The sequence below is a fragment of the Pinus tabuliformis genome, chromosome 3_1 (genome assembly GCF_031772625.1).
Source record: "Pinus tabuliformis cultivar Carrire ecotype Pingquan chromosome 3_1, CPIR1, whole genome shotgun sequence".
In the NCBI taxonomy this organism is placed as follows: domain Eukaryota; kingdom Viridiplantae; phylum Streptophyta; class Pinopsida; order Pinales; family Pinaceae; genus Pinus; species Pinus tabuliformis.
The window spans coordinates 196,688,704-196,760,792 of NC_142301.1; the positions used below are offsets into that span (position 1 = coordinate 196,688,704).

General features: G+C 38.3%; 1 pseudogene across 1 annotated transcript; it reads left to right on the forward strand.

Annotated features, from left to right (window-relative positions):
• Positions 1-12,925: 12,925 nt before the first annotated feature.
• Positions 12,926-51,842, forward strand: LOC149186472 (putative ubiquitin-conjugating enzyme E2 18; annotated as a pseudogene). Its single transcript, XR_016256140.1, has 6 exons — positions 12,926-13,311; positions 13,400-13,503; positions 13,605-13,707; positions 13,799-13,861; positions 51,147-51,235; positions 51,351-51,842. The product of XR_016256140.1 is annotated as a putative ubiquitin-conjugating enzyme E2 18 (transcript).
• Positions 51,843-72,089: the final 20,247 nt, after the last annotated feature.

A 72,089-nucleotide genomic window follows, 5' to 3' on the forward strand; every position in this document is an offset into this window, starting at 1 on the left:
AAAATTTATTATGACAGAAAGGAAAGAAAGAGTGAGAAAAAAGCAAATAAAAAAACAAAACAACTAAAATAAACTAACCCTACTCCTAAGCTAGCGATAGATAGGTTAGGCTCATGTAAAATGAAACCTCCAATGTAACCATCAAAGCATTACTTAACCTATACAGGCGAGGGAATCAAAAGAAAGAAAGATCATCAAGAGTAATAGATGACAAGAAGGGTAAAGAGTGAAATGCTCGAACACCTGAAGATTGAAAATACAAACAGACAAAAATAACAAAAAAGAATAAGTTAAACATTATGTTAATGCATTATGGTGTTTGTGCATATCGCAACACGCTTTCATGCTAAAGAATTCTTCCGAACTTTCAATATTGGAAAACATGAAGAAAATGAAAAACTTGTGTTTCGCAAATCAGCTTGCCAGATATGATTCCTCCAATGATTGAACCATAGGATCATGAAAAACAAGTGAGGAATGTGAATAGTGAGATGGATTAATTTTCAACTTTTGTGATCAACTAATGAGGATTCTTGAAATAAAGAGTATCAACTTGATCATGCTTGGGGCTAGCATCAAGACTGTGAGAACCTGACATGACCATCATCACAAGCTAAAGTGCCTTGACAGCTTGCGGTAGCTCCAAGACATCAGAAGGTAGATCACCGAAGACCAGTGGCTTAGAATAATCGACAGTGGAAAATACATAGTCATTACTAGATGAATCAATGAATAGATCACAATAGCCATGATCATAAATTTCCCCATCTGAAGGAAAGGAATCCTCATGATCTGATGAATCATAGAGGGGGGGTAATTAAAAATGAAGAATTTTGCACTTTATTTTTTCAAACTGATTAGATGATGGATGAGAGGGATCACAAAGAAAAGATTTTTCCTTGCCCTATTCTAATGTAAAACTAACATTCCACCATTCCTGACTGTGATCATAATCAACATTCTCATACACTAACTCAGAATATGTGACATTTGCTACAGGTTCGTGTAAAATGTCAGGATAATGAGCGAGAGGTGAGAGAGAATTTGAGAAACCAAACGAAAGATCATTTTTCAATGCAAAATACTTGTTCAAAATCAGACTCCCACACATAGTCATCATGAATGATATCGCAAGTTTCTTAATTAACATTGACTCCATCATGAACTCGATCCCCTTGACAATTAGAAGAAGTGATTAAAACAGGATGATGTGACAACTCAAGATCAGGAGAATCAAAGGTACCAATAGATGGCGGATGAGAAAAAAGAAAATCATTGATAAAATCATATTCGCAATCGAAACTTGCGTTTAAGTTTTGAACATGTGGGGTGGGAGAAGATGATGATAGATTAACAGATGGACTTTCATGTTCTCTAATCTCAACCTGCGTACATGGAGTTGTTTGATGAGAAAAAGACAAAGAGTCACTTGGAATAACAACTTCTTTCGTCATAGATTTAATAGCTCCATAATTGGTATATGTTGGGAGACTTTTGAAAGATTCATATTCTGTTGGATTCATCGAAACATGAACAAGATACTCGAACTTCTCTTTCAAAAACTTCCAATCAATGTCATCCTCAGAAAATTCATAACAAAAATGAATAAAATGATTATGAAAATGTTCAAGAGATTCATTAGGTGCTTTTCTAAGACGAATGATTTTCTTATAAACATATTCATAGTCATACTTGTAAAAGGCACGATAAATCTCCTTGACAAGATGTTTGAAAGAGTGAATGGAAGCGGTTGGAATGGTGTAACACCATTCTTTAAAACATGCTTCAAATGTAAGGACGATCAACCTACAAGCAGTATCCTCACAATGAATTTCATAATAAGTGCATATTTCAAGAAAGTGAGTGGTGTGCTCGAGAATGGTTGTTCCACTCCCGCCATCAAACTTCAAATTTAACAAGCCTTCAATTATTCCCAAGGGCACTTTTAGATTTGAAGTTCTGCAAAAACATGTCAAGGTCAAGATTTGGGAAGAAGCTATTTGAGAGATGAGGAAGATTCAAACGGACTTTGCGGGCCCATGTTTCCATTTGGCCCTCCTTCTAGAGCCAAAACCTTTTCACAGTGCTGGAAACTTCCAACAGGAGTAGGGGGTATCCCCGATGTGAAGTCCCAATTAGACCCCACATTGTTTGGAGTAGGAGCCCCAACTGGAATACAGTTGGTTTCCGAAGTAATGGGTTTTAATGTTGTGCCTTGGTCAGAATAACCACATAAAATGGCGTATACATAACTTTGGTGGAAACAAGTGTATGGCTTGTGAGTGTCATGTGAAATGCATGAGAAGTTCTACCACACTGAAGAAAAAGAGAGTGGGACCCTTAGAAGCCTGTAATAGTACCTAGCTTAAAAGGGACAAACGAGTGGTAAAAGAACCATAAGTTAACTTGTAAAATAGTTCACAGGATAACCATGATCGAAATAACATAATAACATGCATTCAACAATATTCATAGTTATAAGCATTAGCGTAAATGAAATAAAACATATCACAAACATAACAAGAATAGTCTTACTACATCCACGACATATGCATGAAGACGTGTCAGCTCCAAGCTTTTATTAAAGTGAAAGTGAAAGTTCCAAACATACATATACAATCGACAACCATTAGCCCCAATAGTGGAACATGAAGCCAATACTCACTCCTCCAAAGAAAGATAATCCTTCTATGTTAAAGGAGAAGTCAAGGCTCTCAACAATACTCCCTAGCTTTCGGTCCTAGGCCGAAATCCCCTTACATGAGTTATGAGGGTCTATTTATAACACATGAGATGACCATCCATCTTCCTTTGTGACTCTTTGACTTCTTTTACATAATGACCTTTTATATTCCAAAATTGACGCTTGGACTTCCACTTACAAAAATATTTCAAATACCTATATAAGACAAAATTGGGTAGAGTCAACTAAACAAGACTAATAAGATGAAAAACATGTCAAGCTTGAGTTTGGGGAAACTTTAGCTCAACCACTTCAACTTGTAGCTTTTTAGTCACATAGAGATGCCAAGCTTTATACTGTGCAATGACTTTCCCAAACTTTCTGATAGGATTAGGCTAGAAGCGGACTCTTGCATCCATTGCATCTAGGTACATGATGTTGGAGCCAATTTGTGTTTCCTTCTTCAATAAGAACAACATGGTGTTGATCTTTGCAGGGCCACCAATGTACTTTTTCATATCATGTCTGTTAACCTTTAGATCTCCATTGGTAGAAATATGCCTGAATTGGTCCAAGTATTCATCAACTTCTTATTTTACTTTATTTATGCCTTTAGCTTCAATGGTTGTGCTGACTGAAAGGATCTTGTGTGACTTTACCAAGAAATCCACACTATTATACAATTGTGCATAAGAGGGCTAAATGTTGGTGATGAAAGAGTCGAGTTGTTTGTTGCTTTGCATAAGCATTTGAACTTCAACTTGTTTCCTTGTCTTCTTTACCAACTCAGGTGGTGCACGTATATACTGCGTTCCCCACTCATGTAAAACAGTGATCACTATGTGAACAACCTTAAGAGATTTAGAATTATCTTTACATATTTTTTGCATGACATGTAGGCGGACAATTGCTTTGTGCATGGTGACTAGCTCCTCATAGAGGTTCCTCATGGTTTCTCCCAATGTCGATACTTCACCAAGTATGGTTGCCTTGAGTTCTTATAAATACACCTATGTGGGAACTACTTTTTGAACCTCTATGTAGAGCTGCTCAATTTGTTGCTTTACGACCTCTAATTTCTTTTCCATTTGTCTATTCTCAACCATCAAATATTTTGTGTTAGACTTGGAGGCTCCTATGAAGGCCAAGTTGGTTGTGGAAATAGCTTCAAGATTCTTCTTGGTGTCCATCACGATCACCTTTTCTTTGATAAAAGCAGGATGTGTGAGGTCATACGGGAAGTGTTTCTTTATTTCATGTACAATCTTCTTTTGCATCTCATCAAAATTTAAATTGTAGATATCCATCATTGAACCTTCATCAAGAGGATAAATTTTGTCTTCCTCACTTATAGCTTTCCCTTTTGTAGGAGGAGGTGGAGACTGAGTAGTGATCTATTGCATGCAAGTCATAATATCAACATCTTGATTTTACTGCTCTGGTTCTAACTCCATTTCTTGGATCACTATCAAGTCTTCAATTTCTTGGGAAAGTTCTTTGTCCTACAACTGATTGCTTTATTTTTCAAGTATTTGACTATGTTCTTCTTCTTCTGTTGGCTTCAGTGTTGTTTCTTCCTCTTCTTTCTCCCGCCTTTCTTCTTCTTGTATTCACCTCTCTTCTTGTTCTTTCTACTCTATTTCTTCCTTCTTCCTTGATTCTTCCTCCTGCTTCTTCTGCTTCCTTCTCTTTTCTACTACTATAATCACTTTCAAGATGATTGGATCCGCTTTAAATTTGCGGCTCTGCTCTTCTGTTGGACTATGCACAACCTTCCTCTTACCCTTTTGGCACACTGAGTCGCGCCTTGATGGTTCTGCTTCTAGAGTGGTTTCCTTATGAGGAGTAACCTTTGATGTACTTGCAAATCTAACTAGGCCATGGGGTTTGGAGGAATTCTAACAATTCTTGATATTTTCCTCCTCCGGCCTTGAAAAAGTCTCATTTTTCTAGTTGAAATGAATCTTTGCATAGTGCTGCTTGCAAACACTCCTCGGATCATATGGGTGGTATTCCATCAGACTGAACTCAAATTTTCCTAACTCCTTTCCCTCGATCTCTGCAACCTTTAGAATCTTATTCTCTGGCTTATCATACTGTTGACAGTGTTGGACCCGCCAACAAAGGGAATCTCCCTGGTATGAAGTCCCAACTAGACCTCATATAGTTTGGTATAGGAGTCTCATCTGGTATGATGGCCCGGTTGCCATTATCTTAGATATTTGTCTTAGCTCTTAATGTTCAGCACATGAGAGTGTTATGCTTGTAACTTCAAGAAAGTGAGGTGAGTATGCCTGGTGAGTGTGTAATGTAACTCTATGCCCGGGTTCTCTTACTGTCAAAAGGGGGAAATTAAAGTGAGCCTCTTGATGAATAGTCCCAACTTAGGAAGAAACACATGCGAACAACAACAAGGGTCTCTCTAGCATGCGGAATAGTCCGCAGCGGATGTGACAGTTGTGAAAACCAAATTTCAAGGGAAAACATGTACACCGTCCAGTTCAGTAGTCCACACGGGGGTGATGGTCGTTAAAACCGAGAAAACACAAAGATGCTCTGTCTAATGTTCGACAAAGTAGTCCACACAGACGGGACAACAGTGATAAACAATACAACACATCTCAACAATATGAGTACTAAAATAACCGAAGTAGTTCAACTATCTTAGTACATGTTAAGCAAGCATGCATTACTAATGTTTAAAGAATAGTCTTACAAATGGATACAAAGCATGCATGAAATCGTGTTGGCCTAAGACAAGTTTCTGAATTAAGCAAAAGATACAAGACATGCTTATGAATTGTCTGGAAAATGTTGAAGACCTCAATTCTTTGGTCAAGTGGATCAAACCTTGACACCTGACCTCCTTTGTTGTATGGCTTCTTTCCTCCCTTCATTGTTTACAATTGCAAAGCAAAACCCTAGTGTAAGAGATGGGAAAAACAGAGTTTTTAGAGGGAGCAGGGGATTGGGATTAGTTTATTTAGGTGAGGGGATGAAGGGGTTAGGGAGAAGATATGTGGATAAGAAAAATTGGGGAGGTAGGGAGGTGTGTTAGGAAACTTAGGGAGGTGGAAAATGATAAAGAGAGGGTAGGGATTAGTGTAGGAAATTTAAACACAATCCTAACCCTAAAAACTGCCAAAAACGCAGCGTAGAAGCTAGGGTTAGGTCTAGGGGTTAGGGAAATGAGGGAGGAAGGGTAAGAAATGTTGTGGGAAGTGTATTTGGGTGTGGAGAAGGGTATATTAGATAGTGAAATAGGTATATTTGCTTGTAACCCAAACTATGGAGCTCACCCACCAAAAACGTAGCATGGGGACTGTGGGAGGGTTTCTCCACTAAAAAGATGAAATAAATGTTGATAAGAGGTGGCAAGAGCTTTAACTTACTTTTCAATAGGCTGATGGAACCTTCATTGGCCACAGAAAAACTTTGGAGATGTATCCTTTGCCTCTAGAAGTGAAAACATAGCAAAGGGTCAAAAACGTAGCGTGGTTGGCTGAAAACGTTGTGTAGAGCTTTGGAGAGGGTGCCAATCACCTTTTGAGAGTCTCCTTTGATTCTTGTTGTACTAAGATGGCCTTTGTTAGTGAATTAGTGCTCAATGCCAATGGAATGAGTGAAATAGATGTTTGTATAGTCTCTTATAAGAGTTAAATTCACTTTTTTTGCATATTTCATGACATGACATCATCCTTCATTTTGAAACCAAAAGTGAGGTGTTTTGTAGTAATACCTTTATGAACTGGAATTACTTATGGCAGTAGACCATCGAGATCTTAGGTCCTTCCCCTCGGGCTTCAAATCTTGATGATAATCGCCCACCTACTGAAGATATATATACAATCATGTGAAATGAACCCTCCAACGTAACCAATCCAGCAAATGGCTACTTACTTGAATCATGCTCACACTTTCCTTGAGCAGGCAGAAAAAACAAAAACTAGGAAAAACTCCAAGTGTCCACTGAAGATGTGCTCATGATCCATAAATATAAGAAAATCCATCTTCCCTGTTGACTGTAGCAAATCAATGAAAGGATCCTGAAACTTGTGAATGGCTACCTTTTCTTGATGATCAACAACAAGAGAAGAATCTTCTTCATTACTCTCTCGATATGATTGCAAATTTTTGTATGAGCTTTGTAATGAGATTCCTGCTGAACAAGACAATGAAATCGGTTGTCTGATCAAGTTTTTTTCATCTCTATTTTTAAGGTCATAGTTAGCTAATGGAGAAGGACTTTGATCATAGATATCATCCAAAACATCAGCTATTGGATCATGGAGAACTTGAGAGGACTACTGCAACTTGTCATACATTGGTTCCAATGAGACTACATGATTTTATATAAGCTCTTCATTCTTTTCTTCAAAGATATTATCAAAAAAAAAATTCAAAAACTGAAATGAATCAAAACTTAATGGTATAGAATTATCCTGCATCAATTCATAATATGTTTCAGATTCTAAACTTTCATCTGTGATTTGAAACTCAATGTAACTCAGTGGCTTGGATTCTGGAGCGAAAGAAGCTTCCATATCACAAGTGACATCCTCAACTGATTCATGAGAAGGATTCCCATTTATGTTGTTGATAACTCGCTTATATGCTTGCTTATAGTTTTCTCTTATTTTTTCAAATGAGGAGAAACACAAGGGTAAGGAGTCTTGATCAAGAAGTTCATTGTCTTCTTCGTGCTCAATATCACAACTGAAAGACTGTTGATTTCTAATATTAGGAAAGTTTTCTCTCAGTAATTGAAATGAAGTAAAATGTAAGGCAAAGACCTTTCACCTGCTTTGAAATTTTATGGATTCTCTTCATTGTTGTCATGATTGATATGCATAGGGTGAGTGTTATATTTGAGTTGTTGTAGTTGAACTTCTTCCTCCCAAAAACATGCCGATGATTGCCTTGAAGAGTTAGTCTCTACTTCAACAACATAATCATCATCATACTGATCATACTTGGGTAACCCGTTAATATAAGGAATGACATCAAGCATACACATTAGATCAGTGTATTACTTCTCCATGGGTTGATCTACAAATCCATTTTTATGATTGTCCATAAATGAATACATAAAACACTCATTTTCTGATCTATGGTAACTGGAATTAGCAAGAAAATGATTAGGGACAACAACCTTTTCTTCTTCTGCAATAAGTGGGACATGATGTTTCTGAACATCAAGTTCATCTCTCATGGTGATCTTTTGTATCATTTATTCCATTGTACTTACCAAAATGTTGAGCTTCACTTTTGAATATTTCAGGTGTTCCTTCTCTATGTTCTCCCTCTCTTCTGCCTTCAATTTTGACATTTTGACCAACAAATTAACTTCCACAACTATTGCACTATCTTGCATTTCTTTGAGTGTTGTAGTGTTCCTTTCTCTCAATTGAAATTACATTTCTAGATCAAAGGCACACAGGTAGTGTAGGAGAGCTAAAGCGGGTGGCAGTTTTACATCAGCAGGGATTGAATGGTATACTTGATTGAACCTAGCTGAAAAGTGTTGCACTATTTCTCCTGGTTGTCTTTTCAAATGATTATACTCTTCTAAAATCAGAAAAGGATTCCTCTTGATCACCCATTTATCAAGAAAGACTTTCACAAACTGATGGAAATCGAAAATGCTTGCAGCTGGTAAGTTCTTGAACCATTTCTTGGCTTCGCCTTGCAAAGATAAAGAAAAAATCCTGATACTGACATCATCTTCTTCAACCTCAAAAAGGTCGAGAAATTTTTCAAAATTCTAAATGTGTTTTTCAGCAGTGATGTTACCATATTCTCCATCAAACCTGGGAAGATATTTGTAATAATTTTCAGGGAAATCATGGAGTATAGGAGGTAAGATGAGTGGTTTGTATCTATTTGGAATTTTACAAGGTGTAGGAGTATGTACAGAAGTTGTAGGATTAGCCTTGATCTCTTGAGGCTCATCAAGTTGAAGATGATCAACATAACATTCAGAAGAAGGGTCTTGATCAAAATCAAAATTTGTATTCACAATATCCAAAGGAAATGAATCAAATGCGGGTCTGGGATCTTTTCTCAAATACGACATATTGACTTGCACTATCTCCAACAGTGCAAGTCCATGATGTTTTCCATATTTCGTTGCTTAAGAAGTATATAAAGTTTGTTGATCATGTTAGTGATTGGTCTGTATTACAGGTGAAGCAAGAAGGAGAGTTCCAGCTGGAGCCTCAGTGCATATTGCAGCGAAAGCATCTCATGCTTAGGAACAGAGCCATAGAGCAAGTTAAAGTGCAGTGGAAGCACTTTGGGCCTAAAGAAACTACATGGGAGATGGCAGATCACATGCGGGCCCTATATCCTTCATTGTTTGCCGGTTGAGGCAAAGCAATTTTGGTTTGATGTTGGTTTATGTTTGGCATATGTTTTGCTGATGTTTTCTTATATGTATATGTATATAGATGTAAATACCGTAAAGAGATGTGTTATAAAGCTCCAGTATGCAGTATGGTTATTATATTGTGATGTTATCTTGATGTTTTGCTTTTGAGAAAGTCTTTCATTGTAAATACGACAACGAGCTATGTTATAAAGCTACATAGGTAGTATATTTGTTTTTCAACGGTTTTGATGAGGTCACGATGTGGTTTAACACCGAGGATAGTGTTCCCCAAGGGGGAGGGTTCTGTAACAACCTTGGTGAAAATTTCATGTAATAAAAGTTAATAAAGGCAAAATAAGACCACGATTAAGGGACACTTATTCCAAGCTGAATGTTGGGCAAATATATCCTAGTGGGCATCGCTGGATGTGTGTTTTGGCTAAGGAAAATTGGCAAAGGCTAAGGCAAAGGCATTAAAGGAAAAAATGCATTTTTGGCACTTTTATTTACGAAAAAAAAGGAAATTAGGAGAAAAGTAAGGTGAAAGGTGATAGGTTGCATGTGAGGAGGAAATTGAAGGAAAATAATGGAAAGTGAAGAAAATAGAGGCCTCATTCATAAAAAGGTTTATAAGGATTAGTTGGTGACCTTTTGTCAATCTTAGCTTGGGAGCTCTCTCATTTTTCACTCTCTCGCTCACTCTTGGTCACTTAGAATTTTCTTGGAGCACTCTAGTTTTGGAGAAAAGGAAGGAAACACAAGGAAAGGAAAGGAAAATCAAGCAAGGATCAAGGAAAGGAAAGTAGGATCAAACAACTTCAGTAGGAATACTTGTAGGTAACCTTTTGCATGTGTGATTTCCTAGCTGGTTTGGACATGCATGGCTTTGCATGTTGGTGTATGGTTCTCTTGTTGTCGGTGGCATGGTTTTGCTAGGTTATGATAGTGGATTTCAACCTAGCCTAGCCTTTTCCGGATGCCATGGTATGTTGGGATGTTTATTTTGGTTTGTGAGCTTTGGTTTGCCGGATGGATTTCAGAATCTGGGGCCAAGATGGTCTTAAGGTTCATTCCTAAAGGCCTAGGAATCCCTTGACCGGTTTTGGCAGGATACATGGTAAATCCCGAGGGAGTAGTCTTGGTTTAGGGCTTAGTGATTCGGGTTTGGATTACGATAAAGCCTGAGAGACAGGGAGATAGAAAATTCCTCAAGGATAATGATGGATTCCGGATGGTATTCCAAGTTCTGTTTGGTTGTGATCAGCACACTGATTTTGGTGTGATCACAGTTTGATGAGGGTGGAGGTTGTTCTATGAGATCCCACATTCATGCTTGGAATATGGCATGGGGGTGACTGGTTGAAAGAGAGATTTGGTTCAACCATGTCTATGGTCGAGTGGTATGTGGAAGTCCCGAACCTAGTTAGATTTGCCTATGATTAATAAAAGCTAAGTTCTCTTACTTTTGCACTGATTTATATGTGGATTTAATGGCTGTCATATCTCTGATATTTACATGGTTTAATGCTGGTTATAAGCATGGTTGAATGACTGGTTTATGTCATGGTTATTTCATATATTTACTTGTAACTGTTAAATAGATGGATGCAAGACCTAATTGATGAATTAGTAGTTCAATGGAGAAGGAGGAGACCCTTCTGATGATGTTTCATAAGTTGTTTAAGTCATTCATGCTCTGTCTTGTATCCTAAATTTGTAAGTTGCATTGATGTTAAGTGTTTGACAGAATGTCAGTCCCAATTGGGGATGCTAAGGCCTAGTCCTAAGGGTGATTTTTGATTGATCAACATTGTTATCATGTTTTTAATGAATTTTGGAAGTTACAACAAGTTCTGGGCAGAGGTCAGGGTTCTGGGATAGAAAAATGGCTTCAATCCCGGGGTCGTTAGCACAAAACTAGAAATTTTGGACCACAGTCGCTAGCAGGCAGGCCTGTGAGAGTGAGTTTGGGTTTCTGGTCTCTCCCTTGCCCATAGCATTAGAGCGACTATGGCCTAAGAGCCGCAGAATAATAGTGGGACCGAGGGACAAGCTGTCTGAGTGGCTGACTTGTCTCTTGAGGGGTCTATTGATGATGTTGGATGACTATATGTGATGTTCCATCTATTCCACTTCCTTAAGGTGACATAGGAGGCTGAATCTGATCATTGTAGCCTCTCTTCTCATGTTTACCCTGATTGGCATGGTTACTTTGGGTAGACCTGGGAGGGGGTGTCACATGATTAGTGGATTCCTTCCCACTACTTTCATTTCACGCCAATAAGTTCACTCAACATTGCAATTATCAACTCAATTGTTGACGTTGTTGGTGTTGTTAGATCAAATTCTCTTACATCCATAATATGCCAACATTATGGCTTAAAAAATACCAAAAAAACTCTCGCCTTCTATGACATGTTAGGTTGCATCATAGATGTCACGTTATGGGGTGTGCAATGCCATGCTGAAGGGGATGGAATTTTCGGCCTTGGTAACTCACAATCCACTCGTTCCTTCTAATCAAAGGGGATCATGTCATCGAGTTAAATGGAAGGACTATTGGAACTATCCCCACTACTTTCCTTCTTATAAACCCAAATATTGTCGAAACACATTAGTTCCAACAATGGTTTCAGGAAAGAGGTTCCAATGCATCCTTGCCTTCACTGAGTCAAAAATACACAGGTGTCTCTAACAGGCCCCTCAAAATAAAAAAATCGATAAACTTGTTGCAATGTCCCACTCCAAGAAATCTCCATGGATTGTCGTCTGTGCTACTACTACAACAATTAATATGGAATATTTTTACTTCCTTGCATGCCCCCTTCACATCGATGGGATTAAATGCATGGAAAAGGTTGTCCAACAACTAGAAAACATGTGGTATTGCATGAAATGCAATGACACCTTCCTTGAATGTGACTACTGCTATGTACTCTGTCTTGAATTGTATGACCATACCAGCCATATAGAAAATGCCATTGCTTTCGATGATATTGTAGCTAAACTCTTGGCCGCAGCAACAAAGGACTTTTTCCTCCTTTCAAACGAGTTAGAACCCATCATAAACTCTCCACCAAGATCAAGTGTCATCATTTATTTTTCACCATTTCTATTAAAATATACACTTTCAACATCATTGAATGCCTCCTCCCAACACTTATGCACTTTCATTTATGTTTAGAATTTATTTCAGGCCTTCTAAAAACCCCAAAGAAATTGAACTCTTCTATTATGTACCTTCTACTTGCAAGGATTGCCATTGTTCTCAAACATTTATGTTAGTGTAACTTCCTTTTTAAATTTAAATCGTACTACATTCTTTATGAGATATATAGAAACACAAATTTTGATCATATTTCATTATCCATATATTTCACTTGATTATTGCTTTCCACATTCCCCATTTCAAAATTCTTATGTACCTCTACAATTACTAATCCATAAAATTTATCCCAAAAAAAAAAAAAAAAAAACTAAATTATTATTTTAAAACAATTAAAATATATTGAAAAAAACACAACTCTTTGTCCAAAAGAATATAAAATAAAACAACCTTAATCGATACCCGATACCTAATCTGATTGCTTTTTCTATCATAACCTTGGTCGACATCGTCATTTTGTAGTGTATCTAAATTTTCTTAAAATAAATGTAGTCATCTCGTTTGTCAAGATTGTGATGGGTCAGGTTGTAGGGTTTAGGTTCACAAGACCTCACCCGCGACCTTTTCTCGAACCGACTTCACTTAAAATCCATAGAATTAAAATAAAATAAAAATAAAATTTGAGGGTTATAATAAAGCTAAAATAAATTCTGAAATGGAAAGGTTATAAAAATTAAATTGTAAAAATTGAAGTCACTTTTAGTCTAGCGATCCGGGCTGCGGAGAAACTGCGTGGAACCCACGCCAACTTGCTGTGTGACGGTACGTGGGTCAAACTTGGGTTAAGAGTAGAACCCAGCAGTTTAATTCCCCATGTCCCCATGTATATCTCAAGAATAATCCATTCTGAAAGCATAATTAATCAGAGCTGAGCTTTTGGCTTGAGAGCGAAGCAAGATCGATTTGTTCTTTCTCTTCTGTGTGAGCGCAAGCCATGGAGTAATTTACATTTGTCTAGCTTGGGCGTCGAGAGGCTCTGCAGTTTCATATCTAGGGATACTCTCTCCTCAATCGTACTCCGTTATTCCATTTGCACTGCGAATTACAATGGCCAATGCCACCATCAGCAGCAGTACCTCCACTGCTCGCAAGGTTTGCCACTTCAATTATTACTTTTCCCATTTTTCAGATACAATCATCGATTGATTGGCTTTTAACGTTTTAAATTCTCGATATTCAGGGCCTGAGCAAGATAGCTTGCAACAGGCTTCAGAAGGAGCTGGTAGAGTGGCAGGTTAACCCCCCAGTCGGATTCAAGCACAAAGTCACAGATAATTTGCAAAGGTTTCTGCTCCTTTTTTAACAGTGCAAGTGAAATTTCTTTCTTTCTTTTCCTTCTGTATGCTTGGAGGTGTTTGAGAATTTAAATGTATGTGTATGTGTAGGTGGATTATTGAAGTGAATGGTGCACCGGGCACTTTATATTCCAATGAGTCCTATCAACTGCAAGTTGATTTTCCGGAGCATTATCCCATGGAAGCCCCTCAGGTTATGGTTATTTCGTCTTATTTTGTGTCATTTATATTTATTTCATGGCATCTTGATTTTTGTCCGCAATTGACTTTTTTATGCACTGCAGGTTATTTTCGTTCCCCTGCTCCTTTGCATCCTCACATCTACAGCAACGGCCATATCTGTCTAGGTATGATATTCTTCTTCACTATTGGTCTTTTGAGTATTATTTCCTACCGGCTGGCATTTTTGGATTGAATTAAATTAAATAGCAGAATCTGAATAAATTCAGGTGTAACTAGAAATATCCTCAGAGCCTTTTAAAGAGAGCACTTAAACTCTTTAGGGTTTTGTCAATCTTTGGGAAGTTTTACGCCCCTCGTTTAATAAAGATATTTTCGTTGAATTATTTTAAATTGTTTAATTCCAGTTACCATTATGTCAGAATTTGGCCATTTTCCACTATACACTTTTTCCTTAAATTCTTCGGGTTTAAGGTTAGACTCAGCTGAAGTTTGACTAAGTATTCATATCTGGTAAGAATCAAGATGCTTTAAGAATTCCAGTTAATGTTGCCTCAATTTACTGTTTTTCCTGTTAGGTCAATATATCGTACCTCTGTGAAATAGCTGTTTATTCTTTCTAGAAGTGCGAAGCAGAACCATGTATGGAATGCTGAAAAACCTTTCCCAAAGAATCTTAGTCAAGCAGTATGATTGAAATTACCGTTACTTTGAGTTACTCTATTCTATTTTAGTAATGTTAACTCAGTTTGTTCTGAAGTATTTGTGTTTTACCCCTGGCCACAACTTATGTTTGGTAAAGCACATTGACAAATGCAATTCAATCAAGTAAAAGTCACCACTTAATCAAAGAGTAGTCATCCTAAAAGGTAACTTCTTTGGGGTTCGGTAGCTCTACCTAGGTATTAATACATCTTCTCGTCTCTAACTTTTCATCTCGATCATTATAAGTTGTATTTAATTGCTCATCCTAAGTTCAAATGGACATGTCAATCGTGTCTCAGGGTTGCAGGGTGTACTCTATGTCGTTTTATGAACCTCTTGTATAACAATCAGCATTTTGCAACATGACCATTAGGTGACTTTAAAGGTTAAACATAAATTGCGTTTTAGAGTTTATTTCAATTTATCTATTAAAGCTTAATGTTACAATTTAAGGGAGCAATCTAATTTTTTAATTGCCTAACACTGGGCCTGAAGGGAATGGAAATAAATAAATTCTTAACTGGTGCATGGTACAAGAATGGTGACCCAGAACTTTAGTATTAATTTTAGTGGAAATTGGATTGCTTTTATTTTTTAATATATGTAAATGCCAATGCCTCTCAATGGAAAAACAGATGGCTTGTAATCTACGCAATTTTCACGATGTTCTTTTTATGAAAATGATCACTTCATCCATTGAATCATGTATGGAATTGGTTTGCTTTCCTAGACGTTCCTTTTGAGGATGGAATTCAGACCATAATTTTTGAGCTGCATAATTTTGGAAGAGCATTTTATTTTCATAGACTTGTAATGTTCTTAGATCACATCATTTTGCTTTCTCCAGTTTGTAATAGGTTGTGAACATATCAAAGCCTTTTATTTAAGAGGCTATATAATTGATTTTGCAAGGTAATGAAGTAACACTATTCACAGTGGGCTCTGGTTGTCATGTCACATAATTCATTGTTTTGCCGAATGCAATTTAGATGAAGCTGTTTTGAAAAGAGTCTACTTCAGGACCCTTTAACATCCAAGTACTTATCAAGAGCTGTGCATGAAAAAAGAGTGTGTACCGCCCATGTAACCTATTTTTTATTTAAACGAAGAGATCAGCCTCTTGGGTTGTTATGAGGGGGGATTATATGAACAAGAAATTTGCATATTTGGTCAATTTATCTAGTACAAAGGTGGTGTATTTCCTTCAATTGGTAGTCCTGGAAAGAAATCCATATGAAAGCCATCATTTTAAATTTTCTCCTTTTCAAATGTGTAACATTTCGAGACAAATTTGTGGACATAATGTTTTAGCTTGCTCTAGTGAAACGAATGCTAAACATTGTGATATGTTTGGAGTATCCTTGTATGGCCTTGAGAGACAGATCATTCCTTGAGGATTTCTGTTTTGAAGTTTGATTTAGAATGGTAAGGAGAAGTTATGGTTGTGAAGCACTTGAGTAGACACCATGATCTTATGATTATCAGAACAACGTTTGACTTGAATTGACAAAGAAAAGATATCTTGTTTATGTAGTTTTCTAAGTAGGATAGCAAGTTTTGAGTAATGGTGGCCAAAATGTTGGTTCTATTCTATGAGCCCCCAAAACCCTTGAAGCTTGGAGATAGCTTGAACATTAGTTTGATCCACCTTAAACCCATTGGTAGATATGAGGTGGTCCACTTATTCAATCTTATAATGGCCAAAGGAGCACATTGATTGCTTGGCAAATAAAGGAGAGGACACAACCAATATGTTGAAGATGTAGGGGCTAGGTGTTGCTATAAACAAGAATAAGATTGATGAAAACATGAACAGACTTATGGGGTGATCGGTGACTTTGTTTATAGTGGTTTGAAAGGCTGTAGGTCCATAAACGAGGCTGAGATGAGCATAAAAGGTTATTTTTTTGACTATAAGAAGGACATGTTAAAATTTCATAATAACCATAGCATATATCAATTTTTGAGAAGTAGGAGGTGCCATGATGTTTGTTAAGGATGCCATGATATGGAATTTATTCTTGAGGGTAATACTATTAAGCCCAAGGTAATTGATATAGTGATAGATGTGGTCATCTATCTTGTAAGTGAGAATGCCTAGAGCAACATATGTGCCTTGTGAGGGTGTGTGGCTTTTATATCAAAAGGAGTTGTTGCACTAAGCATCCAGTCACTGTTTTATTTTTGTGTCCATGTGATGGCTAGGGACGAGCTCAATAGTGTGATCCATACCCTGGTAATGGGGAGACTTAGATGTTGGAAAGGTGCTTGGAGATGATTGTTTTGAGATTAAGGTGTTGGCTGAACAATGGGCCTTGGAGGGATCTGTATCTGACATTATGGTAATTGTCTCCTTGTGGATGAATCTCTTGAGTTGTGGCTGCAATTATAGAAAGATATGAAACCATTCATATCAGAAAGGGAAAGTTTTGGGTATGCAATGTCGAGGTGATCCTAGTGGTGGTCTGATTCTTTTTAATTGGGAGGCTCTTCAATGACATTCTCAACCTCTTCTTTAGCTTGTCCTTCCACTTGAGGAAATTTCTTGTTGTGTTTGTAGTATGTATACATGTTGATGACCAGGGTGATATTGATAACTAAAGTAATAGCATAAGCCACTTCTTATTTGTTGAATCTTGTTGGTAGTATGGAGCAATTGTCTTATTGGCACTGCCACTGAGAATTTCAGGACTGTGAAACTTGGAAGGTAACTTTATACAAGTCCGCAACTGTACTTTCTTTCCACGTCTGGTTATTTTTATCTCATTTGTTCCTTTGCATCCAAATGACTACAAAACTGGTTGTATTTGCCTAAGTATGTTATTCTCTAACCTTTTAATTTTTAATTACTATTTCTTAGAGGCTGGGATTTTTGGCAGTGAAGTTTGACATGTTGGAGACTCATGCATCACCATGAGTCTTCCTGAGTCACAGTGAGCCTATCACTTGGCTCATACTCATTATCTCCACTCAGGCAGACTTGGCAAACTTGGCTAGACTTGGGTTGGACTTGGCTCAGGCTCAGCTGAGACTCGGTGCAAACTTGCCAGACTTGGCTGAATCGCTCAAACTTGGCTCAGGCTCAGCTGAGACTCAGTGCAAACTCGCCTGACTTCTCTCAGATTCGGCTTTAGACAAAATTTGCCATGTTTTAATTTTTTTTTTATTTGTGAAGTTTTTCTTGTTCTTTCAGGTATGCTGAGTCTGAGTCTGACAGTTTTGTCTTTTACATTGAATTGAAGTAAAATAGCTAAATCAGCATGAAGTGTAAATGAAAATATCCTCAGGAGTTGCTTAAAGAGAGCAATGAAATCTGTAGGATTTTGTCAATTTTACTCTCTTTGTTAAATAAACTTAATTTTCTAAATGGAATTGGGCTATTTTCCACTATACCAGGGGTTTGTTGTTGCAAATATTCTGGGTAAGGTTAAAGTAACCAAGCACCCTACCCAACAGCCTGTCGGCAAAGGTAAGACATTTTTCATGGCTGAAGGCTGTTTAACAACAAGGCTCAAACCCATTACAAAAATATAGCTAATATGAGCTCAACATGTCACTTGTGGGAATTGAACCTGGGTGGGGAGGGTAGAAATCATTCCTCCCAATCACCTGAGTTAAACCCAATAGACTTTAAATTAAATTTTGAAGGACATGGCGGTAGGCTTTGATTCACTTTTATGTGCATTGTGCACGGGTCATTAGAGCATTTAATATAATCTGTTTGGGTGCAACCACATGTCCGATCACTACCTCAAGGTGCCCCCATGGCTTCAGGTTTGGCCCTCATGGGATTTGAATCTTGCCCAATGGTGAAAAACTTCTTGCTTTCCACCATTGGATCCAACCCCTTTGGGTGGTTACTTGAAGAGTTGCAGTTGGTGTAACTTCAATTTATTCTTTTCTTGCTAAGTTAGTTAAATGTTGTTTGAAATGTCAGCCTGTATGAAATGGCTATTTAGCCTTTACAGAATTTCCAAGCAGAATCATGTCGGAAATACTGCAAAATTCTTTACAAAGAGTCTTAGTTAAGCAGCCTGAACATAATAACACTGCCTCGGCATTACCCTCTTCTAGCAATCTTAAAATAATTTATTCTGATTCCTGAATATCAGTTTGTGCCCTGGCCACATTATATGTTTTGGCTTAGTAGCTTACTTTTCATAATTCAGTCAAGAATAGGTCACTACTTAATTGACTTAGTCACGGGTTAATTTGAAGTAATTTTTACATCCTTTCAAAAGTTACATCCTTGGGGTTTTGGTAGCTCTACCTAGGGTATAGATAGAATTTCTTGTCTCTTATCATCATCATTTTCTGGGCAAGCAGAGTGCTACCCAATCTGATTTATGTACTCCATATCACAATATAAGCGTAATTATTCATCATTTTTTTCCTCTCTTTCTTGTCATTCTGCGTTGATTCCACTTACCTTGATGTCATGTCCACAACAATCAACAGAGAGGTAGATTTCCAGATCGAAAATTGTCAGTGGCAGAGAGAGCAGCACAGCAAAAGATTCAGTGCAGAGCAATTTTCTGGTGAGACGCAGTTTTTTGCGGTAGTTACTGGGGCTGAAAAATGTTAGAAGAAGGAAGGAGGCACTTTTTGAGGGAATTTCTTCCTCAGTGAATTCCGAGCCAAAGAATTCTATTTCTCAGTTGCTGAGCAACAGTAGCGAGGAGTGTGTAGGCCAGCCTAGCAGCTACGCAAAGGAGAGAGGGAACAATTGGACATTTGTAGAGATGGCCACAAATGGGCAAGATCTATGGAAGAGCAACAAATTAGATCCAGTTGCTGCAGATTTTTCACATAGATCAAAATCCTTGCTACGAGAGCCCAACAAAATCAGTGGCAGGAGGATCACAGTGTCAACAGATGCAACTAGTCATTCAACTGCTGCACCGGTTTTACCACATTGGGTTTTGCCGGGGACATTGGTCCAAAAATAACGGTGTCACTTGTGTGTTATTTCTTTCTTGCTCAGTTCTTGTTTCCGCATATTATTTTAAGTTGTGAAGGTTGCAATTGTAATATTTACAGTAGAACATAGCAAATAACTTGCATGAATTAACAAGTAGAAGTAATATCAGTTGTTGCAGTAGTGAATCAGTGATTCGGGGGTTTCTCGAAATTTCACATTTTCAAGCCTAGTTTAAGTTTGAGAAAAGGTTGTATTCTCTATTGAAAAAGTGTATTGTAAGAGATCAATTGCTCAATTTTGCTATCAATAAAATTCTTGTCAAGTAGAGGGTTTTCCCAATTGGGTTCCCTAGTAAAAAAAACTGTGTCCTGAATTTTGTGACTGTGTTTTATTTCTGTTTCTAGTTCTGCTCCAAATTGAGTAGAGAAATTATGTGTTTGTAAGAAAAGAAAGTGTTTTCAGATTGTTCTTATCAACATATTAGAATTTCGTGGAAATTATAGATAGTATCAGAGCTTTTGGAATAGAATTAAGATTGTCACAAGTGCATCTCATCAAGGTAGCCACATTCTACAGGAGCATCTAAAGTAGAGAAAAGGGTCAAGTTTGTGTCTCTTTCTCGTGATCTGATTTGCCAAGGTAGGAGGGAGGCTAACCGAGACTAGAAGGAGAAAATCTGGGCATGTTTTGGTATATGTCTTTGAATTCAAGGTTGCAGAAGTCTGGTTCCTTGTAGGAGGCTGAACCTCAGTCACAACAAAGTGTAGAGGGTTGAAGGCACCTTTTTTGTAGGGCCGAAGGTTCAGGGAAGTTGTTGGAGGGAAGCAACATTAGTCAAGGTACCTGTGCAGAGGATTGGAGAAGGTTATACCAGGTTGTGGAGGAGGTTGAAGAGCCTGAGTTAGAGCAGGTACATAAGCCCTAACCAGTGAGCAGATCACCTCAATACATGCACAAATCCGTGGAGTTTTCAAGGCAACTGATAACGTCTTGAAATAGGTATGTGTTTGTCTCTCTTGTGATTGATGGATGCTAGGTGTTGAGTCTAGGTTGGATAGGTTGTTTGGCATCTTAAGAGCAGTGAGGAGGGCTGCTAGTAGGTGTCAAAAGGAGCCCTAAGTGCAGACCCGTGAAGGACTATTAGGTCTGCTAGAAGAGGCTGAACTATTTGAGCCCTAAGTATAGCTTCTTGTGAAGGACTCAAGTTTTTTAGAGAGCTCTTAGGCGAAGCAAGATTGCTTACCAAGGGTTGAGAGCAGATCATTGTCTAGAGGGTGCATCGAACTTCATAGCTTGGAAAGAGAGGATCACGATAGTGCTGGAAGATAATGGGGTGGTAGATTACATCAATTAGGCAATACTACCACCTCAAGATCCCCAGCATTTGGCCCAACATAATAAGAATGATATCAAGGCAAAGAGGATCATTTTTGAAGGGGTCAAAGATCATATAGTGCCTCATATCCATGAGAAGAAGACAACGTATGAGATGTACGATACAATCTTGAAGTTGTATTAGAGTACCAGTGATACCAGGAAGCTTGCTCTTAAGGAGAAGTTGAGGAGTATCCAGATGAGCAAGGATGAGCCCATCGTCCCATATTTGTCAAGGTTCACTCAGGTATGAGATGAACTAGGTGGGGTGGGCAAGGTTGTATCTGATCATGATCTTGTGAGTTTTGCCTTACTTGGACTTCAAGTCATGGAAAGGGTTCCAAGATGCTATTAATGGGAGAGAGAACTTCCCAAAGTGGGAAAGGTTTTGGATTGACTGCATATAGGAAGAGATCAGGAGAGGAACCATAGAAGGAAGATCAATCATGATAGGGGATGAAGAGAATTGTGCCTTGGTAGGCAAGGGTAGCAAGGCTAAGGGCAAGAAGGGCCAAGGAGAGGCTGGGTCCAATGAGAGGGCAAGAAGGGCCAAGGAGAGGCTGGGTCCAATGAGAGGGCAAGAAGAAGGATCTAAGTAAGATCCAGTGCTTCCATTGCCATGAGTTTGGACACTATGCTTCTAAGTGTCCTAGTAAGAAGAAGGGGGTTGGAAGGATCACGCTGTTGCATCAACAGAGGTAAATGACATTTTTGCCTAGTTCGAGAAGGATTTATCATTGATAGTTTGCATGGCAAACTTAGTAGATAATAGTATGTGGTATATTGATTTAGGGGCTTCCTTCCAAATGTCTCAGAGATGTTCTTTATGTTCCAGGATTGAGGCAGAATCTTGTTTCGATAGCCACCCTTGAGGACTAGGGATATGATATCATCTTCAGCAGAGGTAAGGCGTATCTCCAACACTTAGCTTCTAGATGTAAGAAGCAGATATGTGTGAGGGTGAAGAATCTCTACAAGTTGCAGGTAGAGACAGGTGCAGCCTTGAGCAACAAGGTAGGTAGTGCACAGAGTAGAGAAGTGATGGTTGAGCGAGAGCAAGATAGAGCTCTCAAGATGGAGCCTTAGCTGGTATCTCAGATTCAGTCTAAGCTAGTTGGTAGTTGGGTTGACCAGCAGGATGATGAAGAGGAGCAAAGCTCGCAGAGTATGGTGGGAAAGAACAGGTCTTCAAAGCAGGTTCTGTAGAAGAAAGCAGGGAAGTCTTCTAGTTTAGAGGGAGCAGCTGCAGCAACGAAGAACTTGGTAGTGTTGGGGACAGATCTAGGTGGACGAGGTTCTTCTAGGAACACCTTCCTTGCTAAGAGGGAGTGTTGAAAATTAGTGAGAAAAGTGATAACTTGATTTGTGCCTTAATTCAAGGAGTCAAAGTCGAGTTTCTTTTTTGTGCATGGTCGAGTTCCTAAAATTTTGGAGTCTCCCTAAAAATTAGGAGTGCATGAGGCAATTAACTAATTAAATAATGTGTTGAAATTGAAAGTTTTCTAGTGTGAGTTTGGAAACTGAAAGAACAAGTGGAGTTAGCCTCCTTAATTTTAGGAGGAACTAGTTAACAAGTTGTGTTAACTGTTGCTAATTAGAAAACCACCAGTTCGACTTTCTAAACATATAACTCACTAATTTTAACCATTCGAATTGCCTTTAAAAGGAGGAGCGAAGCCACAAGTTTAATCATTGTTTTGGTGAGCATGAGTTGGTGAGACCAAGCAATAGGAAGCACAAGTTTGTGCGTGGAGCTTGTGAGAGGAAGAGTGCGCAAGAGAAGCTTGTGCACAAGATTGATAGAGGAGCAAAGATCAGTATCCTTGCAGGTGTTTTCAAGCCTAGTTTAAGGTTGAGAGAAGGTTGTATTCTCTGTTGAAACAGTGTATGGTAAGAGAGCAATTGCTCAGTTTTGCTATCAATAAAATTCTCATCAAGTAGAGGGTTTTCCTAGTTGGGTTCCCTAGTAAATTTTTTTTCTTGAATTGTGTGACTGTGTTTTATTTCTATTTCTAATTCCGTTGCAAATTGAGTAGAGAAATTTTGTGTTTGTAAGAAAAGAAAGTGTTTTTCAGATTGTTCTTATTAGCATATCAGAATTTCGTTGAATTTCTACATAATGAAAAATTAAATTGTTGCATCATTCCACCCGAGGGCTTGAGCGACCATACCATGATACGATCGTTCAATTACTCAACAACTGTATATGGAACTAGTACATACAAGAAACGTAAACATGATACTATTATTGAATGACTGCATATACAAATAGAGTAAACCGACACATAGGCAGGCTACACATGCAAATAGAGGGAACCGACACATAGGCGGGTTCTACATGCAAATAGAGGGAATCGACACATACACCATATGTGAATAGAGGAAAACCGACTCAACATATCCTCTTGCAGCGATTGGGACACAGATTGAAAGTGAATTAAAATAGTGGCTAGGTCGATTGTGGATTGACCGGTTAAAATTTAATGAAATTATGTAACTTTGTTAATACATGACATTTCAAACTTCAATGAAATCTGGTTACTTTGTCAGTCTAACATACATGAAGCGGAGCGAACTTAAACAAATTTGAACAAATCTTTTGAGGTTCGTCGAATTTCAAACTTCAAGGTTCAAAATTTGTCGAACTATGTGACATAGGTCCCTAGTGCACATATTCTTGTGGGTTGCCTTGTATCTTCTACTTAGCTTTCTTGGTACATTGTCTAAGGACTACTAATTTGTTGCTATGTTCTCTTCCTGGGGTGATTGTTTGCCTCACAATACAATAAGAAATGTTGTTTGGTTTTCACCTTTTCTTCCCATTTACACTTCACAATTCCATTTTCCCTATTTTAGTATTTTGCCTTTGGTTCTTCCCATTTCCCTATTTAATGTCTTAGTGTATGTGAGCTAGTTCTTATTTGGGCTAAAATGTGTCTCATCATGCAATGTTGAGTGTCAAATAGTATTGTGTCATGAGTAGTTACTCCTTTGTGTCTAAGTTGCACAAAACGCCGAAACATTTGGAATCTTTTGAAACAGGTACGGCTGGAAACATGACCCCCCAAAAATGGAAACTTTGGGCGAAACGTCATATATATGTGTATGTATGTATGTATGCAATTTTTTTTACAAATAATTTAATGCATCTTGCAAGAAAAAAAGAATGAGACACATAATGACATTTTACTTTTAGAAGGAAAACCCAGTCTGTTAACTCTCATAGATGATTCAATGCTTCATAATGCAAAATTATCCTTGATAAATGAGGTTGTACATCCAAGATTTGAAAATTAGCCTTTATACATGAGGCTTTACATCCAAAATCAGCCTTTATCTGTGACTGTATATGTTGGAAATGAAATATAACATGAGCTAATGACAAGTACAATTACATATCTTATAATCCTAATTCTCATCTTCATTAACAAAAATAGATCAAGTTGCTTTTACAACAGAACTAGATTGTGGATTAATTAGAGATAAATTAGTTTTTGAAAGCAATTTTTTGCTTGGAACGATTTAATCGATGATTTTTTCATTTTGAAAAAATCGCGATTTAATCTCTCGATTTTTTTCAAAAGAAAAATCGCGATTTAATCCTGATTTTTTTCTTCGAAAAAATGCGATTTAATCCCGATTTTTTCCCCAAAAACCTTGATTTTTGTATATTTTTTAATTTTTCCTATTTTTACCGATTTTATCCCGATTTTTACAAATTTTTTTAAAACCGATTTCGGACCCTTGCTGATTTAATCCCGATCGCGATGTTCACAACATTGGTTTTTGGAGTTATTAGACATAAATTTATTGTTATAGTAAATTTATTTTGGCCATAGTAGGGCTGCAGAACATTCTTGGGGGCTTGAGTGAGCCTACAAAATCAAAAAAGTCACAGAAATAGGGAAAAATTGGGCAAAAACAGGGCATATTTGGGCTGAAACGCCACCAACATGTTTCAGCGGTGTTTCGGTGGAGTTTCCAAATTAGGAAGCACCACCTTGGCATGTAGGTCATGTTTTGGCAGCTTTTTTGCATTTCGGGTAGGGGTATGCCACCTCGGGGGCCGTTTCCTGCAACATAGCTCTGTGTTAATGTTGCTTCCTCTTTAGGTGTATTGCCCCATTGCCCCTTTTGTAAAACACTTGCAAGTGCATTTTCAATCCCTTCTTATCAGCCAAAAGACTTTCATCTATCCAATCATTGAACCATTTCTTGATTTTTCTGCCTATGATTTCCCATTTTGCTAGAATAAAGTCAATTTTATAACTACCTCAAGTTCTAATGGGAATAAACTTGTTTTAACTAAAAGTATCTCATTTGGGGTGTTGATCCTTACCCAAAGGAAGCCTATTATAGAGTGTTTTTGCACTCTTTCAACCTGGTTATTCATTTGTTGGATATGTAAGCAACATATATATCTCTGTTGCAAGTGCAATTTCAACCCCTTCATATCAGCTATCAATAAGCTTGTACTATGTCCCATTTGTCCAAACCATTTCGTAAATTGTATGTCTGATGTGTATTTTCTCCTAACTCTTACTGGTAGATCTTTACTGGTATCCTTTTGCTGTCCATGACTGCCACTTTTTGATTGTATAGAATCAATGTTCTTACTGCCTCAACTTCTAACGGTAATAAGCTTGTTTTAATTAAAAGTATCTTACATGGGCTGCTGATTGTTACAAAGAGGAAGCCTATTGTTGGGTGTACTTGAACCCCTGTAGGTGGTACAAATCAATGTTGCACTAATTGTTATCGGGATAATATCGGCGTGAGGAAAAAATCGTAATTATCAGGAAAAAATCAGTAATAATCGGGAAAAAATTGTTTGGTACAAAAATATTCATTTTTTTTCAATTTTTGTAATATCTAAACCATCTACAACATAAAATAAATACATTGACACATAAATATGATAAAAGAACTAATATATAAGATGTTTAATATCATTTCTAGTGCTAAAATCACACATAACAATGAATCATGTCCTGAATAGTAAGTCCTGACTCCTGAGTCCCAACTCAACCTCAAAATATCAACAAAAAATATAATAATGTATCTCATATCATGAGTCACAATGTCATATACAATGAAATGAACCAAATAACTAAAGTCTAATACTACTGATTTTCTTTGCCCCTCTAGATGTAGATGTCGGTGGAGTTGGCAGGCCACAGTAGACTATGGAGTCTGCTGTGCTCTAGAAGCTGAAGAACTAGGAGCTACAGGAGGTAGACCATGTCCTCTACTTGTGACAGGGGTAGCTTGGGTCACCTCCTTAAAATTTTTATTTTTTATTTTTATCCCACAATTTTTCCCAAATTTTCCCAAAAAATCGCGATTTTTTTCGAAAAAAATCGCGATTTTTTTCGAAAAAAATCGGGCAATTTTTTTTATCCAAGTACTAAGCGCGATTTTATCTTTTTGTTGAAAATATCGCGATTATACGATAATATCGCAATTTTAACAACACTGGTACAAATACCTTCTTGCAAATAGTTTTTAAATCTCATATGTGGTCTTGCAATCTGCATAGTGTTATAGTTGTCAATACATCATCAACATATAAGTAATTATTATTTTATGTTTACCGCTCCTTTCTTCTAGCTTGGAGTTAGAGCCCAAATAGTCTAGTGGAGAGTGGAAACTTGAACTTTATCATTTTCTTTTGCTTTCTTTGTGCCTTGTTTTTTTTTTCAAAAACCTTTTGTGTTCCTCCTTGTTATCTCGAACAATCCTCTTGCTTAACTTTTATAAACTCACTCTTCTATTACTTCATTATTATTTTGTATGATAAGCGATTTTCACAAGTGTTGTTCCTCTTATATCTTTTCCTTTTTACATCTTTCATTGAATGTGCATCAACTATCCATTTTACTAAGTGGAAAAGTCTCAACCATAAACGTGAGATCCTAAAGGCAACTACTAGGCAAACTGTTAAAACTGGCAACTAGGGCTGAACTCCACATGGGTCATCTTATTTATGACAACTGATATTTTTCTTGGATTCCTCTGTCCGAAAGGTGTAGGATTGATCTAAAGATCATCCGATTTTGACATGTACATCTGAAGTTATGAATTTATTTTGATTATGGTCAAATTGTTAAGGTCGACCAACAAACTCATGTAGGCTCAGAAGCCCAACAGTCATGTTTATTCATCCTCAACGTTGCATATAAATAGAAGGTGACTTAGCCTCATTTGGACACACTCATCTTCACACTTCTCTCTCTCTCTCCATGTTCGAAATTTTAGGACAGCGAAATTTCAGGAGAGCGCGATTTCAGGAGTTTCAGGAGAGCGAAATTTTAGAAGGTCGAATTTCAGGAGACCAAATTTCTGGATAGTTTGACCATGCGTTGACCTCCTTTGACTGCGTTTTTGCGAGGGCTATTTCTGTTGGGGTAGACCGCATTTTTGGGCACAAAAATCGAGGCTAAACGTTGACTGTTGACCAATGTTGACTGCAGCTAGGGCTGACCACAAGTGGGCTGTTTGACCAGACTTTGACTGAGCTGAATTTGAATATTTTGAGCGCTGTTTTATCTTGCTGTTTGGAGGCTGAAGTTGAATGAAATTGACCGATTTGTTGAGGGTCAAATCTGCTCTGTTGACCAACGTTGACTTTTCTAGTTAGGGCTCTTTTGCTGTTGTTATAAATTATAATATTTGTAAATTGTACTATCTCTCTCTGTTGAACTATTGAAGACTAAAAGAAGATTTGATAAAGGGTTACCCCACATTGGGGTTTGTCCTTGGGTGGTGCCACATCTTGTGTCATCTTATCTTGGCTTGTCTTCTACTGTTTATGTTTATGTTCTAGTTGATATTGGGCTAATAAAGAAATTGAAGTAAAATTGCTCTAAAGCATAGAACATGCCATTGTTGCCTAAATTAACATGGTACCAGAGCTGAGGTGAAGACAAAGCCCAAGCAAGAGTGAAAGAGCAATCACCAAAGATAGTTGGACGACAAAAGGTTTAATGGTTTCCTCATCCTACTTCCCGGCTGAAGACAAGCTCCATGATAAATCTGACTATCATGGATGGAAGATGTCTCTTGATTTGACCTTGGAAGAAAAATAAGTGATGGACTATGTGCAGGGTAAAATCCTTGAACCTCCTTAAAATGCATTGACTGCTGCGAAGACCAAGTACAATAGCACTGAAGTCAAAGCAAAGAAAATTATCAGGGATTCCATTGACAAGCATCTGGTAGCCTACATCTCCGAATTGAAGACCTCCAAGGAGATCTACGATAGATTGGTTGGCATGTTCAAGGTTAGTAATGCTAATCAAATTCTATTTCTCAGGAATAAGTTGAAGGATATTAAGAAGGGCAAGGACGAGGATACTTAATCCTATTTCTTGAGGATTACTGAGATCAAGAATGATCTACTTTCAATTGGAGAAGTCATTCCTGACAAGGAACTTACTCTCACCACCCTTGGAGGACTCCCACCTAAGTGGTATGTATTTAGAACCATCGTCCTCAACAACGATCGAATTTCAGGGTTTGAAGAATCGATGTCGAGATGCATTCAAGAAGAAACAAGAATGGTGGAGCAAGAAATACCTCTAATAGAAGCAACCCCACTGTATTCTCCGCTCATGCCAAAAGGAGAAATAATGCAGGGTCTAAAGGTCATTTCCATGGAAAGCTTGGATCTAAGGAAGCAAGGAAGGGCAGGTGCTTTGTTTGCAATAAGTTTGGTCACTATGAAAGGGAGTGTCCAAATAGAAGGGACACATCGCATGATGATGATCACAATCATTCTAGGGGCAACTTCAACTACAACGATCAAAGGAATGGCAGGTCCAATGGCAAAGGAAAAAGGAATGCGAGACATCAAGGAAATGGTTGACCCTCCAAGAAATCAAGGAACTTCAGGTATGAAGAATCAAATGTTGTTAACAATAAGCAAAAAGAGTACTATCTTATATCGATCCTCTCCATTGCCTCTCCTCCGGACACTTTGGGAAATTGGCTGATTGATAGTGGTGCCTCAAGGCACTTCACCGGATACAAGGAATCCCTCTCTAATCTGATAGAAAAGGAGACAAACTTGGAGATCATCCTTGGAGACGATGCCACCTATCCCGTGAAGGGAGTAGGGAATGTTACCCTTCAATTGAATCAAGGTAACACTATTCATCTGCAAGAAGTACTATATGTACCTGATCTCAAGGAGAACCTGGTGTCCATTTCAGCAATGGAGGACAAATGATTCAAGGTGGCATTCATAGATGGAAATGTATGTGTTTGGAAAAGAAATTTTAAAGATGATTTTACTCTTGGGTTTAGGGTTGACACTTTGTATCAAGTTGGAGGAAGTCCATTGGGAGCCATGTCTTGCGACACATCTCTACAATTTGAACTATGGCACCGGAGGTTTGCCCATCTCCCTACCCAAATGTGAGACAGATGGTGACAGGGATGCCCGAGTTCAAAGTAGACCATGAAGGTCTATGTCCGGGATGTGCTGAAGGAAAACTTACAAGTGGACCATTCCCCTCAAGTAATAGCAAGACCATAGATATATTGGAATTGATCCACTTTGACATATCTGGTATGATGCCTGTGAACTCTTTGGGAGGATACTTATATTATCTCACCTTTACAAATGATTATTATCGCAAGACCTAGATCTACTTCTTGAAGAAGAAGGATGAAGTGTTCACCTGGTTCTGACACTTCAAAGCCTTGATCAAAAACCAATCCGAGAAGAAAATCAAGATATTGAGGACCGATAATGGGACCGAGTACGAATCCAATGAATTCGAAGATTATTGCAGAGAAGCTGGCATTAAGAGGGAGACTACATTGCCATATACTCCTGAGCAGATAGGTATGGCTGAAAGGAAAAATCACTCTATTGTAGAAGCAGTTCATGCCATGCCTCATGATCAAGGCCTTTCGAAGTTCCTATGGGCTGAAGCTGCATATACAACCATGTATGTTCAAAACCGATGCCCTCATCAAGCATTGGACTCTAAGACTCCTGAAGAAATGTTCATTGGTAGGAAACTTGGTGTCTCTCATTTTAGAATTTTTGGAAGTTCCGTATATTTTCATGTGCCGAAAGAGAAAATAAGTAAATTGGGTGCATCTGGGAAGAAAGGAATCTTTGTGGGCTATAGTAAAGATTCTAAGAGATATAGAATTTATGTGGTTGGTCAAAAGGAAGTTGAGATAAGTCATGATGTCACCTTCGACGAAGATATGGCCCTTAGGAAGATCAACAACCTTCCTATCCTAAGGAAGGACAAAGAAGCTGACACCGGAAATTAGGGTGCAAAAGAAGACGAAACGATGCTTGATGTTGATAAACCTATGGATCCTATTGATCCTCCTCCTCATGAGCCCTCCTCCTCCAAAAGAAGACCCTCATGGCTTAGGGAGACTCGAAGATGCCGAAAGACATATTGCACCAATGGGGACTTTCCGTGAAAGCAAGAAGCCGAACAGGTGTCAAGGATATTTGACCACCATGAGCACTATCATTGAAAATGGGCCTTCATCATGCGAAGAAGCCTTGAAGCATCAAGTATGGAAGGATGCTATGAATGAAGAATACGAGTCAATTATGAAGAATGATGTCTGGGATGTGGTCCCTAGACCCCAGGACAAATCGGTTGTCACCTCTAAGTGGCTCTACAAAATCAAGCATGGCGCTGATGGAAGTGCAAACCCTCTCATTCACAAATGTAAGAGGGAGTTGGCTTTTGAATTTGAGATGAAGGACCTAGGATTGATGCACTATTTCCTAGGGTTGGAGGTTTGACAAAAGCCAGGTGAAATTTTCCTCTCTTAAGGAAAATATGTTGTGAAGATATTGGAAAGATTTGGGATGGTGGACTGCAAGCCTGTGACTACTCCGATGGAACTTAACTTTAAGAAGTTATGTGGTAGTTCTGTTGGACCTGAATTGGGAAATGCTTCTGAGTATCGTCAGCTCATAGGAGCACTGATGTTCTTAGTGAACTCCTGTCCGGACATATGTTTTGCAGTTAACACATTGAGCCAGCATATGGTTGAGCCTCATCATATACATTGGATTTGTGCCAAGAATCTTTTGAGATATCTTCGGGGCACAATCTCTCATGGACTGAGATACACTGGCAGAGATGTGAGGCTGCATGGTTATTCTGATGTTGATTGGTTTGGCAGTGTGGTGGATTGGAGCATTTTTGGATGCTGTTTTTCTTTGGGTTTTGCTTCGATATCCTGGATGAGCAGGAAGCAGAAATCAGTTGCCTTGAGCACCACCGAGGCTGGATACATTGCTACTAGTATGGCCTCCTGTGAAGCTGTCTGGTTGATGAAGCTCTTCAGTGAGTTGTTTGGACATGTGCTGGATACCACCGTGATCCTTTGAGACAACCAGAGTGGGATTCGATTATCAAAGAATCCTGTGTTTCATGATCGCTCCAAGCATATAGATATCAGGTACCACTTTATCCAGGATATGGTACAACGAGGAGCAATAAGGCTCCATCACATTGGGACTGATGAGCAAGTCACTGATATTCTGACAAAGCCCTTGGGGACTGACTTTGTGTCAGTAGAGAATGGTATGATACATTCTCGATCACTTCTTCTTCTTCATAGTTCAACAGAGCAAAGTAGAGCAGTTCAGAGTAGTGCATTGACGACAGAGATAGTACAGATTGGCAGATGGATTAGCAGATGGAGTTCTCCCTATTTGAGAGGGAGTGTTAAAATTGGCAACTAGGGCCAAACTCCACATGGATCATCTTATTTATGACAGTTGATATTTTTCTTGGCTTCCTTTGTCTGAGAGGTGTAGAATTGATCTAAAGATCATCCGATTCTGACATGTACAAATGAAGTTATGAATTTATTTTGATTATGGTCAAATTGTCAAGGTCGGCCAGCAAACTCATGTAGGCTTAGAAGCCCAACAGTGACGTCTATTCATCCTCAACGTTGCATATAAATAGAAGGTGACTTAGCCTCATTTGGACACACTCATCTTCACACTTCTCTCTCTCTCTCCACGTCTGAAATTTTAGGAGAGCGAAATTTTAGGAGGCCGAAATTTCAGGGGAGCGCAATTTCAAGAGGCCGAAATTTTAGGAGACCAAATTTCTGGACAGTTTGACCAAGCGTTGACTAGCATGCGTTGACCTCCTTTGACTGTGTTTTTGTGAGGGCTATCTCTGTTTGGGCAGGCCGCATTTCTGGGCACAGAAATCGAGGCTAAATGTTGACTATTGAACAACGTTGACTGCAGCTAGGGATCAAATCTGCCCTGTTGACCAGTGTTGACTTTTCTGGTTAGGGCTCTTTTGCTGCTGTTATAAATTATCAAATTTGTAAATTGTACTATCTCTCTCTGCTGAACTATTGAAGACTTAAAGTAGATTTGATCAAGGGTTTCCCCACATTATGGTTTGTCCTTGGCTGGTGCCACATCTTGTGTCCTCTTGTCTTGGCTTGTCTTCTACTGTTTATGTTTATGTTCTAGTTGATGTGATTGATACTGGGCTAATAAAGAAATTGAAGTAAAATTGCTCTAAAACATAGAACATACCATTGTTGCCTAAATTAACACAAACCACCACCCACTGTCACCTCAGTGGCCTTGGCCCTCACTTTAGACTAGGGAAAGGGTTCCTAGTCTGGGGAGTATGCCTGCTAGGATCGACTAAGCCCAGTGGTTGTATGATTGGTGTAAACTCAGGCTTTTATAGTGAAGTTAGATTTGGAAATCACTTTAGTGTTGTGAACAAGTTTTAAAATGTGATTTGCTTAGAAAATTGGTTCAATTTAATTATGCACCGTAAGAGTAAAATACATTGAGATATTTATGCCGTTGAGAGATCCAAAGATTAGATAATGAATGAAGATTAACATTCAAAATCTTAATGTGAGTTTACTAAATGAGAATTTAAGCCATAAGAAAGATAACTTGCTAATATGCTATTATATCAAGTGAAGATTGAATGTGCCAAAATGTTATTTAAACCATCACGTTCCATATTGCAGAAAAAGAGTAACTGTGCATGAAGTTCCATAGTGCAGATTTTATTGACTGCAAGGTGAATTATTCAGAAACCGGAGTACAACAAACTACACCAATCTGTTATATTTCATAAAATTTCAAATATAAATGGACAATGGGGAATTAAGCCACAAAATGCCTTTATTGCATAAACTCCATGACTCTGAAATACAATAGTAAGAGGGGGGGGTGTGGGAAGCCATTGAGAACCATCAATATCCCGGAGGGATCTACAAAATAGTTACAAATTTCAAAGATTTGAGATGAAGAAGAGGTGAGAACACCCAAGAAGAGTTACTTGTTTAAGAAGAAATTTTGCAGTTGATGAAGTGTTTGGTTTTGTTCTCTAAGCTTTTAACGAGCTTTTGTTCATGTTTCGTTCTCCATTATCCTCATTGAGCCAAATATCTCAATTGCCATTCTTCAGAAACCTCCCTCTTTTACACTGAGTCTCAATTTACAGTCTCCCAGAGGGTTGCTACTATTTTCCCTCTCAACCAATCAAGTGGCAAGTCCCTTGATCAAGCTGAATCAGTTTAGGAGTTCCTGTGCTAATTTTCTCCTTTTTTGATTTGCTTGTTTGGATTGGTTATGGGGATGATCACCTCCACAATTAATTTAAGCAAGCAAATCAAACTAGGAGAAAATTAGAACAGGAACTGCTAAACTGATATACACACACACACGCACACTATAGCATATATACAGTTTAAACTTTGGGTAAATCCACATGCATAGTAGTCCTTTTAAATGGCCTTCATGTCTACTTGGCTGCCTTTAGAAACCATAGGTTAATACTTCTTGCTATGTACTTCATAACTCAATTATGTTACACCCTCTGTGCTTGACACATTGAAAGTGCTTTGTACTAGGTTCATGAATGGTTTTAAAGTTATTAAGAGGCCCACCCTAATGGTCCTACCTCCATATAAGTTTATGAATGAATCATGGGGAGGTGTCGACCTTATATGAAGTCACCTTTAACATATTTAGGATATAGCATATATCATTTAAAACACATGCTATATCGGTCGTATAAGTTATTGGAGTCCACTTGATGATAGATTCACCAACTTTTCATTCTTTTACTCTATGGTAGCATCACTATACACTGTTCAATCTGTGTTTGAACAAACTTGCGATGATACACCATTGCATTTGATCCTTGCTAACCACTGTACGTGCGTTCCAAGCTTATTCATTTCAGAGGAGAAACAGAGTGATGGGATGACTCTTGATTTAACCTCTTGAGATTTTTCTGAGCCTTCTGCATCTCCTTCCATGTGTCATCAGCATACACCTTGTAATTCGTCACATCACCATAAAACTTAGCAATGACCCTCTAACCTTAGCAAATTAGTTTAATTAAGGGAATAATTAAAGTAATCACTTTTTATAAGAAAAAGTGAGTTAATCCAGTTAATTGAATCTCAACTGTTTATCTCAAGTGAAGTTGATCTCTAATCTCAAGTATCAATCACTTTTGGAGATTAGGGTTGTGGATTCAGTCAATAAGTCAAACTTATAAAGGCAAGGCTAGTCTAAGGGAAAATATACACAAGATACTTTGAGAGAACAAAGGACAGTGATTTAAGGAGAACACAACAATGGTGATAAAAGACCTTCATCCAGTGTTCGAGCCAAGGGAAATAGGAAACAGTGAGGCAGCAAGGAGGAAACCATACTCAGAAAATCAGTGGAGGGTGTGCTACAGCAGGCTGTACTATTTTTTTGTGCAGGGAATGCAGGAGCTACAGTTTGTACATGCACATGTGAAGGCAGGGGCGTGATTGCAGCATTTCATGCCATTGTATAGATGACTGCAGCAGGATAGAACGTGGTACAGCCACTCTGTACAGAGGTACAACAGCATTGTACACAGCATGACATTGTTGTATAAAGTGGAAACAGGTACATTTGATAGCAGCAGGGTTTGGGGTGATGGCAGAAGGCAGAAAGTTTGTAGCAGCACCATACAGGTTGATGGCATCAGGTCATGCAACAATATGTGTTGTCAGAAAAATCACAGATTAGGTTTTCGTTTTCTAATTCTTAGAGGGCAGATCAGCCTGTTTTATTGCTGTAATTTTTCCAATGTTTCTATTTGGACCATTTTCCCAGTTGAAAAAGCTGCTGTATGCTGAAGCATTTAATTAATGAAACAGCAGATTTGAAGGACAGAATTTATGTGTGCATATGTATGAGATTGACTGTTTTTCTTCCTCTGTTTATATTTTAGTTACCTGTCAAAAATTCCATCAGTGCTATTATTTAATAGATCTGCAGTAAATTAATTTACAACAAGAGAATTTACTAGGTGATAAATTGCCAGTAGTTAGGGTTAGTAAAAGTTAACACTATTAAGCAAGGAATGATGTGCTGTGTATAAACACGATGCACAAATGGTTGAGAGAGAGAACAAAACAAAGATTTGATTAATACAGTTGTAATATTACACCATGAATGACGGTTACACATTGTAGCACCCTTAATTGTTTCCATCCAACCTCTAATCTTAATTAACATTACATTGCTCACAAGTCATGAACTCTTAGAACCCTGTTGAACTAGCTTGAGTGGTTGAGTGCTTTTAACTTCATGCAAGGGGTCTTGGGTTGATTCCTGAGTTTGGCTACCTCTATTGTATGCCTTACTCAATGTCGTTAGTGCTGCCGGATTGCATGCCTTACTGGATGTCCCTATTGGTTTAAAGATTGAATCAGCGTCGATGTTTCGTGTTGGGTACCATCTGCAATTGAAGGGAAGTGCCTAGGGGTTTCCTTTAGTGTTTGGGAAAAACATCACAAAATCATAGAAACATGTTAATTTTCAGTTGACATGTTCTTTGCTTAGGTCAGTTACTTCAGAGAGTCATATTAGCCCAATTCACCATTTTATTGCAATCACATAAGCCATTATTATGTTGGCAGTAACTGAGGAAAGAACATAAACCATAATCACAAAGGACAAGCCAAGACAAGAGAACACAAAATTGGCTCAAGCAGGGAAAAACCTTGATCGAATCTTCTTATTATTAAAATCAAATGTTCAGCAGAGAGAGAGTGTACAATGATTTAGAGTCAGAATGACTTGCCAATATAAAGATCTGATAACACTGCTCGAAGACCCAATCAATCCTGTGGTTAGGGCAACAGAAGAAGGTGGATCTGATTAGGGCAATCGCTGATCACTGTAGTCAAGGATCAAAATTCATTCTTTCAACTGCGGCCTTCCTTATTCTTCATGATGTTGTCCTTTGCTGGCTCTAGAAGCTGGGCAAGGACCATATGAAAGTTGTTGTTGACTTTATCTCAGTGGATCTTGGATAGGGCTTCAGTGTCATGCTGCTTGTAGAACTTGAAGGCCTTCAAACAATGCAGCTAACACTCTAAACAAGGTCACTATACTTCGTTGTTGTTCTGGCCTCCTTTAAGGTATCCAAATCACCTCCAACAGCGACCAGATTACTAGAATGTTATGTCTGCGGCTGCTACAACAGCTCAGCCTCCTGAGCAGGTGTTTCTAGACCTGTGGCCCAACTGTAAGAGGGTCTCCTAGCTGCGGCCTTCTTGCTGAGAGAGAAACCCATGCAAAACAAGTCATAACCCATCCACAAACATGCCCTAAACCACAGCGCAGTTCTGCTCCTAAACTCGGACCTGTTGAGACCAGAACCTTAACCAAAGCAGTTGTCCTTAAGCCTCGCTGCCTCAGAGATATCCTTTTGCCACCGGTGCCTATGAGATAGGAGGACGTCTCTATTTATATAATATGGAGAGGGGTGAAGAGACATGTCAGTTGGGCTTGATGAGCCAACATAGAGATAAGGCTGACCTTGATCATTTTTGTGTGAGAGAATAAATTCAAAAACCCACTTCTATGAGATAGGAGGATGACTCTATTTATACAATATGGAGAGGGGTGAAGAGACATGTCAGTTGGGCTTGATGAGCGGACATAGAGATAAGGCCGACCTTGATCATTTTTGTGTGAGAATAAATTCAAAAACCCACTTCTACTTGTCCAAATTCGATGATCTTTAGGTCGATTTTGGTCCTCTCGAAAAGAGGAATTTAATGACATAATTATCTTCCTCAAAGGAGCTGTTCAAAGTGGAATTTGGCCCTAGTTGCCAATTTTAACAAAACATAACTTAACAATGACTTCTAATGCTAATGTCAACTTAATTTTGTTGAGAGTCACTACTCCGATACATTCCCTTATCATGGAATAATACTACTAATTTTTTTATTCCCTCTTGATGTTGATGTGAAAACTGCATATGGTCGAGTTCCCATACATCACGTGAATTGGGTAACTTGTTGTGGCACCCTTTTATTTTCTAGGAGAGTCTGCTGGCTATATGATCTAACTTCATTTCAACAACTAAATATCCTTAGCAGCAACATCTTGTCCAGAATCCCATTATTGGTGCTTCTTCAAGGTGCCTTCACTTCCATTTTGATGTGGGAGGTAGACATGGCTGAGACAACCTTCCATCTTGAGCATCCCTTGCTTGGAGCCTTGTTAGTAGGGGTAACCAATTGATGCTTCATCTCTTTCGGCTTTGTCTCGTAAACATTCTTTGTTTCACTTGTTTAAGCTCTCTCTCTCTCTCCCCCCCTCTCTCTATTTCTACAACATATTTTGTTTCTTCATTTTGTAAAATTCCCGATTCTTAAAAAATCCATCTTCACCTAGACAAACTCCATGATACCAACATTCTAGGATTTCATATATTTGCAGATTTTTATGAGTGCCCAAAACTGTGTCTATTTCAATTTATCATGAATACATATTTTATTATTATATTTTAAAACAGTAAGAATGAACAAAAATGCCTCAAAAGTAACATGTTGCCCCTCTCTGAATACCTTGAGAGTGTGGTTTCTACAATGTGAGAATTACTCGTGTCGTCTTGGGTGTTCATGTCTCCCCTAAGTATGAATGGCGTAAACACTTCGTCCACATCCATGCCCATGTCTTCCGTTGTCTCACACTGCCTATGATTGTATATAGTGGGGAATCTCATACAATGTTCTCAGAACTGAACCATAAAACCTTGTGGATTGGGAATCGGTCGACACCGGACCAAAACCGGTAAAAAAATGGGACCAAAAAACGGGCTGACCAAAACGCAAAAAATATTCAAATTTTAAAGAAAAACATATATATTTTCATGTGCATCCATATGAATCCAAACCATTTATGCACAAATAAGCAAAAGCTCTCAGCTATATAGCATGTAAGGTTGCACATAACCAAAATAGCATTGAGTGCAATTCATCTGTCTGAACCAAAAATACAAAAAAAAACAGGCTCTATATGCGTCCCAAAAAAATCATGCTACAACAAATATCTACCTATCATCAAAATCATTACCTATGTTGGGATATTCATCATCAATATCACCCTCTAAGCATTAAAATAAAATAGAAAAAGCATAGCATGTCAAGTCAAGATTTTATTTGATTGATGGCTACATTTTTAGTAGGGTCATGATAGAGGAGTTCAACAACCAATGCCTCTAACATCAAGGTACATAGAGGGTTTTGTGCTCTTGATTGAATACTAGTTCTATACCCTTGTGCATGAAAAAATTTGATGGAAATGCTGCAATCCCCACCAATCTCTAAAATTCTACTTTCTCCATATGAAATCCAATGAGGTCGGAACCACTCTCAAACATCCTGACACATTTCATGGTAATGTTAAAAATTGAAGTAAAAGGATGAAAATCATGAAATGCATAGCAATACCGGGGCCACAAGCTTGAATATTAGGTTGCCCCACTAAAAAATTCGTGTTTTTTCTTAAAAAAATTGCATATGGAACATCTTTGGTCGAATTGTACAGAACCGGCCAGTTCAGTGAAAATGGCCGATTCAGTAGCAAACCGACGGATTCCATTACAGAACCAGCCGGTTCTGCACTGAAACGGTTATTTCCGGTTCTAAACCTAGAACTGGACCAGTTTGGCCCCCAAACCGGTTAGACTGGCCGGTTCCAGTCTGGTTCTGATAGCATTGTTCTCGGTGCCAAGCATCCCTTATTCAGTGCTGAGTTCACACTACAAACCTTTGTTCCTGTCTGGTTCTGATAAGATTGATCTCATATAGTAGCAGTGCCAAGTATCCCTTATTCAGTGCTGAGTTCACACTACAAACCTTGAATCACATTGCTTCTGTTTCATGTGATTATTGATTTCTTGTTGCAAATAATTACTGAAATAAGTAGTTGTCATTCATCACACTCTTGCCCTAGTCTCTTTTGTTGCACATCATGTGCTGGGAAAAAATCATTTTTGCATGTTTGACATCAAATCACATGTCTTCTTAAGACAACCTTTGGTGAGTTCTTACCATGAATCATGATGAATGCCCTTTTGCAGGATCTAGTTTAGTGCATCTGCATCTTTCTGACTTTGGGGTGTTGAAAAAATTGTCTTCAGCATGTTCACTTTGCATCTGTTTTCTTGACAGATGCAGAAGAAATATTATGAAAATAGCTTTATTACATTTGGAGTCTACTCACATTCTTCTCAATCTTTAGATGTTCGCTTGTACATGATTGATAGGGCTTCAAAACTAGAAGCTCCACTGTAAATTGTTTATATCATTCCCTCTTTCGCCCCCCATTCTCCATATAACTCAAAAAAGAGTTGTTTACAAGAGCTTCCCTATCAAGATTATTGGCCTTGATAGGCATTCTAGTGCGGTGAAAGCCTAAAGGGACTAGGTCATTGTGGCCCTTCAATATTAAGCTGAAGCAAACTTCACAGTTGAAAGGGAAAGCATATTACCCAAATGAAGGGTTCCATTCACTTATGGACAATGGAAAGTTTCCAAAGAACTTTTCACCACCATTGAGGATTGTAGTGCCAGATTCAACTATAAAATACATTGTCTTCTTCTTATCTCTTTTGTGCTTTGAAGGACAATTTTATTTCCAAGTAGCTGGAGTTAGAGGAGGCAAGCCATCTGATATTAGTTTGTGTGCAAGAGTAGGAAGAGTTTCCAACCCCATTTCAATAAGATCCTCCTCGTTTATCCATGTGTGTAAATTGCTTGCAATAGATGAAGTTCAAGTATTTTTGTCCACAAATTTACAGTTTCTATCCACAAAATTAGTTCTCTGTAACCAAATTTTAAGTCACTATCAAGAAAATCTCATGTTCCTATCTATTGGACACCTAATCCTCTAAGGGTTGGTGTGGACGCTGAATAGTCTAAGGAAGTCCAAGAGACCTTGGAATACGAAACCAAAGGTCATGTGAATGTACTGTAAATGTATATCATTGTCAATAATAAACACACACTCATGTTTATCATTTACACTTTGTGTTTTCCATGTATGTGCCTTAACATGGTATCAGAGGTCCAAGCGTATTCCTCCCCTGCATAATTACTGTGAGCCTAATTTTACATATCTGTTGGTCTGCCATTTTCCAGCCCGTCAGAATTGTCCTTCTGTAGTTTTGCCACATTGAACAATTTTTAGCATTTCTTTGTATTCTGAAATCTAGGTGTTGGGTGCTTTGGTTTATGGCAACGCTGGTTCTCTATCTGTGTTCATAGTATTTATTATTCTTACTTGAGTGTTTAGCTCTTAGGTATTCACAGTTACTTTAGTTGGTCAGAGCCCTTCTGTCAAACCTGAAACACTGCCTTTTCTCTGTTGCAAGCAGACCTGTTCTTGCGAATGTAGAGAGAAACGTTGTCTCTTTATGTGAGCATTTTCTGTTTTGATGATTTCTCCGTGTTCCTGGATATCCTCAGTCTAGAACAATAATGTCATTTCACAGGAATGTCATAGTCCACAATGCTGAGCCCCACAATACCTTTTCTGGAATTGAGATTTGAATTCCCCCATGTAGCAGCGGCAACCTTCATGAGTACAGGGAACGCAGGGATTCGAACTTGGGTTCACCATTGTTTAGGGCTTTGTACAAGACTTGAGAGATTACTGTAACGGAAGCGGCAACAACAATAAAAAGATAGCAGAAATTCAAAAGCAGTGTATCTGTGTTGTTGTTCTCGCACTCTCTGTATTAGCGTGTCACTGCAGAAATGATCTAATGTGTCTCTCCATTGTATTGGATGCCCGTTTCATTAAAACGTTGCGTTGAATAGTGGAAATGGTGCAGTGAATGTCATTGGTTCGTTGGATGGATGTATTAAGTAGAGCAGCGAGTAATGTGTAATGTGCGTTGAGTTATTTCTCTTGAATTCTCTTTTTTCCACTTGTAGAATCAACGAAGTCATGTATATATAAGCATTTATTGATAATGGGATGAGCTTCAAGAAACAAAACACGCCTTTTGTAAACATCCAACACTATAGTCCACTTTCAAATTCTTGCAATCTTATTCTATTGCATTATAGTCGATCTTAACTCTGTTACACAGTTGTTGTTGCATTATCCATGTGGTCTTCCTTTGCATCAGATAAAACATTGGCCTCTTCATTAGCCCAAAATGTAATAAGCAATCGCAGACTGTAGTTCAAAACTCCTGATTTGGACTTAGTGGACTTCTTGGGCAGCAAAATTTGGTGGATATTGGGGAGAACGCCACCGCCAGAAATGGTGACGCTACCCAGAAGCTTGCTTAGCTCCTCATCATTCCTTACTGCAAGTTGAATGTGCCGCGGAATTATTCGAGACTTCTTGTTATCAATATTTCGGGCCAACTCCAGCACCTCCGCAGCTAGGTACTCCATAACATCAGCCAAGTAAACTGGGGCACTGGCACTAATGCGTTCTGCTTAACGACCGCGCTTAAGGAATCTGGCGATTATGGTATCACTGTAGGTCCGGGCTAACCTCATTATTTCCTTCGGGGCGTTCATCCCCCTGCACTGGGGATTAAATTGCCGAATTGCTTCTCTGATCCTCGCACCACCGCGAGAGCCCTACAAGCATTCAGTCCACTTACGAAATTCGCAATCATGCGTTTTGTTCAGCTGTGAAATTTCTGATCCGTGCCCCGAAAGATGAAAAGAAACAATTAAGGAAAGTTCATGCATGCATTCGAAACACAAGTCAAGGACACAACGACCACAAATAAAAATGATTGTCGAGAAGAACCAAGATTCTTGTTCTGTTGGAGACCCTCGGATCGAATCCGTGGAACTTTTAAATTGCGTTGGCGGGATTGATGTCCCAACATTTTTCTTCGGTTGAGGTGACTCAAAGTTTGGAAAGATAGTAATATGACTTGTTGATGGAGTCTGGGGAGAATTCATTGTGTACTCCAGTTATGATAAAAGAGCATTGAATTGATACATAAAATTTGTGCGTTGATTGCATAGTGTTAAGTGCTTCGGATGTGGAGGGAAAGATGCACTTCTGCTCTTCGATGGCTTAGCACTGACTCGTTCCTGGACCAACATTGTCGCCCAGTGGATTTTGCAGCATTGTCTTCAGGAATCTATGATATATGTGAGTATATATGATATCTGCATTATTACTCTTTGCATTGAAGTTTGTGCCTAATTTCAGCATCGAATATATTGTATGTTGATCAAGCTCTCCATATGTGTGCATTGAAGATGAGCTGAATTATATGGGTCTACAGTTGTGATCAGTTTTAAGTGTAATTTTGATAATGGATAAGGTAGCCAGAATTGGTGAAGTATTAGAGTTCTTAAAAACTCTGATACATTCCTCTGATCATGATATAGTAAGAATCAACAAAGCTTCTCTTGTTGACATTCGAACCTGCTTACATAATGCACAGGAAAATATTGATTTTTTGCAACTAGAATCTCAGTTCCAGCGAGATGAGCTTCAACAGATTTGTCATTCTAAATTGTTTTCTGCTCAAAATAATTCTCTGTTCAAGGTTAAAACAAACACCCATCAACAACCAACAAATGATAAAATCACTAAGGTTGAGGAAGATTCACATTCAATTCCTAATGCAACAACACTTCCCAAGCCAATCATCAGACCTTGGGAAGAGCTTGTCCATAACAAGCACATAACAGGTCTTGGATATGACAAGGACGTGTCCTTTCATATTCCAGATTACTCAAAACCCATCTAGTTTCAAAGTGTTGGACTTCTTCATGACAGTTCACCTTCAACTGTTCGAGATTCTGCTCCTCTTCCATAGCAACAACAACAGATTGTGAAATGCCAACAGTGTGACTGAGTTGGCCATATGAAAGATCATTGTTTTGATCTTCATCCATGTAAGCACTGTTATAAAACCAGTTATTCTTCAAACAGATGCTTGAGAAACAAACCTCCTGCAAGAACAAAGATTCATCTTGGATGGATCGCCTCTTGGCAATGGGTGTCACTAACCAAGAAGATATTTCAGTCATATGTCTGAACTTGTTCTAGAGTATTGAACAATCTTGCAGTTGAGTTTTCTCCATCATCTCACCTTGTATCTAACAGGGGGGAAATGATGGTCATCTACAAGCTTCAAAGCCACATCAAGCGAGCCTGAGCCACAACCTGCCATACGAGATTCAGAGTTGTAGCCTGGGACAAATATGCCCCTAAGCATGCCTTCAGTTGGTGATACCTCTTCAAAGAATCAGGGACACTTCTTCTAGCAGAAGACTTCAACTTCTTGCCAGTTTTGGAAGAGTTCCAGGAATTGCATTAAGCATTCCAGAGTTGTTGGTCATCCTTAAACCATCACACGTTGAGACCTCCCTTTTCAGGTTGAGGTTCTCCCTTTTATGCGGGGTGAGACCTCCCTTTCATGGTTGAAGGTTTCCCTCTTCAAAACATCAAGAGCACTTCCTCTAGCAGAAGACCTGAGCTTCATGTCAGACTTGGAAGAGTTCTGTGAACTGCACTAAGCGTTCGAGTGTTGGTGGTCATCCTTAAATCACCGCCCTTTATACCAACATTCAGAGAGCACATTCAGCCTAGTGCTGCCATGCATTTTTGCACATTTTGTATTACAACTCTCTTCTTGGACTCATACATAACCCTTCAGATTAAGGGGGGGAATGTTGGACACCTAATCCTCTAAGGGTTGGTGTGGAAGCTGAATAGTCTAAGGAAGTCCAAGAGACCTTGGAATACGAAACCAAAGGTCATGTGAATGTACTATAAATGTATATCATTGTCAATAATAAACCCACTCATGTTTATCATTTACACTTTGTGTTTTCCATGTATGTGTCTTAACACTATCAATAAAATTTTGTATTTCGGCAAAGTTGTAGAGTCCAAGCGGTAGTCTGTTGGCTCAGATCAAAACAATTAGTGTCTATTGATGGTGACCCTTGGGTGTTCCCTCGATCGAAATGCAGTGGAATTGATGGTGATAGAGAACATTGCTACACCTAATTGAGTTGGGGCTGCTATGATTCATAGCAAATGTGAGCCATTTCTTGACAACGTAATGCATCCTCTCCAGCAAGGTCGTGGAGCAGGCATGGAAACGAATGATGGAATGCGAATTCTGAGGGCAGGTGGGCATGCATGCATGTACAATAGAAAGGAAGTGAAGGTAGAGGGAAAGGTGTTGACATGCCTGATGCTATTAGAAATGACAGCTCTGAGTGGCTCAGAATGGCAGATCTCAGAGTTGCAGAGGCATTTTTGAGCAAGAATGAAAATAAATAATGGAATTAGAACCTGCTCTGATACCACTGTTGGGCTGTAGGCCATATTAGAGGATAAGTGTGGAATGCCTTTCATTAGAATGATATAGATCTAAATACAGTGTTTATGGCCTTTGATTTCAGCTTCCAAGGTCTCTTGGACTCTCAATGATGGTTTGTATTCTTTCACACCAACCCTAACAGATTAGGTGTCTAACAATATTAATATTACCCCTAGTTGGTTAGGTGGTTTAACCCAATGTTTTAAAACTCCGACTCTGACACCGACTCAGCCGAGGGTTGACTCCGACTCGGTATCAACTCGGCCGGCTCGATTTCAATGACTCGGTCGTTGTAAAAAATACATTAAATATTTATTTTAAAAAAAACATAATTTTAAAGATTTTCATTCATGTTTCCAAAAACACAACATTAGAATATAGTAGATAGAAGACAACATATGATCAAAGCAGGCTCATGTATATATCCATTATATCAAAATGGCACCCAGTGCACTGTCCAATACATACATGATGATGATATAGAGAATCGAGATCAAAACAAAAACACATAACAAATGATGCAAGATATTCTGATTATTAGAACACAGAAAATTCAATCCAAAAATTTGCACAGTAAGGATGAAATTGCTTTTTTTTATTAAGCAGTGTCAGTCTGTTCATCCACTTCAAGTGGCTTTATTAACTTACCCTTAATCTCCATGTTCTATTTTGGATGTCCGGTTAATCCTTGAATTCTGTTTTGGAGGAAAAGGAGGATGCATAGAGAAAAACATTTCTGTGCATGGGACATAAACTGTGCCTATTGCATGATGCATCAAAGGAGTGGATGCCACATTATTCTATAAAACTTAGGCATTGCTGATGATATTTCATGGATCATAACAACTATTGTAGAAGGTGTGGTGACAAGAACTATGATACTTAAGTTATTCCAGGCAATTCATCTGGATTCCGTAGCCTAGGCCTCTTTTTCTAACCCGATCGGGTTAATGCTGGCTCGGCCGAGCCGGCCGGGCTAATACCGAGCCGGCCGAGTTGTTAGACAATATTTTTGGGCCTGGCTCGGACCAACTCGGCCGAGTCAATATTTTTGGGCCTGGCTCGGACCAACTCGGTCGAGTCAATATTTTTGGGCCTGGCTTGGACCAACTCGGTCGAGTCGGTTCTGAGCCGGCCGGTTTTGAAAACAGTGGTTTAACCACCTAACCTTTAACCTCAACATTTAAACCACCTAAGCTCTCCATCCTGGAGTAGCTAGATGAGGAAGCATAATCAATCCTTGTTTATCCATAGGTTTTCCTGGTACGAAATGAGACACTTGAATAAGTTCATTGCTCCGGCCCAGAGTCCAATAAATCTAGCATGAGCCATGTGAGCCCCAAGCAATTTACCAGACAAATTGATAAGTCGGGCATTACTGGCCCACCAAATGAAACCAGTGGTTTCTTGATCACGACCAGCTAAAGCTATAGTTTTCAGTCCTCTACTCTACCAACTGAGCTATCCCGACTCTTCCTTGATCATCCTGGTACAGGGTTTTAACTTGTGTCAACTAAAAATAAGGGAAAAAGTATTTACCCTAGTTTTTAGAATGATCTTTATTATTTTCGATCTGGAAGTCATCAATATGAGAAAAAATGGAGTGCAATTGAATAATTTCCAAAGGATCTAATCTTTGTATTAACATTTTGTCATTACATTTCTCTCAAAATGTTAATTTTGGTATGTTCTATGCTTAAGAGCAATTTACTTCAATTTTCTTGTTAGCCCAATATCAATGTCCAGTTTAGCAATCACATCAGCATGATAGTAAAATGCAGATAGAACATAAACATAAACAGTAGAAGACAAGCCAAGACAAGAGGACACAAGATGTGGCACCAGCCAGGGACAAACCCCAATGTGGGGAAACCCTTGATCAATTCTTCTTATATTCTTCAATAGTTCAGCAGAGAGAGAGATAGTACAAATATACAAATCTGATATTTTATGACAGCAGCAGTAAAGCCTTGACCAGAGAAGTCAATGCTGGTCAAACAGGACAGAATCTTCCTCTAAATGGCTTGGTCAAGCCCAGTCAACTTCAGCCTTCAACAGTAAGCTCAATGCACCCAAAAACTACACTGTTGGTTCTGCTCCTAGGAAGATCCTTCACTTCCTCGGAAGATCCTCCACGATGCAACAACAGACTGCTACAATCACGATCCAATCTGGTCAACACTTTGATCTAACACTCCTCCACAAAATGCTGCTGTCCTCCACTGTTTGCTTGCTGCTCCTGCAATTCTGGTTAGGGCACAATATGCAGCCCTTAACCCTCCACACTGTCAGCAAACTAAGCCCTTCTAGGGCTGCGGTCCACCTAGGAGAGTCTCCCCTTATGCCACGCTGCCTCCTGCAAGCATTGTTCACCTCAACGCTGCCTTGGAACAACCTTAGCTGCTTGCTATGGCCTGCAGCCTAGCAAAGCAGCTAGCTGTAGCTGCGGTCTCCTCCAACAGGCCCAAACAGTCACCTCAAACAGCAATATCTTGCCCTCTCCTAAACTCGGCCTACTGCCCAGCAAACTTGGCCCTAGAAACAACTAACTTCGGACCTGTTTTGACCACAAAACAGTCCCTCAACCCAATCTTAACTCCTGTCCAGCACACGGCCTCCAAACAGACCTGTCCACGCTTTCCTGAAGCAGACCTTCTTCCACGCTGTCCCTTGACCTCTCCTTGCTGCGGCTAGGGCTTGCTCTTTGCTGCGGATAAGGGCTTGCTCTCTTTGCTGCGGATAAGGGCTTGCTCTCTTTGCTGCGGCTAAGGCTCCTCTGCTGCGGCTAGGGCTCCTTCTCTTGCTGCGGCTAGGGCTCCTTCTCTTGCTGCGGATTAAGGCCGCCTTTTGCTGCGGATTAGGGCTCCTCTAGCTGCGGATAAGGGCCTCTCTTGACTGTGGCTAGGTCTCCTTTCTGACTGCAGCTAGATCTCCTTTCTTGACTGCGCTAGGGCTCCTTAGATCTCTCTTTCCACCACGTCCTCCTTGTGAGAAGACATACCCAAACAAATGGAGAGAGAGATCATGAGATGATGTGTTCCTCAAATGACTTGAGGTCTCCTCTATTTAAATGCAACATTGAGGATGAGCTGGGGGGTAAAAGTGCTTGTTTAGCTTGCTGGCCGACCTTGACAAATTGTCAATGATATGAATAAATTCATATCTCTATAAATACTGTCGGAATCTGATGATCTTTAGATCAATCCTACATCTCTCGAAGAGAGGAATCCAAGAAAAATATCAGCTGCCATAAATAAGGTGACCCATATGGAGTTTGGCCCTAGTTGCCAATTTTAACACAAAATTACTAATTCATGGAGTGACATTAAAATCAATGAAACCAAACATAACTTCTAAACACAAAGCTATTAGGTAATAACACTCAAATATGCACTAAAATCATTTGTGCTTAATGGATAGTCTAGTACCTTCAGTGGTAACAAGTATGTGGTGAATATTGTTTATAGTATATACTGCTGACCATACAAACACGGAATGAGGCAAGTTGTATCTTGATACGCCAAGAGTAGGTTGCTAGTGTGTTACAATCTTGACAACAGACAAGCTTATGTTACAGGTGCCACATATATAATTAATTAATTAAAGTGTTAGGCATTTGTGAAAATTGGATTCTCAAAAATGGAAATGAAATTTAAACTCTCTGCATAAAATATTGCAAGAAGATTGAATGTCAAAACAAAGGTAAGTCATTATATTCTCTCTCATTTGTTAATCGTTTTTCCATGTGATTTTTTTTGTTTTGTTGTTGAAGCAAAAGGAGACCGACATTTAAGAAGTTGGAGAAGACAAAACTTTGAGACCATCGAGAATATACAATATCAAAATTCTATTGAGAACGAGATGATAAAAATCCTAGACAATTCTTCTATAATGATGAGAAACATGTAGTAGCTGTACTCAAATAAGTCTTTATCTTGAAGATGAAGTTTGGAAATGGCACACTAATCATGAATATTGCATAAGAGTTGCACCCAAAAAGTCAAATTATCTTAGATAGACAGAATAAACAACATAATTCGGGTGGACACTCAAGAAGATGGCCATGTTGATGAGCATTTGAAGTCCAATAGACTATTGGATGAATTCAAGAAAGAATTGGCCAGAAAAAAATGACAGGACATTAAAGTTACAGTGCTTTAATCAAGTACTTGATAAGGTAATTAAGAAGTTTAAGAGAAGAAAGGAAGCCAAAGGAGGATAACTTGCAAGCAAAGCTAATGAAAATATAAGTTGTGGAAGCACAATCAAGTTCTTTTTAATTAAAGGCTTAAAAGAATAGAACCTCATCATGAAGCCCAACTGAAGGTCATTGATGAAGAGATTACCAAGAGTATTAAACAAAAATTAGTCTGAAGTGCAATGAAGAATTGAAGATTGCAAGAAAATGATGGTAGACGTTACCTTTAAAACTGAAAAAGAGAAGAAAAGAATTAAGAGTGCCAAAAAGATAATGCTAAAATTAATTGCTCTTCAGTTTGAGGAGAGTAAATCTGAGATATAACAAAAAGGAAAGGTTGGAAGGTATTCTTGCTGAAATGAGAAATAAGGGAGCACAAGTGGAAAAGAACGCAAGAGAATTGATTAAGAAGACAGGAGAAAGGGCTGATGACGAGTCACAATATTGAAGAAAAAATGATCAAAATTTGAGCCATATCCACATTCTCATTACTAGGAAAGTCTGTTATTAAGACAAAGGGATGCATATCCATGTTGCAGCTATTGGAAATATATCACCAAAATCAATATGCTTTTAGTGTGGCAATATTATCACCAGAAAAAAATCTTAGATTTTTCAAATTTTGAACAGATCATTACATATATACCTGCAAAATATTGTGAGAAAATGGAAAACATTGACTAAGCAAGCAGATTTTTGGATTTTTCAGCTCAGTTTGAAGAAGAAAAACATGTGATTGAGAACAAAGGGATTATTCATTTGCTACATTTGTCCATATGAGGGCTAGAGGGGGGAGGGGTTGCTTTAGAAGTTCAAAAAATTGAAAAAAATTGAATACATACACACATTGAAGTTTGTTGATATTTTTCAGTATTTTCCTCAATGTTGCCAATAAATTCCTTTCCAGACGCAGCAATATTCACCAACACAATGTTTGCAACATTGATGCGTATAGATGTCACTTGCGTTTTGAGGAAAGCGGATAGCAGAACAATGCGTATAATTAAAAGCAACTATGCAAGAAGTATTATCAGAGATCAACTTCGATGCAAAACTGGCAAATCTACAGAAATGCACGGAGATGAAGGACTAGTAAAATAGCAATAGATCAATAGAAGACGATATTAAGAATAGGATATGGATGGATGGATAGAGGATTAGTTATATAGCAATAGATCAATATAAGTGGAAGTCCTAGCGTTATGTAATTAATTAATGATATAATAGTATAATAAAATATATATTTTCTGAAGATAAATGCCAGTTTCTCATTAAATTTTTAAACTGCACTAGAGTACTTGAGTCCAGTCTCCAAGGCCACCAAAATTAAGAATCTTGTATCACATACACATGGCGTATTATCTAAACTGGTTTAGATCACTAATTGATAGGGACCACACGAGCACTATAGACTTGTATATATACAAGACCTAGTCAGTTGCTGCTCACAGTTGAATATGATTCTCCTTGTTTATTCAACATTGTTGTGCAAAACTTCCATGGTATTCTGCTCCTTTATTATAAGGATATCTGTTATTGCATTGACTGGCATTTACTGTTTACTATCATCCTGATTGCTTATCGACAAAATAATAATGTCTGCTTATTTAACAAGGACCACTCCACTCACCTTTTATTTTGTTAGGAATTGTGTTGTCTCTTTTTTTTCTTTTATAATTTGTTAATTATCCTACGTATCTAGAGGAATATGGGCGAGGCTCATACTCGTGTGAAAATGTACCCATTAGTCAAACAAAATCTTGACTTGACATGCTACGTTTTTTCCATCTTATTTTAATGCTTAGAGGGTGATATTGATGAATAATATCCCAATATAGGCAATGATTTTGATGATAGGTAGGTTTTTTTGGATGCTAGAGGCCATATAGTCTGTTTGTTGATGTATTTTTGGTTCAGAGATGGATTGCACTTGATGCTATTTTGGTTATGTGCACCCTTATATGCTATGTGAAAAGGTTTGGATCATATGGATGCACATGAATATATATGTTTTTATTTAGAATTTGAATATTTTATGTGTTTTTGGTCGACTGTTTTTTTGGTCTGGTTCTTTTATCAGTTCCAATCCAGTTTCTGGTCCACGAGTTTTTTCGGTTCAGTCACTGGTTCGGTTCCGATAACATTGATTTCAACTGCCATCACTATAATCTCTAGGTGAACCCATATGTACCCATGCATGGCCATTGGCAATCAAGTTGCCCCTTGGGGAATTGTTGGGAATTGTATTAGCAAGTGAAGAATATCCACTTTGCAAGGGCCATGGTTCTGCATTTTCTTTTTGTTATGTTCCAGGTTTTGCCCCTTGTCTTACTCGTGTCTACAAGTGCATTTTCACTCTTTATTGGAATCTTACGTCTTTTGTACCAAAATTGTTATCTTTTCAGTTTTTTTGCGGAAAAAGTTATTTTTCAGCTGTTTTGTGAAAATAGTCTTATGTCTTTCGCATTTAGAAAAAGGTCTGATGATTTGCATGACCCTTAAGTGACTCCAAAACTTTAAGCTTTTTACCCCATTCATATTTACCAAATGCATGCATGATATATCTGACTTATTTCTTGCTTTAGCAGATATTCTGTATGATTCGTGGTCCCCAGCTATGACCGTTAGCTCTATCTGCATCAGCATTCTCTCAATGCTATCAAGCTCCACTATCAAGGTTCTATACTAATGCCTATCTTTAGTAATTCTGATCTTCGATTCTTTTTATATGTTATCACCAATTATAGGTGGTTGTCTCAAATTCCTCATTAATATATATTTGTGGGATGCAGCAAAGGCCGGCAGATAATGATCATTATGTAAAAAATTGTAGAAATGGCAGATCACCCAAGGAGACCAGATGGTGGTTCCATGATGATACCGTGTAAACATAAATATTTTTAATGTTCACTTGGGTAATGGAAGACGGATCTCCAAATTTTCTACGTGGCATATATATCTTTTGAAAACAACAGGATTTAAAATGTTTTTTTTTGAAAGCTTGTTTTCAAATATGTACATGGCATAGGTAGTAAAAAGTTCATGCAAGAGACAATACTTCCGTTGACTATGGTGTATTGATCCATATGCTTTCTATGATTACGCCACAAGTTTGTTCTGTAAAACTATGGTTAATGAGGAACTCATGACGAGATCCTTTTTTTACCCGGTGGGAGACTATTTGATCCACTTAGTAATCTAATATCCGGAAACTATGGAATTATCGAATATTGGAATCTATTGCAGTTATATTTATCAATAACACGCGTCTTACTTTTAGGCTATTCTGCTCCAGGAACTCATGATGAGACCCTTTCTTTTTGCTGTGGGAGACTATTTGATCGGGGTAATAATCTGTTGTGGAAAACTATTGAATTACTATTGAGTATTGTTATCCATCGCAGTTATATTTTTTTACACATATTAATTTTAGACTATTCTGCTCTATTTAAGCCAGTAGTTCTGTCTAAAATGGATGTTTAAGATTGTTGATTCATTCTTCTGGTTATGGAGACGTGGACCCATGTTGTCCATGTTGACAAGAAATTCAGTTATTCTGGTCATTGTTTTTTAGTGTTTTTTTTCCTTACAATGCCTCGGGGTCTAGGTTTCCAACAGATGGGAAACATCAACATCACGTTAGATGTAGTGATATCTGACTGTGTTGTTATTTTGGATCAGACATTTGAATGTGATTCAACTAAATGGGTGTTGTGCAAGTACCAAATCTGTGAATTTCTGTAGATTCAGTAGTGTGAAATTAAGGGGATGTTTTCTGCATTTACTTCTCATTGTTCCAAATTCTTTGTCAGACTGGGGAGACATGGAATTACTTGTTATATTTCTCTGGTATCAGTTTCTACTTTTGCACAAAGTAGCACTTTAGTAGCCATCACTAATTCAAATCTTTGAAGGTTGACCAATTCATACTTCAAGCCATATAAGTGTTTTCATTTAAGTTAAAGTTTATTGTTTTATCAGTTTAACATATACATCACAATTTTGGTTTGTCTTGGTTTATCATTGGGAAACCAGACCAGAGGCGAAACCATAAACTTCTAAAAACCAGTCCAGTGGTGAAACCATAAACTTCTAAAAATCAAACTCAATCTGAGTTTGAGATTCAAAATTATACCCAAAAATTGAAAATGTTCTTATCCATATCTAGATATTATCTACCCAATCATGACCATCTAATTTACATAGTAAAAACCAGAAGGAAACATAATGATAACAAAAAGGTGAGCATGAGGCTAAAAGGAGTCCAAAAGCCCCACCTCAATGGGTTCCTTTCCATTTTGAGGGGAGCTGCCGGGTTGGGTGGGAGTCCAAGATGGTCCTCAATCCGCTTCATTCCCCTGACCAAGGTCTTCATATAGTTGGAGTTCATCTAACATTATGAGGATCTCTTCCTTAGCTTCATCACTGTGCAATAGAACTCGAGTCCACTATAGATCAACGTTGTACATGTATTGGTTGTGTTTGCCTTTTGTATGACCCATGTTGGGTATCAATGAGCTATCTCAACTAATATATCTATATCCAATAAGCAACCATGCTCCTCGGTAATGTGGATCTCTCTCTACATCAAGTTCGACCTGAATAGTTTATGGCATATGCTTAGGAAAGTGATGTGCTAAGGACTCCACTCATTGGTGAGCAGGACTTCCACCCCTTGCTTTGATAAAATGCCCCCCGTTAAATGATTACGAGCATGTTGTCTTGGCATGATAAACTTCCCACTTACTAAGAATTGATATCTATAGAGCCTAAGCGGGGATGAGATTGCCACTGGTGAGAATGGAGCTCGTGGAGATCGAGATTGGCGAGAGCAGAGAGTGAACAAGAAGACAACATGAGGAGGGTGGAAAGATCAAGTAATGAAAACCTGCAAGTCAGTGTGCATTGAGGATGGACTAGATGTAGCGGACAAAAGCAAGCACTTTGTGGAGAGATCCTTGAATGATAACATCATCATGCCAATTTGACGAGAATGACATGATGAGACCAAGGAAAAGTTTACGGATGGAAGTTTATTTCAAATTTTAGAATTATTGACAAATTTTACCAATCCCTAATATGTAAACTATAAATTGTTTGGTGATATTTTTGTAAAATATTCAAATTTTTAATGATTTTATATAGTCTCTAATTTTTTTGTGATTTTAAAGATAAAATAATATTATAATGTAAAATTTAGGTGAATTGTTTCTTGGAAAATGGAAATTGGCGATTTTTTTTTGGAAAACCATGGAAATTTAGCCACACTTGTGAATATTAGCCCCTAAAATTTTCCTCAGATGAGATTGTGCTATCAAATAAATAGAATACCATCAATACCAAATGTTGGGAAAAAGTGATTGTTATTAACAAGTTACAACTATGTCCATACATTACTAATTTTCTATGTAGATCATGATGAACAGTCTTGGAGATATAGGTTGAGTTTGACTATGCAGGTGCTCTATATAATGAGAATGGAGTAATTTCACCTTACAAATCTTCCATCTATTTTCTCGCATCACATTGTTATCAATTTCATTTTGGTGCGTCATAGGAGTGGAGTAATGATACATACCTTGCCATGACATGGGGTAATTACCAACTATGATAATTGGGGAATGTGTGGTGGCACGTCCTCGCCTATGCTTGCTTGGTGGGAAGATCAGGACGATTGCCATGTGCCCTCCCAACGGGTGCCTCTTGTATCACCCCCTCCAAGGATATTGATGATGATGTCACTGCCCATTAAGACTAACATTGATGATGATGTCATTGTCCATTGAGAATAACATTGTTCTATTAGACAAAAAATAATTATTTGGTTTTATTACATTCTGTTCAAGATCAAATAGCCAAGATGATTACTAAGCTCATTTCGGATTTTGTGTTGACACATTATACATGTTGGTGGGATTACAAATGTTTTGAAAATAAGACTTATTCCTTGTGTTTTCGGGTTTTGTGTTGACACATTATACATGTAGGTGGGATTACAAATGTTTTGAAAATAAGACTTATTCCTTGTGTAGGCTATATGCACTACAAGACAAAAGTGCTCTTACCTTCTACCTTGTTATATTTATAAACTCTACAATTTTTTTGTTTCCCTTAATGTGTTGTTTTAGGGTTTGTCCACCTCTTACTTTTGTTTTGAAGCTTATGGGAGTTTGTTTCTATTTTTGTAGTACTTATTTTATTCCCGAAGGTAAAAGAGCTGATAAAGTAATTATCCTTTAACTTGAGGTTTATGGTATTTTCATAGCAAATGTATTGTTTTTCTTATTTTCAATATTATTGTAACATCATAGTTTTCTATAAAGTTGGTTGTGACAATACTATGAATGGTGTTGATATTTGGAATATCATTCTCCTTTGCTACTTCCCTTGATAATGGAAATAAGGAGTAGCATCTGTAGTCCACTCTCTTTAACTTCAAGTGAGTTTTACTAATGTTTAGTTGCTATAGGGTGCTTCTCTTTGTTCATGTTATTCAAAACATTTGTTTGAGCTCAGGAGACAACTTTTCCAACCTCAATGAATCTTTCTTTAAATATGTGGGAGCATTATTTAGCTTACGAGGGATGTCAATTCCAAGATATTAATATGAAATGACTTCTTGGAAGTTGTGCTTATTGTAAACAAACTTTGAGTATGTGACATTTATAGATTTGATGATCATTATCTCTTTTTTTTATTAAATTAATGTTCATAAACCATGAGTTAATGCCATTATCTTTAGAATTTAAAACACACACACACATATATATGAAGAGTTTCTTGCTAGAAGACAATACCATTCACATAAAAGGGGGATGATAACTAACCTTGCTAGGTTTGTGCTTGCACACTCCTTCCTCTATGCCATCTTTCGACTTCTCTACGTAAATAACAAAAAGACTTCCCTTAGGCCATATTTTAACTTTTATATGTATATTCTTCCTTAAAGCTTTTATATTACAAGTAATTTATTTACTGGGTGTTGATAAACAAATTTTCTAGGGTTTTTAAACTCAATTAGATAAATTTGTTACAATTGATTTATTTGCATGCTCTTGTAATTTCAAAATTCTTAGTTATTTTTTTATTTACCCTATACACAAAATCTTGGCTCGTCTATAATAATGAATAAATAGTAGCAAATATTGTGTTTGGAAATGTTCTTGAACTAAGATGAAGGTATTCCTTACAAAATCATGGCTTGGTTATAATAGTGAATAAATAGCAACAAATATTATAATTGGAGATGTTCTTAAACTAAGACGATGTTATTCTTTAGAGCCTAGCTTTCTGTTTTATCTATTTGTGAGAATGGATGTTATTCCTTAACAAATTAAGGCCTGGTTTTTATTTTTTATCTATTTGTGAGGATGGCTTCATTATTTTTTCATTCTAATCCATTTCAAAAGCAATCAGTGTTATTTGTAATTTCAAGTAGTGAATGTCTCAATGTGGTTGATATCTATTAATGTTATGTTATAAAATTGATCTAATTAATTACACCATAAGTTTAGACTTGTATTTTTGGGTGCAACTTGTTTTCATATCACTAGTTGTAATCTCATTATTACAATCATTATTACAAACAGTGAGTGACAATTTGGTTGTTTTTTATTTAATCTTATATTATAACCTAGTTGATATCTATTTAATGTTATATTTTTTTTTGTAAGCTAAGGAAGGACCTCTGTATTTCTATTTAACCAAGTTGAAATAAGTACAAGTGTTTGGTAACCTCAACCCGCCCCGAAGGGAAACTGGGTCTGTTGGCCACCTTAAGTCTTTGTAAGCCGACCAATAACAAAAAAGACAAACTCTATAGATCCATGCCAAGTAAACTTCACTGCCAAAATTGCTAATCTGGTTTCATATCAACATAAGCAGCTAAAACAGAACAAAAAAGGAGAGCGAGCTCTCAGAGGAATAGCAAGAAAAACCATTGGAGTAAATTAGATGAATTAATCTACCAAGATTTCAGGTTGATTGTCTTCGCCTCGGGTTGCTGTAGCTAGCTTCTTCAGCGGTTGTTGAATCTTTTCCAACTTACTGTCCTGCATGAGCAAAGTAATCTGGAGGTTTTTCATTTCCCTCCTTAAATTCGGTATACCCTGAGCCATCTCTGCCATTTCCACTGCAACCTGCTCCATAGCCTTTGCCATTAGACGCTTCACCACCCAATAAACATGAAGGGCCTTCTTGTATAAGGACATGCGACCCCTGGTGTTGCTCGGGTCGGGGATCAGGTTGCTCCAGTCCTCCATCTCCAGTTCTGAATCTTCCTGCATTGCCTTGGATTCTAATTCCTGTATGAGCCTATGGATATCGGCATTAGTTCCTTCGTTGTAGGCCTTTTCTGCCTCCTACACCATATAATTCATCGTTTTCCTACCTCGTCTCTGACGTGCTGGTGAAGGAGTTCTAAACTCTTGTTTGCCGGATTGACGTGCTCTCCCTCTGCCCCTGCGACCTCGTCCGCGCCCTGGGCTAACTGTTTTGTCCCTGGTAGCTGCCTGGCTCTCTTGCCCAACTTCAAAAGACGTGTTTCCAGTGAATTCCTCTCTTCCGGGCTCCTTGCCTTTCCTCGTCAGGTTCTTACCTTCCTCGTGTTGCTCTTTCTCAGACATGGTGGTCATCCCCGCCCTTCCTTTCCTAGAATGAGATTGGTCTTTGTGCTCAGGGGTCTTCTCTCTCTCCCAGGGCTTTTGGTTTTCTGACTCCGACTGACCCTGCTCAATATCGAACTGTGCTCCTTTCATTCTTTTGTCCTGTCCTGCCTGTCTTCTTGCCTTGCCACCTTTAGCTATAGCCTTTCTCATTCTCCCTGTTGTTGTCTTCTGTCCCTTTCTAAGATGAATTGCAGAAAATACCTGCCAGCTTCTCGTTTCCTTCGTTGCCCTCCTTCGCATCATACTATCCTCTGCTCTGCCCTTGCCTGTTCTTATTGATCTGCGTCCACCTATCCGACGTCCCATCGTCCTTTCGTCGTCGTTTCTTCCTCTTTCTTCCTCCACTACTCTGTCATCACCGCTCCTCGTGTTTCTACTGTGCTTGCAGGCCTTCTCCACGTCCTGTGGAATGATTATTTCTGAGGGGTGGTCTGCATTGCCACCTTCCCACATTCATCATAATCTTACACGTTGCCATCTCATCCACCCCGATCGGGGGCATTTAGTGTTATATTATAAATCAGTTGTATATTTATCTATTTAATGTTATAGTATAAATTAGTTGTATATTTATTTATTTAATGTTTTATTATAAATGCAGATTAATATTTTGTCACCCATTTTAACATTGCTTTGCATAGACCTAACAAACTTAATATTGATTATGATTGTTTCTTATTTATAAACAAAAAGAATTCATTTTTTTCTTTCTTTCAATATATATATATATCAAATTTACATGAAGTATATTTTGCAGTGGTATCTTAAGGATATATATCTGACACTTCTTATTATGATGATAGTACCTAGGGTGAAATTGATTTTTCATGGTTTATGATTGATAGAATATACTCTTTAAAAGCTCAACATGTTACTAGTGGTAATTGACGCAAGTCGAAAGGATAATGTATACTCATTAAAAGTTCAACATGTTACTTGTGGCAATTGACCCAAGTGGAAAGGATAATGTTCCTCTCAACTACTTGGGCTAGACCCAATTGACAAACATATATAATTTATTACTGTCATGAGGAAATTTCAACAAAAACTTCCCATGTTGTGACTTTCAATCTCATTAATGGATCCCTAATGGGCATTGTAATCACAATGAATCTATCGAATAAATAATTGGATACTACATGATAAAAAAAAATCCTAGATACAATCCAATTAACAATATTTGTTATCCATCTTAAAATCTGTGATGTTTGGATTTGCATGATTAACATCCGTATTGAATGAAGTAAAACTAGGATGATAAATCATATTTTTGCAGGTTTCAAGATTTACATGATTAACATTCATATTGAAAGAGTTTAAATTGAGATGGACCAAACTGATTATTATGTGTAAATTCATTTGCCAAAAACCATTTTGCTAGGTTGATTGTTCTCTTTGAAGATGATCTTCAATTTTGCTCCTCTTTCCATGTGTTCAGAATTGGATGGGGATTTTGTTTTTTTCTTTATATGATGTTCATCTTATTTTAATTATCAATACATTTTTCTTATTTTCTGGTACCTCTAAATGTTTTCATATGCCACTCTATTCTTTGGCTGCTAATTCCATTACTACAAACATAGGAAATAAAAGTTTAAATAAAAAGTTTATAGGGATTGAGTATTCATAATCCACATTGATTGTAGTTAGTGCAAGCTAATAATATGATGAGGTCAAGTGGATTGTGGTCGTATTTGTAATTTGCATTGATTGTAGTTGGTATTGGGGTTCATTGCACTTAATGGTTTAGTAGGACCTCCATTGACGCCATTATTTGCCCCTTTAACATACATTATCAGGGGTATATATAACCACTTTTTCACTATTATACATTCCTTGGGATCATCTCTTATTTTTAACATTCTCTGTTTTTAGTAAGGATGATAGCTAGGATGATATCACGTGATTATTGGGCATTTATTGGGCTATGACATGGTAGCTTCCTCTTCATTATTTCATCCCTAAGGTTCCTAATACAAATTCCCTCTCTTATTTTGGGGAACTAGCTTATCCACTCATCCATCAACTTTTTGTTGTTGTTGTTGTTGATTTTTAGTTCCGTTTTTTGTGTTTGAATGGGCACTGATTGCATTGCGAGTTATTACAAATTACATCTAATTGAGTTATATATTTTTCTAATTTAAGGGTCTTCCATTTCAATTTTGGTTTTCTAGCTAGTTTTCGGAAACCACTTTAGTTATTTGAGTATATGCATAAAGGAATCCCAACCTAATTTGATTTGGTTCTTCCTCCAAGAGTATACATATTGTATTCATGTTTAGCAACAATAATATATCAGATTTTTATCTCATGTCTTTTATGTAATTTGAATCGTCTTCTTTGTTACTTGAGTCAACTTTCTAAGTAATATTTCTCTTTTTTCTTCTTGTTTACAATAGCTAGAGTAGTATTTTGACTCGGCTTTTGAGCTTGCTTAAAATCCTACATGGCATTAGAGATAAAGTGTGTGGCATTAGAGATAAAGTGTGTTTGTGAAGACTATTGATATTTTGTTGTAGATCTAATGAGTAGAACAATCTACAAAGAGAATGGACAATAGCTCAATAACCCTCACTCCTTTCAACAAATTTAATTTGAAGCCAACGATTCTAATGTTGATGCGTGGTAACAGATTCTATATGACCACGATGGAGGTATAAAATGAGTCTACATCAACCATTGATAAATCAAAATACTTCAACAAAATGGATGAACTTTATGGGATTCTTTGTTTGTCAACATCCCTTGATTTGTTGTTTCATATAGATGAGTGTAAAAGTCCTAAAGAAGTTTGTTCCAAATTGGAGAAATTGTTTGAAAAACAAGATGGGATGAATATTCATTAGCTTGAAAATGCATTGATCATGAGATCCATCTAACTTCAAGACCCTACATGACTACCTTTCCAAATTCAAGACATTAATGTATCATAATTTTTTTTTGCATAGATAGGAAAGAAGAACAACTCATTCTTTTGGTGCTTGCTAAGTTAGGATTTCTTCTTTCCATATTGTTAAACTTTCAATGGTTAAAAATTGGAAGATTCCATCTTTGGATGACTTTACATAGTCCTTAATATAGTGGTAGACCAAGCTCATATTGGGGGTTCTTAAGTTTACAAAATTCCATGCACTTTCACCACAAGAATCAAGAAAGAAGACTATATAGAAGAACAATAATAAGAAGGAACCATATAACATTAAGAAATCCAAGCAAAAGCCTACTGAGGAGGGCATCAGGTTTGAATTCAAAGAGGGAAAAGGGAAAGATGAAGAAGTGTACATATTGCAATAGGGGTTTCCATAATTAGAGATTTTGCATGAAGAAAATCATTGATAAAATGGCACATGTACTTTGATAGCATCACTTGATTACATACCCGATAATGCCAATAAGATGGAAGTCTAGCAACCGTATGTCAAAGATAAAGTTTATGCATTGATCGCTGCCACATCTTAGAATAATTGGGTGCTCGATTAAGGAGCCACATTCCACATGGTTTCTTCAACAAATATTTTTCTCACTTGGAGACTTGTACTAGACCACCAATATCTTTGGGGCATATAACACATATATGAAGATATCTTTGGGAGATGACACATATATGGAGGTTTGTGGAGAAGCGAAAATTGATTTGGAGCATGGCTTAGATAGGATGACTTAGATTGGGATGGTGTTAGCCCATATCGCAAGTCCACATCTAGATATTTTCTCTACCTTTGCTTAAATTGGTTCCATATGTTGGTTAAGCAAGAAGCAAGCAACTATTGGCCTTTCATCAACAAAGGTAGAGTCCAACTACACAATGAACATTATTACTCAGGTCATTTTTTTGCAACTTTTTTTGGTAGAGCTTGGTGTACAGATTCAACTTCTTGTAGTGATATGGTGTGATAAGTAGAGTACACTCAAGTTTTGTAGAAACCCAACTCAGATAAAGTGGACCAAGCGCATTGAGGTTCACATGAACTACATCAGAAAGGATACATACACAAGTCATTGATATGCAACATTTCCCTTCTTTTAAGCATATTTCAATTGTCTTCAATAAGAGTTTTACTTGAGAGAGCTTCACAAATTTGCAAGAGCTCTTAAGAGTGAAGGACACAATTGCTTAACAACTGAACTTTTTAACATAAGCACTCTTATTTTTCTCATGGGGGGTGGGGGTGGAGGTGGGAGCGGGGGGGGGGTTCTACCAATTGGGTTTTCCCTCTTTATCTCACTTTCTCGTCTATTTGTTTTGTACATGAGTACCTAATATGGAAATTGTCAGGACTCTTTCACTAGGATGCACCAGGAGGTTTAAGTTTAATTGTTATGATGTCATTCTATTGTGTTAATGTATCACAAGGGATGATGCTAAGGGAAAGTATTCAATTATATTCACATAAAACACATCTCTTAGCCAATGCATCTATGTTAAAGGTAGAGCACACTTAGCAAAATATTATTTACCAGCCAACAAAAAATTCTAATAATATGATTATAGGGTTGCTGCATATGATTTATAAAAACCAAGTACATGAGGCAAAAATAATGGAAGTGTAATTATAGCGTTTAAGAGTGTGATAATTGTGGAGGAAAAATAATGTGTAGCAAGAAAAATATAGGCTTTTGAGAGAAAGAGTTGTTGTTTGTTTTTTTAATCTATTTATTAAACATTATATTATATTATAAAGATTATTGGAAGACATTTTAGCCTTGGGGAAGTGTAGAAGCAGAGAATAGAAGGAAGAAACATATGTGCTATCCCATAACAATATTTGAGGAAACTGAAATGGAGATTGAAGTGCATAACACCTATGTTGACGGTGCTGGACCTGCCAACATGTCAGGGGATCTCCTCGGTAAGAAGTCCCAACTAGACCTCAGATCGTTTGGAGTAGGAGTCCCAGTAGTGGGTAGTAAAGCTATGCCTTGACTGCGATAGCGCGCAAAGGTAAGCAAGATATCTTTGTCAGAAGCAAGTGTGTGACCTTGCAGTGAGTCAAGAGAGATGCATGGGGAGGTTCTAACACACGAAGGGGAAAAGGAAGTGTGCCCCTTAGAAGCCTGTAATAGTACGCAACCTGAAAGGAACACACGAGCTGAATGACATCACAAGCTGGAAATTAGAATAGTTGACAATCCAAAGTGATGGGTTAAACCAACAACACGACTTCAACATTATTTGTACAATCATATACGAAATAGTTCATACGCAAATGCATAAGTTAAACATCATACATTGCTAAAGTAACCAGAAAAGTCGAACTACAATAACAACATATGCATGAAGACGTGCTGGCTCTATTATATTATATAAAATGAAAGTTCCATCCATACATACAACCATGACAACCACTAGCCCCAATAGGGGAACCTTACAATCAACACCGCCTTCTCCTCCAAAGAGATATACCCGCTCTGCACTGAGGATAAGCCAAGGCTCGTCACAAGACTCTCCAAGCTCTCTCTAAGCAATGCCTGACAAACACTTGGCTCCCAAAACCCTGTTCTATGAGTTATGAGGTTATTTTTATAGCAAAGGGTGGGGTGACCCTTGACATACCCTTTTGTGACTCTTGGAATACCCTCATGACTCTTCAACTTCGTTACATAACTCGTTACATTACATATGACTGTTTGCATTCCGATAATGACACTTGGAATTCCACTTTACATCATGTTTACAAAATACATTTTCCACATAGACCCATGTGGGACAAAAATAGGCTTGAGTCAGCCAGACAAGGCAACACTAAGACTCAGATGGTTGTGGAAAGATTAGCTCATCGACATCCTCTCCGTGATCCTCGGTGACGAACTGATTCCATTCTTGGTAGTGCGTAATGGTGCCCGCGTACTCTTTGATGATGTCTTCCTGGAAACGAACTTTTGCCTCCATTTCTTCCAGGTATACTGATTTGGAAAATCTGTCCAACTCGTCTTGTAACATGCAGAGCTTAGTCTTGAGCAAGGCCGGACTAACGATATACATTTGCATGTTATCTGCACTGACTTGCAAATCTGTGCTGGTGGCCATGAGCATCAACTGATCAAAGTACGCGTTGAGCTCCAGTCGAACTTGGTTCTTCTCTTTGGCCTCGGTGAGTGTTCCAATTGACAGGGTGCCATACTTTCTCACCACGACATCCAAACTCTTGTACAACCGTGCATACGAAGCCTCAATATTGGTGATGAGCGGCGAGAGTTCCTCATAGTTTTGTATCAAGCTCGAGATACATGCTTTGTCCAAATCTACCTGTGGCTTCATCATCTTGTGCAAGTGAAGCGGGGCTCCCTTGTACCTCATTGTCCATGTTTGTACATGATCAACATCAACATGTATATCTGTGAGTGTTCGCGCTATCTTCGTTCAGCGTTGCTGATGACCATTTAGATGGAAAAATGCCTTGTGCATGGTGAGGACCTGTCATACAGTCTCCGCATGACTGTCTCAAGAGACGATACTTTAGCAAGTATCGCTTTCTTCATCTCTGCTCTGGCAGATCCTATTGATTGTTCCTCTCTCTGCCCGGATGCTTGCAATTCCTTAGCCATGTGCTTATTTTCTGCTATCAAGAACTTCACACTTGAGCCTGTGGATTCAACATAAGCCTTTGTAGCATCAGCCAAGGCAGCTATATGCCTTCACACATATGACACAATTACCCATGCTTCAAAGTGATCCAGTGATGCATGCTCATCCAGGGTGTGCGCTCTACGTGCCTGTACAACTCTGTGTTGTGACTCATCAAAGGCTATGTTATACACATCTGTTCTCAGATTATCCTCAAGGAGAACAATATCCCCTTGCTCACTTGGGACTTGCTCTGCTGATGGAGCTGGTGAAGCCTGTGGGGTGACCTTGATTTCTTTTGGCATGAGGTCGGTGTCTTGATCCTGCTCTGGCTGCTCCATCTCTCCGTGTCCATCTATTCTACTATCGGTTCATCCTGTTGAGAAAGTTCTTGTTCCTGCGGTTGCTCACCCCATTCCTCATCTGCTACTGGTTCTGAGTCTTCAACCTGTATCGACGTAGTTTCCACTGTTTGTTCGCCTTGTACTTCCTCCTGTTCCTGTTCTTCTTCCCGTTCTTGCTGCATTTATTTCTATCTTCTGCGCAACTCTTCTTCTTATTTAAGCTTCTGCTCTACTTCCCGCAACTTCCTCTTCGTCTCTTCCACTCTTTGGTTATCTCTCATTTTCGGCGCTCCTCTCTTGTCGTGCTATCACCTCTTTGCTTCTATCTCCAAATCTATTCTTTCCACAAGTGGGTCTTCCTTAAACTTGTAGCTTTGCTCCGCCTCTGCGCTTTCAGAAATCTTCCTCTTTCCTTTGTCTTGTGCAAGTTTGCTGCTTGCTGCTGCTGTCGTTGATTCCCCCTGTGATGCTGTTGCCTTGAGTGCAGCTAGCCACTCTATTGCAATGCTGACTGGTTCATTGATCCTAGAGGAATTATAGCAATATCTCCATGGGTCTTCCTCTGGCCAATGACACGCCCTGTGGATCCAAGAACAATACTCTCTGTGATGTAGGAAATGTTCCCTTTGCGGACAGAGGCAACCCCTCTAGCCCTAGAGTGGGTCTAGTCACAACGAGACAAAACAACAGCTAATTTCCTTAAATAGTCATTGTTGAAAGAGCCTACCTCAAACCAGTGTTTGATGAAGCTTTCGTTGCGCCGCTTCAGCTATCGTTTCCTTCTCCTCGATGAGCGATTCACCTGAAACAACACAAGAGAACAACAAAACACGTAACAGAGTACAAAAATGATCTATTTACTTACAAAGTCAAGGAACCATAAGCTATCAAGCATATTTCACACATGACATAGGAAATCACCATTGATTGTATTAAAATGAACAAAATCAAAGCTTACAACCAAGCCTTGACGTTGCAAGCTTCCTCGGAGGGTCCAGCCGGTATGTTTCTTCAAGCATTCACTCTCAAGAGGGTCTCCCAAATAGATGATAACTCTCTCTCTCACTCAAAAGCACTAATACAAGGCTAAGGCAATCCATAACCAATTGCTAAACTATCAGCAATTCACACTGCAAACTTATCAAACTCACACCAAAGCTAGCTAATTTGCTCAATTCCAAAAACTAGTTGATCATAGCAATAGGGAGTGCTTTTATAAGAGGAGGAGCCTCCATAAAATGAGGGAGAGGGAGCTTATCCTCAAGGGAGGTTTCTCAAAAGGTGGAACCACCATCCCAGAGGAGGAAAGGCGAACTCCCTTGACCCAACAACCAGTTCTAGAATCACCCAGAAGCATTTTGTTTGAACTAATTTGCCATATCTGGATCGTCGCAAGTCATACACTAGGGCTCAGCGACGACGTCGCAAGGAAGCAATGTATTTAGAGCCATCGTCGCAAGAAGGATCTTGAGGACTTGCGCCGAGCCCTAAAATTTGACCGTCGCAGGAAACAGATGTACCCCTGCGATGACGTCGCGACGTTATAGTTCATTACAGAGAATTGTCGCAGATAGAATGAGGTTTACTTGCGATGATGCAGAAACATAGGTAAAAGGGTCAATCTTCAGGATTAAAGGGCACTTATATTGGTTCTTTTGAAAAACATACTAAAGGCATAGGTTCCAAGCTAATGTCCAAGATGGGCTATGAAGGAAATGGCTTGGGAAAGCATGCACAAGGTATTATTGAACCAATAATGGTTGAGGAAAGGCCTAAGTATTTGGGTCTTGGCTATGGATAGTCTTATGGAGAAAGTTCCAAAGCTGCCATAAAGGCCATTGAAACCATTCCAAGAACGAGTTTCATTGCAAGTCCTCTATCCCAAGAGTGTGAAGATTGTGTTCAGGAGGAATGCAATGGATTGAAACATCATTTGCAGGGTGTAGGTGTTCAGAAGCACACCCTTGAACCAGAGAGTTGTGGAAACTCTAACAGCCTTGAAGAGATTGATGGGATTCCAAAGGGAGTCACTTCTTCATTTGCTTCACCTCCTTATGAAGACAATAAAGGTGAAAGAGGCAGGTATAAATCTGGTTCTAACCATAGTCCTTTTGATTTTGCAAAGCATGATAAATTTTCACATAGATATGGGAAAAGAATTGCATGTTTCTTTTGTGGTTTGGATAACCATCATGTTTCTAGATGTTGGAAGAGAATGGCCACATACAGGAAAATTTTAAAGGAAAAGAAGCAAGTAGCCAAAGGTCCATTGGACAAGGCAAATCATGCTGTCAAGAGGATGCACGTGTGGTGCACTTACTGCCATAAGCAAGGGCATCTTGCTGAAAGGTGTTGGACTCTGAATCCAACAATCCTTCCACTAAAGCTGAGGGAGAAGGTGGAAAGAGAAGATGGTAGAAACGGAAGGGAAGATTCCATGACTGATGTGTCTCAGAATGATTCATATATTGATGTTGATGTGCAAACCAAGGAAGGACCTTTGAAATGGATTGGTAAGAAATGGTTAGAGTTCTTATCGAATTAAATATTGCATGTCTATTGATGCATATGTTTGCATTTCTTTGTAAATGGAATGCAAGTTGCAGGATTTTACCAAGAAGGTGAATGGAGAAGTTGAGTGGGAAGCTCACTTTGTTGCTACAACATTATATTTTATTTCAGCTTCGAAAGTACAATGTGCTTAAGCGAAAGTTGAAGGATGAAATGCATGCATGAGATGATGTGCATGAACCAGGGATGTTGATGTTTTCCTTGTTTTCAGAACATGTGTGTGTGATTGACTTGAAGGGCTGATTGCTTTGTTGTAAACATGCATGTAATGTCGATTTGGGAAAAGTTAACTTGGTCTCCAAATGGAGATAAGGATGAAGTGTTTCATCTTTTGAAAAAGAGTCCTAATGGTCTTTTTCTACATGCTTGACTTGAAGGGTCATTTGCTTTAAAGGCATGTTTTGTGGGCTTGTTATCTAGTCCATCATTTGTATGCAGATGTAAGACATGGAGATGTTCACAAGATGTGAAAATCTATTTCTTTTGTTGAAGCAGGAGTTTAGTCCATCCAGTTGTTGTCTGTATGCCTGTTGTTGTTAACAGTTGTTGTTGGCAGCTTGTCAAATAGGTACAAATGAAAGTTTTGTGGAGCAGATGTACTTCACATTTGTTGAGCCACCTTGGATCAATGATCAAGGAAAAGAAGCTCAAACTACCTTCTATGACCATTTCAACAGGAGTTCTGCAGGAAGGCAAGGAGGAAGACAGTTCTTCTCAGGAAGACCAACCCATCCAAAGAAGGGAAGTGGTCAGAAACTTTGGTTCAGAGGCACTATGCAAAGGCAAGTGTAGGGAGGCTGAAAGAAGAGGGCAAGTCACTCTCATTTACTGTTCAGCTCAGTATATCAGTTTTTTGGGGACCAAAATTTCTTTTAGTGGGAAGGCGTGATCCAAAAATAGATCCTGGATAAACCTCTAAGTCTAAAAGACTTCATGCAAGAGGTAAAAGGTGCCAAATGGCACAAGTCCTTTGTAAATCAGAGGAAAATGAAAGTTGCAGGCTACTCTCATAAATAGTCTCATTGCAGAGATCTCCTCATTTTGAATCCAACACAACTTGAATGGGTGAAAATGGAGCCCGAATGAAGGAGTTATTGTAAAATGAAAATTGCTCAATGTCCTTAGGAAAGGAGGTAATTTCATTAAATTCTGAACTATATCAAAAATTTTGATTTTAGTATAGGCTTATGGGCCAATCCACAGCTGACACTTGGCAGGCCGGGATTGGGCCATGTGGCCTTGTTTGATTGGGCTAAGATAAAATATCGCATCACAATTATTTATAAGGAAGGGACCTTGGGTCATCGGCGATTGCGATAAGCGATTGCTGCTTTATCGCATCGCACAGATTCATGGGAGGACTTAACAAAAGGCCGAAGGACACAGTGATTTGCGATTGCGATTATCACATCGCACATAACCCAAGGGGAAGGACCCATAGCGTTGAGAAGGGCCGATGCAACATGCGATTGCGATCGCCGATATCGGCGGATCGCTGTCGGCAATCCCAAAGGAGAAGGACCCCGGGCCATGCGACTTGCGACTGCGATCGGAGCCAGACCCAAAAGGGTTCCGAAACATAAATACATAATATTTCACGTTCGGACCAAAGCAATTTCCAAAGGGTTTTTGCGCTATTTGCCATGTTTTTAATGTATTTCCAAAATACAAAGGGACGGGCCATTTCGGCATGCGATGGCGACTTGCAAGCAGACCCGATAAGAGAATAAGGTGGATTTAAGGACTTTTTGAAGTCTGATACATTGAGTTTGGCAGATTTTCTCCATTTAAAATACATTTTCCAGTGTAAAACAGAAGAGGACTGCGTTTGGGATTTTGAAGGATTCCAAGAGGCTCAAGGCACTCTTACGTTACAAAAATGATGACCACCTCCCCTTGGCGTTAAGAAATGATTGTATAACACCTGGAAGAGGAATCTAAAATGAATAGGTAGCGCAAATTTGGCTTTGAAGCCACAGACAGAGAGCAAAAAAAAAGAAGGCAGCGCTAAGACAAAAAAATAAGGAGAAGAAAAAGGAGGTGAGAGGATTCGCAAAGGCCGAGTTTGGTGAATTCTCATTCGTGGAGGCAGCATGATGCTCAGGAGAAGTTCCGAGAAGCTCATGGAGACCTGTAAGGCTCAGTGAGTGTGCGGGCACGAGTTGGAGCGCTGAGGAACCCATTGGGAGGCTCGGTGTGCCAGAGCGCTTAATAAAGTGAAGCCACCATAGGTTGGAGGCAACGCATAAATACTTCAGTGAAGTATCAAATAGCAAAGAGACCAAATGCTCGAGCTGTTGCTGGTGTTGTCTGAGTTGAAGACACAAGAAGGATTCCACAGATAGTAAACAATTCTGAGGGAGTCAGAGAAGCCAGAAGCTCAAAGGAGCTCAGAGCACTGACTAAAATAATTAGTCCAAAGAAACCTAGAACTGTTTGCAGCTAAAGGAAAGCCAGGGGTAAGATGGTATATTGAGCCCATTGGTTCATTTGAAAACCATATGGAGTTGAGTCAAGGACTTGTAAAAGGAATTCAGCCATAATCCCAAAGGGCCTAATCAAGTTGATTAGAGCTCAAGGAGACGTAGCCCAAGATATCAGGGTGAAATCCATATTACATTGTTGTCTTATGTGTATTGTTTACTGCTGCCTTATTCACTGTTATATGCATTTATGTATATGTTCAAGCACATTTAAATATCAACATACACAACAGATTTTAAAGCACATAAACAACCAACAATAATACAAGTATATGCCTATACTTTAAAGCATTTCTTAATTCCGCATTGGTTAATCAAATAGACTTGGGAAAATTCAAGATTTGGAAGTGGGAGAGGCTCTTGTAAGCTAGACAATAAGCCCGAGAGCCCCTTTTTTAAGATCAGATACTTTTATTTATGACAACAACTCCTTGGAGGAAGTTCCTTCATACAAATATCTTGGAATTGACATCCATCATATGTTCAATTGGAATTATAACATTGATAAAAGGATAAATGGAGGTTGGAAAGCCTATTATGGGTTTGAAAACAATTGCAAGTCAAAAATTATTTACATTTGGGGTAAAACAAAGCTCCTATTTGGAACTCTTGTCGCTCCTATTATTTTATATGTATGTGAGGTTTGGGGTTATACTATATCCAGAAAGTCATGGAGGAAGATTGAATAGATACAAAGGTTTTTTATAACCTACAACTTCAAGATTAAAGGAAATACTCCCTACTCTATCCTACTAATTGAAGAAATCCTTTACCCCATTAAAAGCATGGCTATGACTAGGTATATTATGTATAAGAAGTTATACAATGTGGATGTGAAGATGTTTCCTAAAATTGCTTCTACTCTAGCCAAAACTCCTATTGGACATTGGATAAAAAAACGCTCCCCTTGTGTTTCAAAACATGGACTAACCGATTCTCGTGGATCCTTATATATGGTGATGCGATCGTTGACTAACACCTACGGGTTTTGGTCTAATGACAATCGTGATTTCCAACAAGTGGTATTAGAGCGTAGGTCACAAGTTCGATACACACCCGACTTGCATTAGGGGGAGATTGTTGAACATTGGATAAACCAACACTCCCAGTGTGTTTCGCGACATGGACTAACCACCTCTCATGGATATTTATCTCTGGTGATGCAATCATTGACTAACTTCTGCGGGTTTTGGTCTAACCACAATCATGATTCCCAACAACCCCTACCTTCAACTCAAGTGAAGGTGGCATAAATTTTCCTAGCATTAGATAGACTATTGGGGAATAAAGGAGGATATCATATTTCAAAATTTAGATAATATTAAAATATTAATGCTTCCATTTTTTAGGAGAAGTTGTGGGGAAATAAAGAGTTGGAGGGAAAAAGGAAATTGCAATATAGATAGGTGATCAACTCTAATCTCAAAAACTGAAATGATCTCTCTAGCTTTAGTAGTGTTAAGAAGGAAACAAACATTGCCAAGAATAGAAATAATTCTCATGAGATTCATAATGAAACTGGGAATCGATCAATTCCCAAAACACCATGGGATGGAATATCTTGTCCCCTGTGTGATCCTGTTGAAACTTGATGTTTTGTGCTGTAACAATTACTTATAAAAATTAAACTCCTTAAATCTGAAATATCAATTAAGGAATTGGCGATAGAACATACACCATATAAACCAGATGCATGATAATGAGACAAAGAATTTAGGTCCAATGACTAGGGCAAAATCCACAAGGGGAAAACCCAACTAGATTCCTCTTCTATTAGAAATCAATTGTTCAATAGAGAAACATAATACAATGAGAGAATGAAGAAGTTCACCCAAATATAAATAAAGTCTTTGATAGCAACAGCTGATGCAAACACTAGATCACTTTCTCTCACCAAGTTCTACTCTTACTCTCCATGTCTCTTTCTTACTCTCTCAATCATTCTTTAGTATCTCCAACTCTCTCTTTCACAAGTTCAAAGTATCCTTTCACAATGCACAAGTGAGTAAGAGTGAAGATGAGAGATACATATATATAAGAGGAGCAAGGAGTTCAAGTCATGAAGGAGGAGTGACTTGCATGCCTTGAGGGAGAGTTACATGCGCCCTGAATTAGAGAGTGTAACATATGCATTGAAGAGTGTGTAAGAGGAATATTTTATGATGAGTCTTTAATGTGTTTAATAGGAGTGCTACGACGAGTCTTTAATGTGTGTAAGAGGGTGTAAGAGAAGTGCAACAAATACATTAAGAGAAAGAGAGGGGTACTAGTGCCATCAAGGAGAGAGAGAGAGAGAGATGCAAAGTGGCATGATTGAGTGCCAAGTAGGAAAGGTTTCATGAATTTCTATTTTTATAATAATATTATAGTATCACAAGGATAATAATAATAATATTGATATTAATGACAATATTGACGATTAAGTAAAAACTGAGCAATTAAGATTGATTAGTGGAAAGTTAAGTGATTTTCCATCATCTATAATTGATTACCATTTAAAGCAAGGTGATTTACTATTTTTCGAAAATCATACTTGAACTGATAAAAATGACTTTCTATTGTTATAAATTCAATCTAGAATAATAAAAAAAGAGATTGTATTTAAGGAAATTCACCCCTTAGCTGCCAATTTTCAAAACTCCCTCTCAGCTAGGGAGGAATTTATTTATGAAATAAGGATCTATGATTTGGAACAATGATGTTACAATCTAATCAAGAGGAATCATCACAGGGGGATTCATCCATTACCCTATATTCGTTTGGGGGGATTGCTACTTTCCCATGCATGACAAGGATCTTACACAACCAAGTCTCATCTCTGCTTGGGGGGGTTACCACTTGTCAAGGATCACGCACAACCAAGTCTCATCTTTGCTTAGGGGTATTACCACTTGTAAAGGAT